The sequence below is a fragment of the Vidua chalybeata genome, chromosome 8 (genome assembly GCF_026979565.1).
Source record: "Vidua chalybeata isolate OUT-0048 chromosome 8, bVidCha1 merged haplotype, whole genome shotgun sequence".
Taxonomy (NCBI): domain Eukaryota; kingdom Metazoa; phylum Chordata; class Aves; order Passeriformes; family Viduidae; genus Vidua; species Vidua chalybeata.
Window position 1 is genome coordinate 36,204,979 of NC_071537.1, and position 70,354 is coordinate 36,275,332.

Consider the following 70,354-nt stretch of genomic DNA (forward strand, 5'->3'; position numbering starts at 1 on the left):
CTGAGGCAGGCTGTTCAGCTTTGCTGCTTTTCAGCATCTCAGCTGCCCTTCTGCTCTGTGACAGCTCTCCAGGTTTCTTGCCTTCGCCAGGCTGCAACGTGCCCGCTAGTACCAAGAACTGGGCAGGAGTGGGCAGAGAGCACGGCCATCTGCCAGCAGGTTGCAGCTTGCCCAGGAAAGTGCAGTGTCCTTGGAATGTGCAGCAAATCTTATTTCCTGGCAAGGTCGGGCTAAGTGAGCAGTGCTGGTACACTTTCTCCTTGAGAACTGGAGCGGAAAAGCTTTTCGCTAAGATGTAGGCGACTAGAGAGGCAGAATACGCAGCTCCGGAGCTGGCCGAAAGCAAGTGCCGCTTGCCGGCGTCTTTCGGCAGAAGCGGCGCTTCGGAGCGCACCGCTGCCGCTCCAGTGATCTGTGCGCGAAGTAGCCGCTTCTTGTCCTCCGGCAGCCGGAGATCGCGGTAGCTTGCAAGAGGCGAAGAACGAAGCCGCGAAGAAGCCGGCTTGTGTGCGAAGCTCGCAGACAGCTGCGGGACGGTGGCTGCTGCTCTCCTGCCTCTTGAATTCACTCTTGGCATGCCAATGGGAGGTGTTCCAGGACAACTTTCCTGGGTTTTGACCTAGTCGTCATGCATCCCACCTTGGAAATTCTTGTTGCTCCCCAGAGGCTCCGAGATGCAGAGAACACGGTGGCAGCTGCTGAAAAGAAGGGCAACTGTGAGTTGGTCAAGAAGCAAGAACCTAGGCAGCTGCCTGTGCTTGGCAAGGAGCAGCTGCTGGATTCTTGCAATTGCCTTCAGTGCGCACAGAAGCCCGCTGCTCTGCTGCTTGGTTTTTCGCCTTCAGTCAATTACACACTGCTGAAGCTGAGGCAGGCTGTTCAGCTTTGCTGCTTTTCAGCATCTCAGCTGCCCTTCTGCTCTGTGACAGCTCTCCAGGTTTCTTGCCTTCGCCAGGCTGCAACGTGCCCGCTAGTACCAAGAACTGGGCAGGAGTGGGCAGAGAGCACGGCCATCTGCCAGCAGGTTGCAGCTTGCCCAGGAAAGTGCAGTGTCCTTGGAATGTGCAGCAAATCTTATTTCCTGGCAAGGTCGGGCTAAGTCAGCAGTGCTGGTACACTTTCTCCTTGAGAACTGGAGCGGAAAAGCTTTTCGCTAAGATGTAGGCGACTAGAGAGGCAGAATACGCAGCTCCGGAGCTGGCCGAAAGCAAGTGCCGCTTGCCGGCGTCTTTCGGCAGAAGCGGCGCTTCGGAGCGCACCGCTGCCGCTCCAGTGATCTGTGCGCGAAGTAGCCGCTTCTTGTCCTCCGGCAGCCGGAGATCGCGGTAGCTTGCAAGAGGCGAAGAACGAAGCCGCGAAGAAGCCGGCTTGTGTGCGAAGCTCGCAGACAGCTGCGGGACGGTGGCTGCTGCTCTCCTGCCTCTTGAATTCACTCTTGGCATGCCAATGGGAGGTGTTCCAGGACAACTTTCCTGGGTTTTGACCTAGTCGTCATGCATCCCACCTTGGAAATTCTTGTTGCTCCCCAGAGGCTCCGAGATGCAGAGAACACGGTGGCAGCTGCTGAAAAGAAGGGCAACTGTGAGTTGGTCAAGAAGCAAGAACCTAGGCAGCTGCCTGTGCTTGGCAAGGAGCAGCTGCTGGATTCTTGCAATTGCCTTCAGTGCGCACAGAAGCCCGCTGCTCTGCTGCTTGGTTTTTCGCCTTCAGTCAATTACACACTGCTGAAGCTGAGGCAGGCTGTTCAGCTTTGCTGCTTTTCAGCATCTCAGCTGCCCTTCTGCTCTGTGACAGCTCTCCAGGTTTCTTGCCTTCGCCAGGCTGCAACGTGCCCGCTAGTACCAAGAACTGGGCAGGAGTGGGCAGAGAGCACGGCCATCTGCCAGCAGGTTGCAGCTTGCCCAGGAAAGTGCAGTGTCCTTGGAATGTGCAGCAAATCTTATTTCCTGGCAAGGTCGGGCTAAGTGAGCAGTGCTGGTACACTTTCTCCTTGAGAACTGGAGCGGAAAAGCTTTTCGCTAAGATGTAGGCGACTAGAGAGGCAGAATACGCAGCTCCGGAGCTGGCCGAAAGCAAGTGCCGCTTGCCGGCGTCTTTCGGCAGAAGCGGCGCTTCGGAGCGCACCGCTGCCGCTCCAGTGATCTGTGCGCGAAGTAGCCGCTTCTTGTCCTCCGGCAGCCGGAGATCGCGGTAGCTTGCAAGAGGCGAAGAACGAAGCCGCGAAGAAGCCGGCTTGTGTGCGAAGCTCGCAGACAGCTGCGGGACGGTGGCTGCTGCTCTCCTGCCTCTTGAATTCACTCTTGGCATGCCAATGGGAGGTGTTCCAGGACAACTTTCCTGGGTTTGACCTAGTCGTCATGCATCCCACCTTGGAAATTCTTGTTGCTCCCCAGAGGCTCCGAGATGCAGAGAACACGGTGGCAGCTGCTGAAAAGAAGGGCAACTGTGAGTTGGTCAAGAAGCAAGAACCTAGGCAGCTGCCTGTGCTTGGCAAGGAGCAGCTGCTGGATTCTTGCAATTGCCTTCAGTGCGCACAGAAGCCCGCTGCTCTGCTGCTTGGTTTTTCGCCTTCAGTCAATTACACACTGCTGAAGCTGAGGCAGGCTGTTCAGCTTTGCTGCTTTTCAGCATCTCAGTTGCCCTTCTGCTCTGTGACAGCTCTCCAGGTTTCTTGCCTTCGCCAGGCTGCAGCGTACCCGCTAGTACCAAGAACTGGGCAGGAGTGGGCAGAGAGCACGGCCATCTGCCAGCAGGTTGCAGCTTGCCCAGGAAAGTGCAGTGTCCTTGGAATGTGCAGCAAATCTTATTTCCTGGCAAGGTCGGGCTAAGTGAGCAGTGCTGGTACACTTTCTCCTTGAGAACTGGAGCGGAAAAGCTTTTCGCTAAGATGTAGGCGACTAGAGAGGCAGAATACGCAGCTCCGGAGCTGGCCGAAAGCAAGTGCCGATTGCCGGCGTCTTTCGGCAGAAGCGGCGCTTCGGAGCGCACCGCTGCCGCTCCAGTGATCTGTGCGCGAAGTAGCCGCTTCTTGTCCTCCGGCAGCCGGAGATCGCGGTAGCTTGCAAGAGGCGAAGAACGAAGCCGCGAAGAAGCCGGCTTGTGTGCGAAGCTCGCAGACAGCTGCGGGACGGTGGCAGCTGCTCTCCTGCCTCTTGAATTCACTCTTGGCATGCCAATGGGAGGTGTTCCAGGACAACTTTCCTGGGTTTTGACCTAGTCGTCATGCATCCCAGCTTGGAAATTCTTGTTGCTCCCCAGAGGCTCCGAGATGCAGAGAATACGGTGGCAGCTGCTGAAAAGAAGGGCAACTGTGAGTTGGTCAAGAAGCAAGAACCTAGGCAGCTGCCTGTGCTTGGCAAGGAGCAGCTGCTGGATTCTTGCAATTGCCTTCAGTGCGCACAGAAGCCCGCTGCTCTGCTGCTTGGTTTTTCGCCTTCAGTCAATTACACACTGCTGAAGCTGAGGCAGGCTGTTCAGCTTTGCTGCTTTTCAGCATCTCAGCTGCCCTTCTGCTCTGTGACAGCTCTCGAGGCTTCTTGCCTTCGCCAGGCCGCAACGTGCCCGCTAGTACCAAGAACTGGGCAGGAGTGGGCAGAGAGCACGGCCATCTGCCAGCAGGTTGCAGCTTGCCCAGGAAAGTGCAGTGTCCTTGGAATGTGCAGCAAATCTTATTTCCTGGCAAGGTCGGGCTAAGTCAGCAGTGCTGGTACACTTTCTCCTTGAGAACTGAAGCGGAAAAGCTTTTCACTAAGATGTAGGCGACTAGAGAGGCAGAATACGCAGCTCCGGAGCTGGCCGAAAGCAAGTGCCGCTTGCCGGCGTCTTTCGGCAGAAGCGGCGCTTCGGAGCGCACCGCTGCCGCTCCAGTGATCTGTGCGCGAAGTAGCCGCTTCTTGGCCTCCAGCAGCCGGAGATCGCGGTACCTTGCAAGAGGCGAAGAACGAAGCCGCGAAGAAGCCGGCTTGTGTGCGAAGCTCGCAGACAGCTGCGGGACGGTGGCTGCTGCTCTCCTGCCTCTTGAATTCACTCTTGGCATGCCAATGGGAGGTGTTCCAGGACAACTTTCCTGGGTTTTGACCTAGTCGTCATGCATCCCACCTTGGAAATTCTTGTTGCTCCCCAGAGGCTCCGAGATGCAGAGAACACGGTGGCAGCTGCTGAAAGAAGGGCAACTGTGAGTTGGTCAAGAAGCAAGAACCTAGGCAGCTGCCTGTGCTTGGCAAGGAGCAGCTGCTGGATTCTTGCAATTGCCTTCAGTGCGCACAGAAGCCCGCTGCTCTGCTGCTTGGTTTTTCGCCTTCAGTCAATTACACACTGCTGAAGCTGAGGCAGGCTGTTCAGCTTTGCTGCTTTTCAGCATCTCAGCTGCCCTTCTGCTCTGTGACAGCTCTCCAGGTTTCTTGCCTTCGCCAGGCTGCAACGTGCCCGCTAGTACCAAGAACTGGGCAGGAGTGGGCAGAGAGCACGGCCATCTGCCAGCAGGTTGCAGCTTGCCCAGGAAGTGCAGTGTCCTTGGAATGTGCAGCAAATCTTATTTCCTGGCAAGGTCGGGCTAAGTCAGCAGTGCTGGTACACTTTCTCCTTGAGAACTGGAGCGGAAAGCTTTTCGCTAAGATGTAGGCGACTAGAGAGGCAGAATACGCAGCTCCGGAGCTGGCCGAAAGCAAGTGCCGCTTGCCGGCGTCTTCGGCAGAAGCGGCGCTTCGGAGCGCACCGCTGCCGCTCCAGTGATCTGTGCGCGAAGTAGCCGCTTCTTGTCCTCCGGCAGCCGGAGATCGCGGTAGCTTGCAAGAGGCGAAGAACGAAGCCGCGAAGAAGCCGGCTTGTGTGCGAAGCTCGCAGACAGCTGCGGGACGGTGGCTGCTGCTCTCCTGCCTCTTGAATTCACTCTTGGCATGCCAATGGGCGGTGTTCCAGGACAACTTTCCTGGGTTTGACCTAGTCGTCATGCATCCCACCTTGGAAATTCTTGTTGCTCCCCAGAGGCTCCGAGATGCAGAGAACACGGTGGCAGCTGCTGAAAAGAAGGGCAACTGTGAGTTGGTCAAGAAGCAAGAACCTAGGCAGCTGCCTGTGCTTGGCAAGGAGCAGCTGCTGGATTCTTGCAATTGCCTTCAGTGCGCACAGAAGCCCGCTGCTCTGCTGCTTGGTTTTTCGCCTTCAGTCAATTACACACTGCTGAAGCTGAGGCAGGCTGTTCAGCTTTGCTGCTTTTCAGCATCTCAGCTGCCCTTCTGCTCTGTGACAGCTCTCCAGGTTTCTTGCCTTCGCCAGGCTGCAACGTGCCCGCTAGTACCAAGAACTGGGCAGGAGTGGGCAGAGAGCACGGCCATCTGCCAGCAGGTTGCAGCTTGCCCAGGAAAGTGCAGTGTCCTTGGAATGTGCAGCAAATCTTATTTCCTGGCAAGGTCGGGCTAAGTCAGCAGTGCTGGTACACTTTCTCCTTGAGAACTGAAGCGGAGAAGCTTTTCGCTAAGATGTAGGCGACTAGAGAGGCAGAATACGCAGCTCCGGAGCTGGCCGAAAGCAAGTGCCGCTTGCCGGCGTCTTTCGGCAGAAGCGGCGCTTCGGAGCGCACCGCTGCCGCTCCAGTGATCTGTGCGCGAAGTAGCCGCTTCTTGTCCTCCGGCAGCCGGAGATCGCGGTAGCTTGCAAGAGGCGAAGAACGAAGCCGCGAAGAAGCCGGCTTGTGTGCGAAGCTCGCAGACAGCTGCGGGACGGTGGCTGCTGCTCTCCTGCCTCTTGAATTCACTCTTGGCATGCCAATGGGAGGTGTTCCAGGACAACTTTCCTGGGTTTTGACCTAGTCGTCATGCATCCCACCTTGGAAATTCTTGTTGCTCCCCAGAGGCTCCGAGATGCAGAGAACACGGTGGCAGCTGCTGAAAAGAAGGGCAACTGTGAGTTGGTCAAGAAGCAAGAACCTAGGCAGCTGCCTGTGCTTGGCAAGGAGCAGCTGCTGGATTCTTGCAATTGCCTTCAGTGCGCACAGAAGCCCGCTGCTCTGCTGCTTGGTTTTTCGCCTTCAGTCAATTACACACTGCTGAAGCTGAGGCAGGCTGTTCAGCTTTGCTGCTTTTCAGCATCTCAGCTGCCCTTCTGCTCTGTGACAGCTCTCAGGTTTCTTGCCTTCGCCAGGCTGCAACGTGCCCGCTAGTACCAAGAACTGGGCAGGAGTGGGCAGAGAGCACGGCCATCTGCCAGCAGGTTGCAGCTTGCCCAGGAAAGTGCAGTGTCCTTGGAATGTGCAGCAAATCTTATTTCCTGGCAAGGTCGGGCTAAGTCAGCAGTGCTGGTACACTTTCTCCTTGAGAACTGGAGCGGAGAAGCTTTTCGCTAAGATGTAGGCGACTAGAGAGGCAGAATACGCAGCTCCGGAGCTGGCCGAAAGCAAGTGCCGCTTGCCGGCGTCTTTCGCAGAAGCGGCGCTTCGGAGCGCACCGCTGCCGCTCCAGTGATCTGTGCGCGAAGTAGCCGCTTCTTGTCCTCCGGCAGCCGGAGATCGCGGTAGCTTGCAAGAGGCGAAGAACGAAGCCGCGAAGAAGCCGGCTTGTGTGCGAAGCTCGCAGACAGCTGCGGGACGGTGGCTGCTGCTCTCCTGCCTCTTGAATTCACTCTTGGCATGCCAATGGGAGGTGTTCCAGGACAACTTTCCTGGGTTTTGACCTAGTCGTCATGCATCCCACCTTGGAAATTCTTGTTGCTCCCCAGAGGCTCCGAGATGCAGAGAACACGGTGGCAGCTGCTGAAAAGAAGGGCAACTGTGAGTTGGTCAAGAAGCAAGAACCTAGGCAGCTGCCTGTGCTTGGCAAGGAGCAGCTGCTGGATTCTTGCAATTGCCTTCAGTGCGCACAGAAGCCCGCTGCTCTGCTGCTTGGTTTTTTCGCCTTCAGTCAATTACACACTGCTGAAGCTGAGGCAGGCTGTTCAGCTTTGCTGCTTTTCAGCATCTCAGCTGCCCTTCTGCTCTGTGACAGCTCTCCAGGTTTCTTGCCTTCGCCAGGCTGCAACGTGCCCGCTAGTACCAAGAACTGGCAGGAGTGGGCAGAGAGCACGGCCATCTGCCAGCAGGTTGCAGCTTGCCCAGGAAAGAGCAGTGTCCTTGGAATGTGCAGCAAATCTTATTTCCTGGCAAGGTCGGGCTAAGTCAGCAGTGCTGGTACACTTTCTCCTTGAGAACTGGAGCGGAGAAGCTTTTGGCTAAGATGTAGGCGACTAGAGAGGCAGAATACGCAGCTCCGGAGCTGGCCGAAAGCAAGTGCCGCTTGCCGGCGTCTTTCGCAGAAGCGGCGCTTCGGAGCGCACCGCTGCCGCTCCAGTGATCTGTGCGCGAAGTAGCCGCTTCTTGTCCTCCGGCAGCCGGAGATCGCGGTAGCTTGCAAGAGGCGAAGAACGAAGCCGCGAAGAAGCCGGCTTGTGTGCGAAGCTCGCAGACAGCTGCGGGACGGTGGCTGCTGCTCTCCTGCCTCTTGAATTCACTCTTGGCATGCCAATGGGAGGTGTTCCAGGACAACTTTCCTGGGTTTTGACCTAGTCGTCATGCATCCCACCTTGGAAATTCTTGTTGCTCCCCAGAGGCTCCGAGATGCAGAGAACACGGTGGCAGCTGCTGAAAAGAAGGGCAACTGTGAGTTGGTCAAGAAGCAAGAACCTAGGCAGCTGCCTGTGCTTGGCAAGGAGCAGCTGCTGGATTCTTGCAATTGCCTTCAGTGCGCACAGAAGCCCGCTGCTCTGCTGCTTGGTTTTTCGCCTTCAGTCAATTACACACTGCTGAAGCTGAGGCAGGTTGTTCAGCTTTGCTGCTTTTCAGCATCTCAGCTGCCCTTTCTGCTCTGTGACAGCTCTCGAGGCTTCTTGCCTTCGCCAGGCGTCAACGTGCCCGCTAGTACCAAGAACTGGGCAGGAGTGGGCAGAGAGCACGGCCATCTGCCAGCAGGTTGCAGCTTGCCCAGGAAAGTGCAGTGTCCTTGGAATGTGCAGCAAATCTTATTTCCTGGCAAGGTCGGGCTAAGTCAGCAGTGCTGGTACACTTTCTCCTTGAGAACTGGAGCGGAAAAGCTTTTGGCTAAGACGTAGGCGACTAGAGAGGCAGAATACGCAGCTCCGGAGCTGGCCGAAAGCAAGTGCCGCTTGCCGGCGTCTTTCGGCAGAAGCGGCGCTTCGGAGCGCACCGCTGCCGCTCCAGTGATCTGTGCGCGAAGTAGCCGCTTCTTGTCCTCCGGCAGCCGGAGATCACGGTAGCTTGCAAGAGGCGAAGAACGAAGCCGCGAAGAAGCCGGCTTGTGTTCGAAGCTCGCAGACAGCTGCAGGACGGTGGCTGCCGCTCTCCTGCCTCTTGAATTCAATCTTGGCATGCCAATGGGAGGTGTTCCAGGACAAACTTCCTGAGTTTTGATTTTATTTTTCATGCATCCCACCTGTCACGATCCGCTTTTTGCAGGGTGTCGTGATGGTTCTTTTCACCGATCCCAAAAGTGCAAAAAAGGCAAACAACAAGGGACTATCAGTTAATCACAACAAATGCACCTTTATTAGGGGCCAAACCAGTAAATGCGATAGTGGGGATCGGAAAGGAGATAAAAGGAGAGAGAGAGAGAGAAGAGGGGTATGGGAATAGCTACCAACACAGGCGAGATCCTCAGTGGTCCGGACGATGGGGATCCGTCTGTCGTGTCGGGGGAGTCTCCGAAGTTCTGGTCGACTCGGGGCTCCAGTTATAGTCCACAGAGGAAAGAGGGGGGAGCAAGTGTAACAACGAAAGTCCATTGTAATCGCCACGCGGGAACAGCTGAGTCCACAGAAACCACCAAAGCAAGACGAATACAATGAAGAATGAGTCCATTTGAATCACTGAAGGGAAGCAGGTCATGTCATTAGTGGTCAGACCACCAATTTCCCCTCCTCCCTGTAGCAGGGGTCTCAGTCTCAGTCCTTGGGAGGAGGGTTCTCATTCTTTGTTTGTCACAGTGGTAACGAGGCAGATGAGGGGTCTTCAATGAAGGACCCCGGGAGACACCCCAAAAGTTCATTTGGCTTAAGAACGGAGATTAGAAGCAGGCCGCGCATCAGGCTGTCCTGTGCTGGGTCCACGTCAGGTCTTTGCCAAGTCCTTGCCAAGTCCTTGCCAAGTTCTTGCCAGGCCTTGTTCGGAACAGCTAGCATGACGGTTCAGTGGTTGCACCTGCACTGTGTCCTGTTCTAAGCCGGAACTGCAGTGGAGGAAGGGATTCTTTCTCGTGGCAATCGGAAGGCAGAATGGAAAATGAGGGGCTTCAGACGGGCTCTTACACCACCCCGTGACTGACGATTGCCCTCGAAAGATCTTCATCAGCAGGGTTCCATGGTGTCGTCGTGGAGTCTTCAGGACTCATCAAGTGTTGGCAGCACATTCCAGGGAAAAGGGAAGAGAAAAAGGAAAGGAAAGAGAAAACAGGAAAACTAAGACAAGAATTAAATCAGCAATAGTTTGTTTAAATAATAATCAATATTAATCAATTAAACAATAAATTGATCAAATAATAAACCAGTATAATCAATATTAAGCAGTAAAGTAATAAACTTAGTATCATCGATATTACTCAGTATAATTTTATAATCAAGAAACAAAAATAATTAAAACAGTGATTAAAGGAAATCATAAAACAAAATGATGTAAAACATATCTACCAACCCTATAATCTTCTTGTGTCTACAGTCCTGGGAACATCTATAGTGTAAAGGATGTCGGCCAAGTGGTGTGCATTAATTATAGATGTTAATTTTGTTCATCGTTTCATCATTCTCCAATTTACAATAAGCAAGATTACTGATAAAACAAAACCAATCATAACTAAAATCAGAAGAACAACAACGGGATGGCACAATTTGTTCAGGATACCGGTGGCGGTGGGTGACCACCCGAAAAGGTTATCCCACCACTTGTGCTCGGCATCACTTTCCACCCTTTCTACAACACGATGTATTTCTTGCACATCATGATGAACAGTTACCAGAGTTTTCTGTCCATTCTCCTTGATTTTTCCTAGGATCTCTATTAGATCTTGATGAAGTAATAGTTGCTTTACCAAAGTAAGGTTCATCCCAATGGGAGTAGGCAGTAGCTTGTGAATCAACATGAGATTGGGTTCTAAAAGTTCATGTAAGGTAACTGGAGCTACAAAAGAAAAATCACATCCTGCAATTTTAGTAAAGTTGCAAGCACAATAATTTGAATGATTTTTAGTATCTACTACTGTACTTTCTATAAACACAGTATCACAAGCGGTTCTGAAGCAGGCACGCCCATTGCCTGTAGATACAAGGACTGTTTCAGAAGTCTCGTTAGGATGAATATCAAAATGACAGCTATTTTGTTCTGTGTCTAAACAGATATCTTGAGCTATAATTGCGTTACCTTCGCAGATAAACCCTAGTTGTTCTCGGATAGTACAGGACTCTAAATTGACAGTTTGCCATTTGTCATCAATTTGACGGGCCCATTCTCTATGTTCAGAAGGATAGAAAGTGGGTCCATCATGATTTAATGCTAATGCGATGCTAGGGAATATCAAATGCACTGAGGCATTACTTATGGTCAGCACAAAATGCTGTGGCTGTGTTTGTGTTAGGGTCATAGGTAAATTCACTAAATTCCACCAGGATTGGAAATCTCTTTCAAAGTCAGTGGCACTGTCCCAGACTATTTTCCTAATCTCAGTAGGAAAAGTGCCTTCTTCACCTTCTCTTATAATTGAGGCAGCAACTGACTGCATTCATAATTGAGCCTGGATACAGCTAAGAGCTAAGGAAACATTGCTTTGTGTGGCATTAAGTGCATCAATGATCAATTTTTTATCCTTCACATTTATCTTTTCCCAATTTGGTAGAATGTTTGATAGCAAGCACTGATGTATTCCCAAGGCCGATAAGGACGACTGCAGTGGTTGCTGTATTTTGGTCAAATCTCTAGTCGTAGAAGCCAATTTATTCATTAATACCTCTGAACTGATTCCCAATTCTGTTCCCACAACACCAGTTAATGTCTCTTGGCACCCGCTTTTTAGGAGGGTTCCACTGTCGCAGCCAGGCTGTCCAAGCCTGAAAAGAGGTTTGCAAAAAGGGTGAACAAGCTGGTTGTATTTCTGAGACATTGTTTTGCATCAGGAATTTGACTTGTTTAAGAGACCATGCCGGATCAAATAATATCTGTTGTTGCCCAGTTTTCTTGATTATATATGGTCCAACTTCAAAAATTTTCGGGGTAAGCATAACTGGTGGCTGGGCTCGAGTGGTGGTAGTGGTGGTGGTATAAACCGTAGTAGATTGAGCTACAGCATTTATTATAAACTTAAAAGAAAGCCCTTTGGTGTTTTTTCCCCATAAACAAACCACTTCTGCAGTCTGTGTTAGTGTAAAATTGTGCCAACAATCCTGTACGCTTGGGTGCGTGCAGACCTTTTTGTGCTTAAAGAGATCCTTTCACTTTTTCTGCATGCTACCACAATTAGTTCAGACCACAGTCACTCAGCTGGTTTCTGGCCATGGGGTTGTGGTAGGATGCAGAAAAGTATTACCAGTTTGATCATGGATTAGGTGGTCTTCATGTCCCTTGGAGTTCTTCTGAAAAAGTAAACACAACAGAATTCTGCCACCGAGAGGCAGAAAAGTTAGAATGATGGAATTATTCAGCATGTATTTGTCCAATGCTCTTTCCCTAGAGCACCAGAGGCTTCCCATGCATATTTATTCAGAGGGGGTTTTAGCACAAGTGCTACTAGTCCTATAGTAAGAGAGGTCCACCAGAACAGGTTGGCCAGGGTCATGAGCTGGATTATTAGGATCATTTGGTAGAGAGCATAGGAGTCAGTGTAGATGCAGACCAAAGAGGAATTCTGTGCTTCTCGTTGAAAAACACGCCAGACAGCTATCAGCTCCCCAATGTGTGCACTACCTTCTCCCTCTGTAATCATTTGCTCACCAGAGGAAAAGTGGAGGGCTTCTGCCCTATATTTCCATACTTTTCCTTTCCCTTTAGCAGAAGCATCAGTAAACCAAGAGTTTGCTGATTGTTTGGGGCAGAAAGGAGGGGTTACTTTGATTACAGAGGCAGGTTTGTCCAAGCTCTCAGTTTCTTGGATTGGTAAAGTTTTTACAGATCCTTCTGTCATTGAGAAGAAGTTACAGTAATGTTCAACCTGAGCATACCACTTTCTCACTAAGGCCCTCTGGGCCACCCCGTCAGGAGGGGGAGTCCCACTAGTGGCTGTCTTAATAACCTTGAAGGGGCCTCTCAATACAACTGGTTGTTTTCGTGCAATTTTTTCTACTTCTAGGAAAGCTAAGATAACCATCAACAATCCTTTTTCCCAGGTAGTGTATCTTTTCTCAGCATCTTTGGAACCACGGGAGTAAAAACCAACAGGTCTTGTCAGACCCTCAGCACCCCGCTGCCATATGTGTACTGACAGCCCTGAGGAGGCAAATCCCCATTCCACCTGGAAAGGATCTGTAGGATGGATAGGGGTCTGCAAGTGCTTGATGAGCTGTTGCTTCAAAAATCAGCAATTGCAATGCTGACTCCTGAGAAAGACTCCAATCCCATTTCACCCCTTTCCTCAACAAGTCATAAAGGGGAACAAATGGGTCCTTCTGCTTACTAGGAAATCTATCTGGTCTTTCTACAGGAGATACAGCTGCTATCGTTTTTGGAAGGAGAATTGCTGTAGGTTTGAGTGATTCTGGAAGCCCACAAATTCAAGGGGTCGTTATCTCGGGCTTCACAGGTAATTGCATCAGGGATTCAAAGCCAGGAATTAATTTCTTTTTGTGAGTCATTTGCAGGCAAGCAGCTTTGTGCACATTTTCCAAGAGTTGGTCGGGGGTACTAATTATAGCTATGGGATCTCCCCTTTCCAAGGGGCTTGTTCCCCCGGCCCAAAAAGCTGCACGCTGTGTCAGGGACCATGTGTCACCTTTCTCTCCTGTTGTTAAGAAGACACCATGTCCCCAGTACCCACTGGCTTCCTGTTCAGTTAATTGAATTTGATCACCACCAGTGAGGGACACCCGGAAAACATATTCTGTTTCTGATTCATGTGGAGGGTGTCCATATTCCCTTTTAAGCTTAGCTAGCTCAGTGGCAGTGTTTAGTTGTGATGGTATGTGTTTGGTTGTGATGTGAGGTTGGAGATCATCATCACTGAGATAGCTATACACTGAGATAGTTTTAATCAAGGGTCTCAAGTGATGGCAGCAATGTTCCCCACAATTACTTGCTGCTTCAAGTTCTTGATGAGGATAGATTTGTTTCATGTGAGGAGTTTCCTTCTCCTCAGGCTCTGTAGAGGAATCAGCATGATGTGATTTGTTAACATGTTCCTCTGTTAAGGCAGCTCGCAATGCATAGATCACATCTTTTGCTTCATAGAACTGTTTTTGCAAAATTTCAACTAGATTTTGAAGGGAGTCTATTAGAGCATGTTCCTCACTTCTTCGCTCGAAGCCATTTTCTATAGCTGCCATAAGACAAGCTCCCAAAACTGAGCATAAGATAGTTTTATTTTTGCCCAGTTTGAATTTTGTTTCATGTTGTAATGAACACACTCTATCAATAACATTTTCTAAGTTCAACCAATTACTCTGTGCCCATTTTTCTCCTTCCGTAGAAGGTCTGGCATTGTGTTTGGCTAGTAGTGCATAAAATTCAGCTTTAATTTCAAGGCTAAGATTGTCACTCATTTTGTGAAGGGACCAAAACCACGACAGGGAGCTACAAACTTAAGTTCCACAAAACTACACAGCCCTCGCTGTGTCGCCCTTCGCTTCCCTGGCTGGGTGAAAGGACAATCATCTGCCTGGGAGGCTCTGCTTAGTTGCTTCAAGTTGTCCCTTCCTTCCCAGACCAGATACACAACAACAACGAAACAAGTGTCCCGCCTTTTGCACTAGTGGATCCTTTGTGAATTTCCAAAGACAGTGTGGGTGCCTTTTCAGCTGCAACCCTTCTGTCTAGACAGAAATCCTGTCCGTGACGCCAATTTTAATGTCACGATCCGCTTCTTGCGGGGTGTCGTGATGGTTCTTTTCACCGATCCCAAAAGTGCAAAAAGGCAAACAACAAGGGACTATCAGTTAATCACAACAAATGCACCTTTATTAGGGGCCAAAACAGTAAATGCGATAGTGGGGATCGGAAAGGAGATAAAAGGAGAGAGAGAGAGAGAGAAGAGGGGTATGGGAATAGCTACCAACACAGGCGAGATCCTCAGTGGTCCGGACGATGGGGTTCCGTCTGTCGTGTCGGGGGAGTCTCCGAAGTTCTGGTCGACTCGGGGCTCCAGTTATAGTCCACAGAGGAAAGAGGGGGGAGCAAGTGTAACAACAAAAGTCCATTGTAATCGCCACGCGGGAACAGCTGAGTCCACAGAAACCACAAAAGCAAGACGAATACAATGAAGAATGAGTCCATTTGAATCACTGAAGGGAAGCAGGTCATGTCATTAGTGGTCAGACCACCAATTTCCCCTCCTCCCTGTAGCAGGGGTCTCAGTCTCAGTCCTTGGGAGGAGGGTTCTCATTCTTTGTTTGTCACAGTGGTAACGAGGCAGATGAGGGGTCTTCAATGAAGGACCCCGGGAGACACCCCAAAAGTTCATTTGGCTTAAGAACGGAGATTAGAAGCAGGCCGCGCATCAGGCTGTCCCGTGCTGGGTCCACGTCAGGTCTTTGCCAAGTTCTTGCCAAGTCCTTGCCAAGTTCTTGCCAGGCCTTGTTCGGAACAGCTAGCATGACGGTTCAGTGGTTGCACCTGCACTGTGTCCTGTTCTAAGCCGGAACTGCAGTGGAGGAAGGGATTCTTTCTCGTGGCAATTGGAAGGCAGAACGGAAAATGAGGGGCTTCAGACGGGCTCTTACACCACCTTGGAAATTCTTGTTGCTCCCCAGAGGCTCCGAGATGCAGAGAACACGGTGGCAGCTGCTGAAAAGAAGGGCAACTGTGAGTTGGTCAAGAAGCAAGAACCTAGGCAGCTGACTGTGCTTGGCAAGGAGCAGCTGCTGGATTCTTGCAATTGCCTTCAGTGCGCACAGAAGCCCGCTGCTCTGCTGCTTCGTGTTTTGCCTTCAGTCAATTGCACACTGCTGAAGCTGAGGCAGGCTGTTCTGCTTTGCTGCTTTTCAGCATCTCAGCTGCCCTTCTGCTCTGTGACAGCTCTCGAGGTGAAACAGAGATTTTTAGAGTTAGGTTAACAAAATGAATTAAGCATTTCTAATTTAGCTTGTAGAGTTATCTGTTGAATTTTCAACCTTTTACTTAAGAAACCTCTGCCTAATACAAAGGGCAAGGGAAAATGCAAATTTCTGAAGCTTTTTGCATAAAGAACAATACCAGAAGAAGCAAAGAACCCAGATAAAGAAGCTCCTCTGTCTCTAAGCCTATCAAGACTGACAGACGTACTCAGATAAGCACCAAAGGACCAAAAGCGCACGCGCAGAGAGGAAAAGTTCAAAAGTTCAATCATGAGGAAGACCATAATCTTCAGCCTCAGGACCACCAAGAGACCCCCCGTACGACCACCACAGCAAACCACGCATGCCCAGAAGGGCGTGGACTTACTTAGCATGGGAAGCGAGGACAGGCGGGGCCAGGGGTTGAATACGCATGAAAAAGTCGTGCAGTGTATTGCATATGGAACATCTTTAATAAAAGTGTGGGTCAGACTGAGGCTCGGGGCACAAGTTTTGGAGAGCTATCTCACTTGTCCCGGGCGCTGACGTACATACCCACTTCATAACTAACCCAGGTTATGGAATCTCTTGATTTATTCCGCGTATCGTTTCAGTTGGCGACCACGAAGGGACTGCTCTGCTCACCCGCAGGTCCGGTTGGGAGCAGACACCCTCAGGCGCCACGGGGCTTTTCCCCGGAGGGACTCTGCGCCTCGGCTGTACACTGCGGGGAGCATACCACGGCCCGTCGACTAGCGGATGAAAGCGGTGTGTATTAATTTATTTTCTTAAGGTTGGCACTGATAAGTCGCAAAAAGATGTTTTTGCGCGCAGGTTTGCCTAGGGGCTTGCAAGCAGACCGCCATCGGGGGAGAGGCCGGCGGCGGGAGGACCTCCCCAGCTGATAGCGCGGCTCGGGGAGGGCGAAATCGCGATTTCAGTGTGTGGTGTGTGTCCCGATTGCAGTGTAGTGTGTCTGTTACGTCCGGACGTGCGTGCTTGTGCGTGTGTGTGTATGTGTGAGTGGAACAGTGATGCGCGGTGCGGCGTTGCTAAGATAGAGAGACGCGGCGCGGCAGTGCTAGAGAGCGCATGCGCAGGGCAGCTCTCAGCCCACACTACCTGCTAGTGCGGGTAGTGCGCATGCGCAGGGCAGCTCTCAGCCCACACTACCTGCTAGTGCGGGTAGTGCGCATGCTCGGGGCGGCTAGCAGCCACTCTACCTGATAGAGCGGGTGGGGCGCATGCGTGGCACGGGCTGTCCCTGGCGAGCGAGGGGAGCGCGGCGCGGGGCTTAAGTCGGGGCTTGCAAAGGTGCTTTAGGCGCAGCCCAGCTGATAGCGCAGCGGGCGCGCGGGCACAAGCCGCGGTTTGAGGAGCTGCTTTGAACGCCGCTAGCTGATAGCGCAGCTAGTGGCAGCGTGGTACAAGCTAGGAGTTACAAGCACCGCTTACAAGCATCGCTAGTTGGTAAAAAGCTTGCAAAAGTAGCCAGCGAGCCCGGCTGGGCTAAGAGTTAAGTGTTTGTTATACAGTAGCACTGCCCTTCAGTGTGAAAAGCTGTCACTGGTGTAGGAGGAGGGGTTGGGGAAGGCAGTCTAGGGTTGCCATGGGAAACAGCAGTTGTATGAATTCTCCACCCCCTTTTGTAGGAGAATTGTACCCTCCCCCTGTCTTGTCAGTTATTGTTCAAGTCTGCCCCTTAGCCTAGAATCTTCTCTGTTCCACGTTTTCCCTTTAGTTCTTCCACCAAGAACACTCCTTTCCCTTTTCCCCACTGGTTAATGTTATATTTCCCCTCCCTTTAGCCTTCTCCCTGTGATAAATTGAGGCGAATAATTTGATTCAGCCTTTTGAAGGTCAATTAGAATTTTATTAATTACAGCAAGCAGTAGCAAGCAAAACAGCGCTGGGTGGGTAGGGGTCTCCTAACCGCCCCTCCTGCAGTGTCCCACACTGCAGTGCCCCACACCCCACCCCCCTTATTCAGTCTCTTTTATAGTTTCTTGGAGGTTTCTTCATTCGCGTCTCTTGCCATAGCGGTGGGCGTAGCTTGAGCATCCCTCTGCATCGTGTCTGCGTTGTGTCGAGGCAGGTGATCGTTGGTTTCACAATCGGTTCCGGACAATGATGGGCGTACCCGGAGCACTCCTACGTTGTCTAGTCCGGTGGCTGTTGCCTGGTGGTCGCTGATTTCATAATCAGCTCCGGCCATCCCCCAACATCCTTAGCCTGTGTCTGCAAGAGAAGCTAAGAAAAGCTCCCTAAATGGTGATTAATCATACTTGCGGTCTTGCGTTTTGCAATATGTCTATAGCCTTGCAATATGCCTATAGCCTTGCGGTTTGTAGCAGTTGCTTCTTTATTGTCCTTTTTTTAGTAAAACCCACGAGTTGCTGTTTCCCAACTTCACAGATGCTTCCCCTATCTCCTAACAAGCAAGCTAGTCCCTCATACTTTAATTTTATTTTTCCTCCTTTAATATTCCAATTCCTTTGATGAACAAACAAGTTACCACAGTTTATCACAATCCCCCATTTTCTCTTTTACCATTTCGTTCATCAAATCGCTTTGCTGTTTCGTAGGCTAGAAGTAAAGTGTTTAGCATTGTCCTGACTAGAAACACCACTAGGACAGAGCAATAGAAAACTAATAATTCGCCAATAAGGGTGGAGTCCTAGCCTTGATTTTGTTTTGTAATATCCTGTTTTCCCCTTTTTGGCTTGCTGCTCCCTTGGTGTTTCGGAGGCACTTAGACTGGTCCTTTGAGGGATCCTAGTACTCGGCTGGCAATAGTTGGAGCATTTCAGCATTGTTCCACTTAGAGGGGGCTTGGCCTTTTCCTCTCTGCCTCGCTCGCCGACTCGGGTGCTTCGAGCCGCGAGGTAAACCATCTTCTCGGCAGCAGCAGTACTCGCCTGAGCGTCCCCTTTTCCGCTCCTGCCTAGCCTTGTACTGTTCCCAGTTCTTATCTTTGACCAGAAGTGGGTTGCAAGGAATCCCCTTCAGTTCCTTTCGACAACACCCTTTTATTACCTGAGCAGCAAATGGAGTGGGCTCGTTAGTATGAAAACAAAAATACTCAGGGTATACTCCCTTGGTAAATATTTCCCACCACTCAGATCCAAAACTGACCCACCAATTTTCCAATTCTCCTATCCTTAGCACAGTTTCAGTTAGTTTTCGCTGAGTTTTATAGCACTCAGTACAAACCCCAATTGGTGGTCTTCCCCTCTGGCAATGGACCCACCACCGTTCTTGGCAAATTTTACATATAAAGCACACAAAAGGATAACAATCTCCACAACCTTCCTTGTTACAAATCACTATATAGTCTTTAGCTAGTTTGTAATTGTATCCCTTTGCTTCCCCTTATGGTTGATTTGGATGATGTCCACAGAGTTCATTAGTTTTTCTTAAGAGTCACTTTCAAGTTCCCAGGCTGGCTAGTCACTCTTCACTGGTTATTTGTGGCAACCGGGCCTTTCACTCGGCTGGCGTGAGTCCACCCCTTTTCGGCCGTCTTGACTGCCGTTTCTGTGATACTTGATCTCCTGGTTTTATCTTATGGATTGGTGGTCTCTGTGCCAACACTTCTTTCTTCCTCAATTCTTGCCCTCTGCTCATAATTTGGGTGATGTAAAATTTAATATGAGAATCTTTTAGGCAGGGGTGATCTTTGGGCATTCTAAATAACATTTCAAATGGAGAGATTCCCACAGGGTTGAGTTCGAATGTTCAATAAGGCAAGAGGTAGACACTTAACCCATGACATTTTTGTTTCCAGCATTAACTTTGTGAGGTTTTTTTTGGGGTTTTTTTTTGGTGTGTGTTTTTTTTGTTTTGTTTTGTTTTTTTTTTTTTTTTTTTTTTTTGTTTTTTTTTTTTTTTTTTTTTTTTTGTTTTTTTGTTTTTCTTCTCCATTCATCCTTTCCACCCTCCCGAGCTCTGTGGATGCTATGGGGTGTGATATTTCCATTGAGTTCCCAAATCTGTCAGGACATCTTTTGCAATTTTAGAGGTGAAATGGGGTCCCCGGTCTGAGTCTAAACACTCAATTAATCCATACCGGGGGATAATTTGCTCTAATAATACTTTTACCACAGTGTTCGAAGTAGCTCGGGCCGTAGGATAAGCTTCCACGTAATGGGTTAAGTGGTCTACCAGTACCAATAAATATTTATACCTCCCCACTTTTGGTAATTCTGTAAAATCTATTTGTATATGTGAAAAGGGTCGTTGTACCAGTTCCCTTCTGCCCATTGGTATTTCTCTTAATTGTTGTTTATTTATTCTTTGACAGGTTAAACATTGTTGGGTTACCTGTTTTGCAAGATTATAGACCCCTATACACATATATTTAATTGCAAATTGGTCAACCAGGGCTTGAGTTCCCCAGTGGGTTTTCTCATGGATTGCTTGCAGGAGCCTCATTGCCATTCTTTTTGGGAGTACCTCCCGCCTGTCCGGTAGTATCCACTTGCCTCCCTCTTTTTCCTTCACCCCCATTTGGTTTAGTTTTTGTTTTTCCTGTACCGTGAAGGCTAACACATGGTTAATGGGTCCATGGAACCGGCAATGTTTCTCTTGGGGGTCTTCACAGGCACACTCATGATTAATGAGTCCGTGGCACCATCAATGTTCCTTTTGGGGGTTATCACAGGCGCACTGTATCGAATCAATTCCGTATGCATCCCAACAAGCCCAACATGGTTCTTCCTCTAAGTCAGCTCCACAAGTGGAGCAATTTTCCCTTTGTGCGACCCCCCCCTTATATGGTTTTAAACTCATTAGAGCTGCCTTTTTCGCCTCCTGGTCGGCTAAGTTATTTCCCTGTACTGAGTTTCCCATCCCCACTTGATGTCCTTTTACATGAACAATAGCTATTCTTTCCGGACCTCTCAAGGCCTGGAGCACTTTCCGAATTAATTCCCCATGTATCAACCCCTTTCCCTGTGAATTGATAAGTCCCCTTTCTTCCCAGATTTTACCAAATGTATGAACCACCCCATAAGCATATTTTGAATCAGTAGAAATGGTCCCAGCCTTTCCTCTTAGCAGTTCTAAAGCTCTGAGCACTGCATACAATTCACATGCTTGTGCTGACCAGCTGGGACTAAGAGGACCAGATTCTATTTTCTTAAGAATCTTCCCATCCACAATAGCATACCCAGATTTCCTTTTCCCTTCAAGGACCCGAGAGGATCCATCTACATAATATCGATATCCTTCTTCTAATTCCTCCTCTTTGAGGTCTGGTCTTATTTTTGTTTGTTCCTCTATTTGCAAAAGACAATGATGAGTTAGTCCCACAACTGGTTCCCCATATAGAAACTGGGCTGGATTTTGTAAGCTTGTGGTTTCGATACTTAACCTAGGAGAAGAAATTAGGATGCCTTCATACTTTAGGAGGCTGGCATCTGTTATCCATTTATCCGCTTTTTGTTGTAGTACTCCACGGATGTTATGAGGAGATAGAACCTTCAGTTCACTCCCAAAAGTTATCTTTCCTGCTTCTTCTACCAAAAGGGCAGCAGCCACTATCGATTGCAAACAGGCAGGCCACCCTCGACTAACAGGGTCGAGAAGCTTTGAAAGATATGCCACTGGTTTCTTTCCGCCAGCCCATTCCTGGGCTAACACCCCGTATGCCACCCCTTCATTGACATTAATGAATAAAAAGAATGGTCTTTTTAGATCCGGGAGGCTGAGAACCGGGGCATTGACCAATTCAGTTTTCAATGATTTTAACCGGGTCTCATCCTCAGAGCTCCACTTTAATAGCCCATCTGTTGTTAATTTTTCATACAGAAATTTAACTTTCCCACTAAAATTTTCAATCCATTGTCTGCAATACCCAGAAAGTCCCAGTAACTGTCGAACCTGCCTTTTAGTTTTTGGAGCTTCCAGGGAAAGTATTCCTTGGACTCTATCAGTATCCAATTTCTTAGTCCCCTGAGTCAGCCAGTGTCCGAGGTACTTAACTTCCTCTTCCACGAATTGTAATTTCGACTTTGAAACTTTGAGTCCCTTAAGGCTTAAATAATTTAGGAGTTTTATAGTTTCTTCCCTTACTTTTTCTTCTTCTTTCCCTGCAATTAATAAATCATCTACGTATTGTAGAAGCACAATCCCCTCCCCCTGTGAATATTCTGCCAATATTTGTTCCAGAGCTTGCCCAAACAAATTTGGGGATTCTGTAAACCCCTGGGGAAGGACTGTCCACCTCAATTGTTGTTTTCTATGTGTATCCGGGTCTTCCCATTCAAAAGCAAAATAATCTCTAGAAGTTTCCTTAAGGGGACAGGCCCAAAAAGCATCTTTAAGATCTATTACACTATACCACTGGTTTTCTGGGCCAAGTTGGCTTAAAACAGTATGTGGATTGGCTACGACCGGGAATCTCTCAACTGTTCTTTTACTGATTTCCCGCAAGTCATGCACCAATCTGTAACTGCCATTCGGTTTCTTTACCGGCAGAATGGGGGTATTGAAAGGGGACATGCAGGGTTCTAAAAGTCCCTTTTCCAAAAGTCTCTTTATTTCTGTTTTTAGTCCTTCCCTCCCCTCTTTGGGTATGGGATATTGCCGAATCCTGACAGGGATTTCTGGGTTCCTGATAGTTACCTCAAAGGGTTCAACATTTGATTTCCCCACACTGTCGGGGGTATACCAAACTTCTGGGTTAATCTTTTTCTCGTCTTCAGCCCGGAGAGGATATAGTTTCACTGTTAGTTCTCCCTTTTTTGCCTCTATCCCTATCCCCAACTCGACCATCAAATCTCTCCCTAATAGATTATAATCTGCTTCTGGAACTAGTAAAAATGACACAATTCCTAATTTAGAATCACTTTCTAAGAGTACATCCTTAATTACAGGTACTCCAAAGGGTTCCCCTTTGGCCCCAATCACCTGTATTATTTCAGGTGAAACCTTACACCCTTGGGGAAGGGTCAGGACGGTTGATCTCTCCGCCCCTGAGTCCACAAGGAACTCATATTCTTGTTTTTAATTTTACCAGGGGCTCTGTTCTTTCTCTTGTCCCCAGTAGATAGAGCCCCCGACCCCCTTAATCTTCTTTGAACTGTTCCTCATCAGCAATCTTCTGCCGACACTCTCTCCTCATGTGTCCCTTCTTCCCACAATAGAAACAGACAATGCTCTCTCCACCTCTCGACTTCCCTTCAAACCAACTCTCGACTTCCCTTCAAACCATCTTCGCTGGACGTCAGTCCGACCTCTGGACTGGCCTCCAGTTCCCCCCACCCCGGGGACTCCGCTGTCCCCCCCCACTGCTGCTAACACGATTCCAGACTGCTTTTTAAAACTCTCATCCTCTCTCCCAACACACACCTTTTGAGCCTCTCACAACAACTCATCCAATCCTCTCGCCTGCCATCCCTCCAACCTCTCCAACTTCTTCCGAATGTCCACCCAAGAATCGACCACAAAATGCACCTTCAAAAGTGTCTCACCCTCTGGGGTATTGGGGTCCACCCCTGAATACAACTGGAAAGCTTTCTTCAATCTCTCCCACTATCCAAAGAGCTGCATATTGGCTCTCCTCTTGGTTAAAGGGCTCTTTGGAGTTAATATATATATATATTTAGAGCTTGACAGATCCAATCCTCAAACGACCCAAACACGGGCCAATACAGCTGGTCTCCCCCTATCCGTTTACTCCCCCCAAATTTTCATACAATAATGGATCATTTTAACCCTATCTTTTCCTTTTCTAGAAGGAAAGGCATCCCAATACTTTACCGTTAAGCCTAGTGGAAGTTTTACCGAGATTCTCCCACCCATGGGTTCAGCAGATTTACTTTTTTCTCTGACCCATCTTCTAGAGTGCCTTCTCACACTCAACACAAACAATACGACAGTCGCTTCCCCCAGTTCGTGGCCTACTCCGTCGCCGGATATGGGAAACGCCCTACTATGGGGTCCACACTCACTTGGGGAATCTGAGCTGCCATTTCCCCTCTCACACACACATTCGCATTTGCTACACTCCAGGACTCCCACCCCTGACCGAGCGACCGAGCAGACCGGACTACTCACGTCTTTCCGGCGCCTCCGTTTCTCGACCGGGGCTTCGCCCTGTGTGTCTTCTTATTCACCTCAATCACCCCGGGACTACACACCCCTAAACGACTCTTAAAGACCCCGTTTCCGGGGTTGAGGCTTTGTCCCTTTCACATGCACTCCGGAGCCCGCTTGTACGGGGCCCACTGTCTTTTTCACACGCACACGCATTCCGGAGCCCGCTTGTACGGGGCCCACCGAGCACATACACTTATACTAAATTAGTAAGCCGAAACTTGGGGAAGTTTCTCCGGGGATCCCCCGCCCCAGGAACTTTGACGCAGTCCACCTCCGCGTCTGGGTTAGGCCCGCTTGCTCTCCTCCTAACCCAGGAGCCTCCCCACCGAGGGTAACTCGACGCCGAGGGGGGTGCAGCTCCCCCCCTCCAACGTCCCCCAACCCTGGATGCTCTTGGAACATTAGTCCCTCAATCCAGCAGGTTTGAATCAACCCTGGATGCTCTTAGAATATTAATCCCTCAATCCAGCAGGTTTGAATCAACCCTGGATGCTCTTGGAATATTAATCCCTCAATCCAGCAGGTTTGAATCAACCCTGGATGCTCTTGGAATATTAATCCCTCAATCCAGCAGGTTGAATCAACCCTGGATGCTCTTGGAATATTAATCCCTCAATCCAGCAGGTTTGAATCAACCCTGGAAAAAACCCACCGGGGGCTACTTACGCTTCCTGCGTGTTCACTCTTCCGCGGTTCTTCGTGCACAAAGATTAATGGGGGTAACTTTGCTTGCTACTGAGTTTTAGGTTCGTCGGTAAAGGCCCAAGGAGGAAGCCCCCGCTTAGGTCCACCGCAAAAAGGCGGTGGGGCGCCTCACGCTAGTGGGGCCTCCGTCCCGGGTTTCCTTTATCCGAGTCACGGCACCAAATTGTGATAAATTGAGGCGAATAATTTGATTCAGCCTTTTTAAGGTCAATTGGAATTTTATTAATTACAGCAAGCAGTAGCAAGCAAAACAGCGCTGGGTGGGTAGGGGTCTCCTAACCGCCCCTCCTGCAGTGTCCCACGCTGCAGTGCCCCACACCCCACCCCCCTTATTCAGTCTCTTTTATAGTTTCTTGGAGGTTTCTTCATTCGCGTCTCTTGCCATAGCGGTGGGCGTAGCTTGAGCATCCCTCTGCATCGTGTCTGCGTTGTGTCGAGGCAGGTGATCGTTGGTTTCACAATCGGTTCCGGACAGTGATGGGCGTACCCGGAGCACTCCTACGTTGTCTAGTCCGGTGGCTGTTGCCTGGTGGTCGCTGATTTCATAATCAGCTCCGGCCATCCCCCAACATCCTTAGCCTGTGTCTGCAAGAGAAGCTAAGAAAAGCTCCCTAAATGGTGATTAATCATACTTGCGGTCTTGCGTTTTGCAATATGTCTATAGCCTTGCAATATGCCTATAGCCTTGCGGTTTGTAGCAGTTGCTTCTTTATTGTCCTTTTTTTAGTAAAACCCACAAGTTGCTGTTTCCCAACTTCACAGATGCTTCCCCTATCTCCTAACAAGCAAGCTAGTCCCTCATACTTTAATTTTATTTTTCCTCCTTTAATATTCCAATTCCTTTGATGAACAAACAAGTTACCACAGTTTATCACATCCCGATTGTACCCTCGAATGCTAAACCCTCCTACCCCTACGCAGTAAAAGAATCCTCACCCCGCCCTTCGGGGCTCTCGGAATCTGCCTCCCTTCTGCTTCGTTGTCTCCCTGTTTGCCCCTTCTGTGACCCTTCAATCAACGAGCAGGATTTCAGCAGCCCGAGTGTCCCTCCCGTTCTTCTGGTGGACCCTCAGATGTACCAGCTATCCGAGCTTCGTGCCGAGTGCCTAAAAGCCCCCACGGCTCGGCAACTGGGAGATCCTTTGCATTACAGGGCGAATAAAGGGGGGATGAATGTGTGTGAATGAGAGGCGGGCTGGTTACCCCAGACCTGCTAAGCGAGAGCGGCAGTCTCCCATGCTGCGTTTCCGTCTTTTTCGCGAGAAAAGCGGCCAGTAAAGAGACTAAGCGAGTGATAAAAAGAGTGAGAGAACCCCCCCCTGGGACTGGGTCTCAGAGAAAGAGTGGGACCCCTTAGTGGGGGGGGGGGGGGGGAGGAAAAGGTAATTAATTAGAAAAAAAAATTAATTAAAAGGTAAAAAGAGGGTTTTCTTGGCATAATCTATTGGGGAAAAATAAAAGGTAAAATGTGTAGGAGGGGCCCCTAAAAATTCTGCTGGATTGAGGGATAAGAATGCCCAAGAACATCCAAGATCAAACCTGCTGGATTGAGGGATTAATGTTCCAAGAGCATCCAGGGTTAAGTCAAACCTGCTGGGTTGAGGGATTAACATTCCAAGAGCAGCCAGAATTAAGTTTGCTGGGTTGTTGAGAGCACCCAAGATTGAGTAAAAATTTTGCCAGTTTGAAGATAAGTCTGACAGGATCTAGAGTTGGGAACCACACAGCTAGATTGAGGGGTATCCAAGAACACTGGGACTAGCCAGGGACACCTAAAAGTGTAATAGGTGTGTTGAAAAATAAAAGGTACCTTGTTGTTGTGGTTGTTTTGTTATGTGTAAGAGTAAGTAAAAATAAAGTGAAGTGAATGTAGACGAAGGAAAGTATATGTATGCATCCTGCCCTGTTAAGCAGCCTCACTGTGCTTCCCTGCTGTGACTGACAAACACAAGTTACGAACCCTCAGAACTGAAAAAGTTCAATCAAATATTGCTTCCATTGATGACCATGATATTGTCTATAATACCTTGTTACAACTTATGTTATGTAAGTGTTAATACCCCTATCCTACCAGTTTGTAAACCTGATGGGTCATACCGGTTAGTACAGGATCTGCGGGCCATAAACAAGGTAACCGAGGATCTGTATCCTGTGGTGGCCAATCCCTACACGTTATTAACTTGCTTAACAGCCGAGCTAACTTGGTTTACCGTTTTAGATTTAAAAGATGCCTTCTTTTGCCTTCCTATCCACGAAGCCAGAAAATTTTTGCATTTGAATGGGAAAATCCTAAGAGCGGGCGAAGAACTCAACTGACATGGACCAGACTCCCACAAGGATTCAAAAACTCACCCACTTTGTTTGGAGAACAACTTGCAAAAGAATTAGAGACCTGAGAAGCCCCTCCAGAGGAAGGGAAGTTGCTACAGTACGTAGATGACATCCTGATAGCCACACGGACAAGGGAAGCATGCATGGCCTGGACGATAAGCCTCTTGAACTTTTTGGGGCTCCAAGGGTACCGAGTATCAAAGAAAAAAGCCCAAGTAGTAAAACAGAAAGTAACTTATCTGGGCTACGAAGTCAGTGCTAGACAACGTACCTTGGGCCGAAACCGGAAGGAGGCAATATGCCAGACCCCAAAACCTCAGACTGTAAAGGAACTACGAACTTTCCTGAGGATGACAGGGTGGTGCAGGTTATGGATCTATAACTATGGACTGTTTGTTAAGCCCTTATATGAACTGATTGCAACTGAAAGCAGGAACATCCAAGAGACAAAGGAAGCTACGCAAGCTTTCAACCAGCTGAAAAAAGCCCTCATGTCAGCTCCAGCCCTGAGATTGCCGGACGTGAGTAAGCCTTTCCTTTTATTCTCCCATGAGAAGCAAGGAATCGCCTTAGGAATACTAGCACAGGACCTCGGCCCATATCGGAGAGCAGTGGCTTACTTCTCTAAGCAATTGGATACAGCAGCTAAAGGGTGGCCTGGGTGCCTCAGAGTTGTTGCAGCAGTCGTACTGAACATCCAAGAGGCACACAGATTCACCCTAGGCCAGAAAAGAACTGTGCTAGTGTCTCACACAGTGTCTGCAGTGCTAGAGGTAAAAGGTGGGCATTGGCTTTCCCCACAACGGCTCCTGAGATACCAAGCTATCATAGTGGAGCAAGATGATGTAGAGATAGTAGTGACTAACATTGTCAATCCAGCCTCCTTCCTCAGTAGAAACCAAGGGGAACCAGTGGAACATGACTGCCTGGAGACCATTGAAGCCACCTACTCCAGCTGCCCTGACTCGAAGGACACCCCTCTGGAGAATGCAGAAGTCTCGTTTACTGATGGAAGCAGTTATATCATCAGTGGAAAACGGCACGCCGGGTAGGCAGTTACAACGTGCAAGGAAGTAATATCATCTGGGCCCCTGCCAACAAATACCTCTGCACAGAAGGCCGAGATAATTGCTCTAACTCGGGCCCTAGAATTGGCAAGAGGGAAAGAAATAAACATCTACACGGACTCGAAGTATGCATTTGGAGTAGTGCATGCTCACAGAGCCATTTAGAAAGAGAGAGGACTGCCGAACTCTCAAGGGAAAAATATTAAAGATGCATCAGAAGTACTGCGACTTCTAGAAGCAGTCCAGTTGCCAGAGAAAGTAGCGATCATGCACATTAAGGCGCATCAGAAGATAAACTCAGAATTGGAAGAAGGAAACGAGCTGGCAGATAGGGAAGCAAAAGAAGCAGCAAGAATTGAGGTCATAACTGAGGCAGCCCTGATTCCAGACGGGCAAATTTCCCCTAAAGGTAAGCCAAGATACAACAAACTAGAAAAAAAATTAATCTATGAGCAAAAAGGAGACTATAACCAAGAGGGATGGGCCACCATAGAAGGAAAATTAGTTCTACCCTCCTATTTATTATGGTCCCTAATAAAGGAAGAACACCAGAAAACCATTGGGGTATTGATGCTCTATCATAACTAGACATTTACAACTCGACAATGTGACCTTTGCCTCCAGACCAACCCCAAAAATACTCCCAAACCAAAGCTTAGCCAGATTAGGAAGGGTCATGGGCCGGAGCAGCAATGGCAGATTGATTGTACAGAATTGCCAAGAAAAGGGGGGTATAAGTTTTTACTGGTGCTAACAGATACCTTTTCAGGATGGCCAGAAGCATTCCCCATCAGGACTTCTAAAGCTCAAGAAGTAACTAAGGTATTGGTACAAGAAAACATACCACGCTTTAGAGTCCTGGCCACAATCTCCTCAAATAGAGGACCAGATTTTATTGTAAAATTCGTGCAACAAGTTAGCCAATACTTGAACATAGACTGAGAACTTCACACCCCATATAACCCACAATCAAGTGGTCAGGTAAAAAAAAATGAATCATTTGATCAAACAACAAATTGTACAATTGGGACAAGAAGCTAATTTGTCATGGACTCAATCCCTCCCATTAGCACTACTGCAGATCCGAACCAAACCCAAGACTAAAGAAAAGCTAAACCACTTTGAATTGCTTTATGAAAAACCATATGGGGTGCGAAAGAGAATGTCTACCCAAGACATGTCACTAACCTCCTGTATGTTAAGTCTCTCAACTTGGTGTATCCAGCACCAATCACTAGCTAATAAACACAAGTCATAACTAGTGAAATACACTGTTTAGAAGACTTTATGTCACCCAATTATAATTCTATTAATTTTAGTTACTGTAAGTTTAATGATGTCTACTTTAACACTCATGTAGAATTCGAGGATGTTAAAACACATGGCCAGTCTGACATCACTCTCTAGAACTCATAGAATCTTACTGAAAGAGGACGGTCATGATAGTAGATCAGAATTTAAATCAAGACCCCTGTAGTAAAAGAATTGACTATATTTTAAGAAAAGGGGGGACTGAAGCAGAGATTTTTAGAGTTAGGTTAACAAAATGAATTAAGCATTTCTAATTTAGCTTGTAGAGTTATGCATTGAATTTTCAACCTTTTACTTAAGAAACCTCTGCCTAGTACAAAGGGCATAGGAAAATGCAAATTTCGGAAGCTTCTTGCATAAAGAACAATACCAGAAGAAGCAAAGAACCCAGATAAAGAAGCTCCTCTGTCTCCAAGCCTATCAAGACTGACAGACCTACTCAGATAAGCACCAAAGGACCAAAAGCGCACGCGCAGAGAGGAAAAGTTCAAAAGTTCAATCATGAGGAAGACCACAATCTTCAGCCTCAGGACCACCAAGAGACCCCCCGTACGACCACCACAGCAAACCACGCATGCCCAGAAGGGCGTGGACTTACTTAGCATGAGAAGCGAGGACAGGCGGGGCCAGGGGTTGAATACGCATGAAAAAGTTGTGCAGTGTATTACATATGGAACGTTGTCGGAACCCAAGGTGTCCCTCAGACACTCTTGGATGTTCCGGGCCCAGGGCAGAAGCCTCTGAGACCCTGGCAGGCGGCCAGGAACCCCTGTGGTCTTGAGTCTGACCCATGGAACAATTTACCAACCTTGCAGGAAGAACAAGAAATCACAAAAGTTTAGATATTATAATAGAAGTAGTCACAAAGTGAAAGGTAGGATTTTTGAGTGCTGTACAGGGGGGTTTTAGGCCTTGTACAGAGGGGTCTGAGTTTTGTACATGGGGGTCAGAGGTTCTAAGATGGAGGGATTTGGGCGTGCCCTGTCCTCCTTCTTTCTTCTTCCTATTCCCCATGTTCTTGGTGGTGTTGGCACTCACAGATTGGTTTAGAGTAGAAAGTCACTGTTCAACATAGGTAATAGGCATTGGGGAAAAACTATAAACACCTAATACGTAATGTGTGATAGAAAAGATGGCACCAGCCCCTCGAGGGACAGAGACGGAGACAGGGACAGAGACAGGGACAGAGACGGAGACAGAGAAGAAGACGAAGAGAGACGCAGAGAGAGACGCAGAGGGAGAAGAAATCAGGGACAATGTCAGGGAGTCTGTGTGCCTTGAGATAACATGCAATAAACTGCCTTGAGACCAGATGACTGAAGACTACTGAGTCTTTCTTTGAAGGCACGGGTTGGAGGAGAGACTTTACCACCACCCGGAGTCACCCCAATCTGGGGGAAGGCTCCGGCAGAACGTCTTTAAGAATAAAAGTGTGGGTCAGACTGAGGCTCGGGGCACAAGTTTTGGAGAGCTATCTCACTTGTGCCAGGCGCTGACATACATACCCACTTCATAACAACCCCATGTTATGGAGTCTATTTATTTATTCCGCGTATCGTTTCAGAAGTTTCTTCCCTTGGCCAGGCTGCAACGTGCCCACTAGTACCAAGAACAGGGCAGGAGTGGGCAGAGAGCACGGCCATCTGCCAGCAGGTTGCAGCTTGCCCAGGAAAGTGCAGTGTCCTTGGAATGTGCAGCAAATCTTATTTCCTGGCAAGGTCGGGCTAAGTGAGCAGTGCTGGTACACTTTCTCCTTGAGAACTGGAGCGGAAAAGCTTTTCGCTAAGATGTAGGCGACTAGAGAGGCAGAATACGCAGCTCCGGAGCTGGCCGAAAGCAAGTGCCGCTTGCCGGCGTCTTTCGGCAGAAGCGGCGCTTCGGAGCGCACCGCTGCCGCTCCAGTGATCTGTGCGCGAAGTAGCCGCTTCTTGTCCTCCGGCAGCCGGAGATCGCGGTAGCTTGCAAGAGGCGAAGAACGAAGCCGCGAAGAAGCCGGCTTGTGTGCGAAGCTCGCAGACAGCTGCGGGACGGTGGCTGCTGCTCTCCTGCCTCTTGAATTCACTCTTGGCATGCCAATGGGAGGTGTTCCAGGACAACTTTCCTGGGTTTTGACCTAGTCGTCATGCATCCCACCTTGGAAATTCTTGTTGCTCCCCAGAGGCTCCGAGATGCAGAGAACACGGTGGCAGCTGCTGAAAAGAAGGGCAACTGTGAGTTGGTCAAGAAGCAAGAACCTAGGCAGCTGCCTGTGCTTGGCAAGGAGCAGCTGCTGGATTCTTGCAATTGCCTTCAGTGCGCACAGAAGCCCGCTGCTCTGCTGCTTGGTTTTTCGCCTTCAGTCAATTACACACTGCTGAAGCTGAGGCAGGCTGTTCAGCTTTGCTGCTTTTCAGCATCTCAGCTGCCCTTCTGCTCTGTGACAGCTCTCCAGGTTTCTTGCCTTCGCCAGGCTGCAACGTGCCCGCTAGTACCAAGAACTGGGCAGGAGTGGGCAGAGAGCACGGCCATCTGCCAGCAGGTTGCAGCTTGCCCAGGAAAGTGCAGTGTCCTTGGAATGTGCAGCAAAACTTATTTCCTGGCAAGGTCGGGCTAAGTGAGCAGTGCTGGTACACTTTCTCCTTGAGAACTGAAGCGGAAAAGCTTTTCGCTAAGATGTAGGCGACTAGAGAGGCAGAATACGCAGCTCCGGAGCTGGCCGAAAGCAAGTGCCGCTTGCCGGCGTCTTTCGGCAGAAGCGGCGCTTCGGAGCGCACCGCTGCCGCTCCAGTGATCTGTGCGCGAAGTAGCCGCTTCTTGTCCTCCGGCAGCCGGAGATCGCGGTAGCTTGCAAGAGGCGAAGAACGAAGCCGCGAAGAAGCCGGCTTGTGTGCGAAGCTCGCAGACAGCTGCGGGACGGTGGCTGCTGCTCTCCTGCCTCTTGAATTCACTCTTGGCATGCCAATGGGAGGTGTTCCAGGACAACTTTCCTGGGTTTTGACCTAGTCGTCATGCATCCCACCTTGGAAATTCTTGTTGCTCCCCAGAGGCTCCGAGATGCAGAGAACACGGTGGCAGCTGCTGAAAAGAAGGGCAACTGTGAGTTGGTCAAGAAGCAAGAACCTAGGCAGCTGCCTGTGCTTGGCAAGGAGCAGCTGCTGGATTCTTGCAATTGCCTTCAGTGCGCACAGAAGCCCGCTGCTCTGCTGCTTGGTTTTTCGCCTTCAGTCAATTACACACTGCTGAAGCTGAGGCAGGCTGTTCAGCTTTGCTGCTTTTCAGCATCTCAGCTGCCCTTCTGCTCTGTGACAGCTCTCCAGGTTTCTTGCCTTCGCCAGGCTGCAACGTGCCCGCTAGTACCAAGAACTGGGCAGGAGTGGGCAGAGAGCACGGCCATCTGCCAGCAGGTTGCAGCTTGCCCAGGAAAGTGCAGTGTCCTTGGAATGTGCAGCAAATCTTATTTCCTGGCAAGGTCGGGCTAAGTCAGCAGTGCTGGTACACTTTCTCCTTGAGAACTGGAGCGGAAAAGCTTTTCGCTAAGATGTAGGCGACTAGAGAGGCAGAATACGCAGCTCCGGAGCTGGCCGAAAGCAAGTGCCGCTTGCCGGCGTCTTTCGGCAGAAGCGGCGCTTCGGAGCGCACCGCTGCCGCTCCAGTGATCTGTGCGCGAAGTAGCCGCTTCTTGTCCTCCGGCAGCCGGAGATCGCGGTAGCTTGCAAGAGGCGAAGAACGAAGCCGCGAAGAAGCCGGCTTGTGTGCGAAGCTCGCAGACAGCTGCGGGACGGTGGCTGCTGCTCTCCTGCCTCTTGAATTCACTCTTGGCATGCCAATGGGAGGTGTTCCAGGACAACTTTCCTGGGTTTTGACCTAGTCGTCATGCATCCCACCTTGGAAATTCTTGTTGCTCCCCAGAGGCTCCGAGATGCAGAGAACACGGTGGCAGCTGCTGAAAAGAAGGGCAACTGTGAGTTGGTCAAGAAGCAAGAACCTAGGCAGCTGCCTGTGCTTGGCAAGGAGCAGCTGCTGGATTCTTGCAATTGCCTTCAGTGCGCACAGAAGCCCGCTGCTCTGCTGCTTGGTTTTTCGCCTTCAGTCAATTACACACTGCTGAAGCTGAGGCAGGCTGTTCAGCTTTGCTGCTTTTCAGCATCTCAGCTGCCCTTCTGCTCTGTGACAGCTCTCCAGGTTTCTTGCCTTCGCCAGGCTGCAACGTGCCCGCTAGTACCAAGAACTGGGCAGGAGTGGGCAGAGAGCACGGCCATCTGCCAGCAGGTTGCAGCTTGCCCAGGAAAGTGCAGTGTCCTTGGAATGTGCAGCAAATCTTATTTCCTGGCAAGGTCGGGCTAAGTCAGCAGTGCTGGTACACTTTCTCCTTGAGAACTGGAGCGGAAAAGCTTTTCGCTAAGATGTAGGCGACTAGAGAGGCAGAATACGCAGCTCCGGAGCTGGCCGAAAGCAAGTGCCGCTTGCCGGCGTCTTTCGGCAGAAGCGGCGCTTCGGAGCGCACCGCTGCCGCTCCAGTGATCTGTGCGCGAAGTAGCCGCTTCTTGTCCTCCGGCAGCCGGAGATCGCGGTAGCTTGCAAGAGGCGAAGAACGAAGCCGCGAAGAAGCCGGCTTGTGTGCGAAGCTCGCAGACAGCTGCGGGACGGTGGCTGCTGCTCTCCTGCCTCTTGAATTCACTCTTGGCATGCCAATGGGAGGTGTTCCAGGACAACTTTCCTGGGTTTTGACCTAGTCGTCATGCATCCCACCTTGGAAATTCTTGTTGCTCCCCAGAGGCTCCGAGATGCAGAGAACACGGTGGCAGCTGCTGAAAAGAAGGGCAACTGTGAGTTGGTCAAGAAGCAAGAACCTAGGCAGCTGCCTGTGCTTGGCAAGGAGCAGCTGCTGGATTCTTGCAATTGCCTTCAGTGCGCACAGAAGCCCGCTGCTCTGCTGCTTGGTTTTTCGCCTTCAGTCAATTACACACTGCTGAAGCTGAGGCAGGCTGTTCAGCTTTGCTGCTTTTCAGCATCTCAGCTGCCCTTCTGCTCTGTGACAGCTCTCCAGGTTTCTTGCCTTCGCCAGGCTGCAACGTGCCCGCTAGTACCAAGAACTGGGCAGGAGTGGGCAGAGAGCACGGCCATCTGCCAGCAGGTTGCAGCTTGCCCAGGAAAGTGCAGTGTCCTTGGAATGTGCAGCAAATCTTATTTCCTGGCAAGGTCGGGCTAAGTCAGCAGTGCTGGTACACTTTCTCCTTGAGAACTGGAGCGGAAAAGCTTTTCGCTAAGATGTAGGCGACTAGAGAGGCAGAATACGCAGCTCCGGAGCTGGCCGAAAGCAAGTGCCGCTTGCCGGCGTCTTTCGGCAGAAGCGGCGCTTCGGAGCGCACCGCTGCCGCTCCAGTGATCTGTGCGCGAAGTAGCCGCTTCTTGTCCTCCGGCAGCCGGAGATCGCGGTAGCTTGCAAGAGGCGAAGAACGAAGCCGCGAAGAAGCCGGCTTGTGTGCGAAGCTCGCAGACAGCTGCGGGACGGTGGCTGCTGCTCTCCTGCCTCTTGAATTCACTCTTGGCATGCCAATGGGAGGTGTTCCAGGACAACTTTCCTGGGTTTTGACCTAGTCGTCATGCATCCCACCTTGGAAATTCTTGTTGCTCCCCAGAGGCTCCGAGATGCAGAGAACACGGTGGCAGCTGCTGAAAAGAAGGGCAACTGTGAGTTGGTCAAGAAGCAAGAACCTAGGCAGCTGCCTGTGCTTGGCAAGGAGCAGCTGCTGGATTCTTGCAATTGCCTTCAGTGCGCACAGAAGCCCGCTGCTCTGCTGCTTGGTTTTTCGCCTTCAGTCAATTACACACTGCTGAAGCTGAGGCAGGCTGTTCAGCTTTGCTGCTTTTCAGCATCTCAGCTGCCCTTCTGCTCTGTGACAGCTCTCCAGGTTTCTTGCCTTCGCCAGGCTGCAACGTGCCCGCTAGTACCAAGAACTGGGCAGGAGTGGGCAGAGAGCACGGCCATCTGCCAGCAGGTTGCAGCTTGCCCAGGAAAGTGCAGTGTCCTTGGAATGTGCAGCAAATCTTATTTCCTGGCAAGGTCGGGCTAAGTCAGCAGTGCTGGTACACTTTCTCCTTGAGAACTGGAGCGGAAAAGCTTTTCGCTAAGATGTAGGCGACTAGAGAGGCAGAATACGCAGCTCCGGAGCTGGCCGAAAGCAAGTGCCGCTTGCCGGCGTCTTTCGGCAGAAGCGGCGCTTCGGAGCGCACCGCTGCCGCTCCAGTGATCTGTGCGCGAAGTAGCCGCTTCTTGTCCTCCGGCAGCCGGAGATCGCGGTAGCTTGCAAGAGGCGAAGAACGAAGCCGCGAAGAAGCCGGCTTGTGTGCGAAGCTCGCAGACAGCTGCGGGACGGTGGCTGCTGCTCTCCTGCCTCTTGAATTCACTCTTGGCATGCCAATGGGAGGTGTTCCAGGACAACTTTCCTGGGTTTTGACCTAGTCGTCATGCATCCCACCTTGGAAATTCTTGTTGCTCCCCAGAGGCTCCGAGATGCAGAGAACACGGTGGCAGCTGCTGAAAAGAAGGGCAACTGTGAGTTGGTCAAGAAGCAAGAACCTAGGCAGCTGCCTGTGCTTGGCAAGGAGCAGCTGCTGGATTCTTGCAATTGCCTTCAGTGCGCACAGAAGCCCGCTGCTCTGCTGCTTGGTTTTTCGCCTTCAGTCAATTACACACTGCTGAAGCTGAGGCAGGCTGTTCAGCTTTGCTGCTTTTCAGCATCTCAGCTGCCCTTCTGCTCTGTGACAGCTCTCCAGGTTTCTTGCCTTCGCCAGGCTGCAACGTGCCCGCTAGTACCAAGAACTGGGCAGGAGTGGGCAGAGAGCACGGCCATCTGCCAGCAGGTTGCAGCTTGCCCAGGAAAGTGCAGTGTCCTTGGAATGTGCAGCAAATCTTATTTCCTGGCAAGGTCGGGCTAAGTGAGCAGTGCTGGTACACTTTCTCCTTGAGAACTGGAGCGGAAAAGCTTTTCGCTAAGATGTAGGCGACTAGAGAGGCAGAATACGCAGCTCCGGAGCTGGCCGAAAGCAAGTGCCGCTTGCCGGCGTCTTTCGGCAGAAGCGGCGCTTCGGAGCGCACCGCTGCCGCTCCAGTGATCTGTGCGCGAAGTAGCCGCTTCTTGTCCTCCGGCAGCCGGAGATCGCGGTAGCTTGCAAGAGGCGAAGAACGAAGCCGCGAAGAAGCCGGCTTGTGTGCGAAGCTCGCAGACAGCTGCGGGACGGTGGCTGCTGCTCTCCTGCCTCTTGAATTCACTCTTGGCATGCCAATGGGAGGTGTTCCAGGACAACTTTCCTGGGTTTTGACCTAGTCGTCATGCATCCCAGCTTGGAAATTCTTGTTGCTCCCAGAGGCTCCGAGATGCAGAGAATACGGTGGCAGCTGCTGAAAAGAAGGGCAACTGTGAGTTGGTCAAGAAGCAAGAACCTAGGCAGCTGCCTGTGCTTGGCAAGGAGCAGCTGCTGGATTCTTGCAATTGCCTTCAGTGCGCACAGAAGCCCGCTGCTCTGCTGCTTGGTTTTTCGCCTTCAGTCAATTACACACTGCTGAAGCTGAGGCAGGCTGTTCAGCTTTGCTGCTTTTCAGCATCTCAGCTGCCCTTCTGCTCTGTGACAGCTCTCCAGGTTTCTTGCCTTCGCAGGCTGCAACGTGCCCGCTAGTACCAAGAACTGGGCAGGAGTGGGCAGAGAGCACGGCCATCTGCCAGCAGGTTGCAGCTTGCCCAGGAAAGTGCAGTGTCCTTGGAATGTGCAGCAAATCTTATTTCCTGGCAAGGTCGGGCTAAGTGAGCAGTGCTGGTACACGTTCTCCTTGAGAACTGAGGCGGAAAAGCTTTTCGCTAAGATGTAGGCGACTAGAGAGGCAGAATACGCAGCTGCGGAGCTGGCCGAAAGCAAGTGCCGCTTGCCGGCGTCTTTCGGCAGAAGCGGCGCTTCGGAGCGCACCGCTGCCGCTCCAGTGATCTGTGCGCGAAGTAGCCGCTTCTTGTCCTCCGGCAGCCGGAGATCGCGGTAGCTTGCAAGAGGCGAAGAACGAAGCCGCGAAGAAGCCGGCTTGTGTGCGAAGCTCGCAGACAGCTGCGGGACGGTGGCTGCTGCTCTCCTGCCTCTTGAATTCACTCTTGGCATGCCAATGGGAGGTGTTCCAGGACAACTTTCCTGGGTTTTGACCTAGTCGTCATGCATCCCACCTTGGAAATTCTTGTTGCTCCCCAGAGGCTCCGAGATGCAGAGAACACGGTGGCAGCTGCTGAAAAGAAGGGCAACTGTGAGTTGGTCAAGAAGCAAGAACCTAGGCAGCTGCCTGTGCTTGGCAAGGAGCAGCTGCTGGATTCTTGCAATTGCCTTCAGTGCGCACAGAAGCCCGCTGCTCTGCTGCTTGGTTTTTCGCCTTCAGTCAATTACACACTGCTGAAGCTGAGGCAGGCTGTTCAGCTTTGCTGCTTTTCAGCATCTCAGCTGCCCTTCTGCTCTGTGACAGCTCTCCAGGTTTCTTGCCTTCGCCAGGCTGCAACGTGCCCGCTAGTACCAAGAACTGGGCAGGAGTGGGCAGAGAGCACGGCCATCTGCCAGCAGGTTGCAGCTTGCCCAGGAAAGTGCAGTGTCCTTGGAATGTGCAGCAAATCTTATTTCCTGGCAAGGTCGGGCTAAGTGAGCAGTGCTGGTACACTTTCTCCTTGAGAACTGGAGCGGAAAAGCTTTTCGCTAAGATGTAGGCGACTAGAGAGGCAGAATACGCAGCTCCGGAGCTGGCCGAAAGCAAGTGCCGCTTGCCGGCGTCTTTCGGCAGAAGCGGCGCTTCGGAGCGCACCGCTGCCGCTCCAGTGATCTGTGCGCGAAGTAGCCGCTTCTTGTCCTCCGGCAGCCGGAGATCGCGGTAGCTTGCAAGAGGCGAAGAACGAAGCCGCGAAGAAGCCGGCTTGTGTGCGAAGCTCGCAGACAGCTGCGGGACGGTGGCTGCTGCTCTCCTGCCTCTTGAATTCACTCTTGGCATGCCAATGGAGGTGTTCCAGGACAACTTTCCTGGGTTTTGACCTAGTCGTCATGCATCCCACCTTGAAATTCTTGTTGCTCCCCAGAGGCTCCGAGATGCAGAGAACACGGTGGCAGCTGCTGAAAAGAAGGGCAACTGTGAGTTGGTCAAGAAGCAAGAACCTAGGCAGCTGCCTGTGCTTGGCAAGGAGCAGCTGCTGGATTCTTGCAATTGCCTTCAGTGCGCACAGAAGCCCGCTGCTCTGCTGCTTGGTTTTTCGCCTTCAGTCAATTACACACTGCTGAAGCTGAGGCAGGCTGTTCAGCTTTGCTGCTTTTCAGCATCTCAGCTGCCCTTCTGCTCTGTGACAGCTCTCCAGGTTTCTTGCCTTCGCCAGGCTGCAACGTGCCCGCTAGTACCAAGAACTGGGCAGGAGTGGGCAGAGAGCACGGCCATCTGCCAGCAGGTTGCAGCTTGCCCAGGAAAGTGCAGTGTCCTTGGAATGTGCAGCAAATCTTATTTCCTGGCAAGGTCGGGCTAAGTCAGCAGTGCTGGTACACTTTCTCCTTGAGAACTGGAGCGGAGAAGCTTTTCGCTAAGATGTAGGCGACTAGAGAGGCAGAATACGCAGCTCCGGAGCTGGCCGAAAGCAAGTGCCGCTTGCCGGCGTCTTTCGGCAGAAGCGGCGCTTCGGAGCGCACCGCTGCCGCTCCAGTGATCTGTGCGCGAAGTAGCCGCTTCTTGTCCTCCGGCAGCCGGAGATCGCGGTAGCTTGCAAGAGGCGAAGAACGAAGCCGCGAAGAAGCCGGCTTGTGTGCGAAGCTCGCAGACAGCTGCGGGACGGTGGCTGCTGCTCTCCTGCCTCTTGAATTCACTCTTGGCATGCCAATGGGAGGTGTTCCAGGACAACTTTCCTGGGTTTTGACCTAGTCGTCATGCATCCCACCTTGGAAATTCTTGTTGCTCCCCAGAGGCTCCGAGATGCAGAGAACACGGTGGCAGCTGCTGAAAAGAAGGGCAACTGTGAGTTGGTCAAGAAGCAAGAACCTAGGCAGCTGCCTGTGCTTGGCAAGGAGCAGCTGCTGGATTCTTGCAATTGCCTTCAGTGCGCACAGAAGCCCGCTGCTCTGCTGCTTGGTTTTTCGCCTTCAGTCAATTACACACTGCTGAAGCTGAGGCAGGCTGTTCAGCTTTGCTGCTTTTCAGCATCTCAGCTGCCCTTCTGCTCTGTGACAGCTCTCCAGGTTTCTTGCCTTCGCCAGGCTGCAACGTGCCCGCTAGTACCAAGAACTGGGCAGGAGTGGGCAGAGAGCACGGCCATCTGCCAGCAGGTTGCAGCTTGCCCAGGAAAGTGCAGTGTCCTTGGAATGTGCAGCAAATCTTATTTCCTGGCAAGGTCGGGCTAAGTCAGCAGTGCTGGTACACTTTCTCCTTGAGAACTGGAGCGGAGAAGCTTTTCGCTAAGATGTAGGCGACTAGAGAGGCAGAATACGCAGCTCCGGAGCTGGCCGAAAGCAAGTGCCGCTTGCCGGCGTCTTTCGGCAGAAGCGGCGCTTCGGAGCGCACCGCTGCCGCTCCAGTGATCTGTGCGCGAAGTAGCCGCTTCTTGTCCTCCGGCAGCCGGAGATCGCGGTAGCTTGCAAGAGGCGAAGAACGAAGCCGCGAAGAAGCCGGCTTGTGTGCGAAGCTCGCAGACAGCTGCGGGACGGTGGCTGCTGCTCTCCTGCCTCTTGAATTCACTCTTGGCATGCCAATGGAGGTGTTCCAGGACAACTTTCCTGGGTTTTGACCTAGTCGTCATGCATCCCACCTTGGAAATTCTTGTTGCTCCCCAGAGGCTCCGAGATGCAGAGAACACGGTGGCAGCTGCTGAAAAGAAGGGCAACTGTGAGTTGGTCAAGAAGCAAGAACCTAGGCAGCTGCCTGTGCTTGGCAAGGAGCAGCTGCTGGATTCTTGCAATTGCCTTCAGTGCGCACAGAAGCCCGCTGCTCTGCTGCTTGGTTTTTCGCCTTCAGTCAATTACACACTGCTGAAGCTGAGGCAGGCTGTTCAGCTTTGCTGCTTTTCAGCATCTCAGCTGCCCTTCTGCTCTGTGACAGCTCTCCAGGTTTCTTGCCTTCGCCAGGCTGCAACGTGCCCGCTAGTACCAAGAACTGGGCAGGAGTGGGCAGAGAGCACGGCCATCTGCCAGCAGGTTGCAGCTTGCCCAGGAAAGTGCAGTGTCCTTGGAATGTGCAGCAAATCTTATTTCCTGGCAAGGTCGGGCTAAGTCAGCAGTGCTGGTACACTTTCTCCTTGAGAACTGGAGCGGAGAAGCTTTTCGCTAAGATGTAGGCGACTAGAGAGGCAGAATACGCAGCTCCGGAGCTGGCCGAAAGCAAGTGCCGCTTGCCGGCGTCTTCGGCAGAAGCGGCGCTTCGGAGCGCACCGCTGCCGCTCCAGTGATCTGTGCGCGAAGTAGCCGCTTCTTGTCCTCCGGCAGCCGGAGATCGCGGTAGCTTGCAAGAGGCGAAGAACGAAGCCGCGAAGAAGCCGGCTTGTGTGCGAAGCTCGCAGACAGCTGCGGGACGGTGGCTGCTGCTCTCCTGCCTCTTGAATTCACTCTTGGCATGCCAATGGGAGGTGTTCCAGGACAACTTTCCTGGGTTTTGACCTAGTCGTCATGCATCCCACCTTGGAAATTCTTGTTGCTCCCCAGAGGCTCCGAGATGCAGAGAACACGGTGGCAGCTGCTGAAAGAAGGGCAACTGTGAGTTGGTCAAGAAGCAAGAACCTAGGCAGCTGCCTGTGCTTGGCAAGGAGCAGCTGCTGGATTCTTGCAATTGCCTTCAGTGCGCACAGAAGCCCGCTGCTCTGCTGCTTGGTTTTTCGCCTTCAGTCAATTACACACTGCTGAAGCTGAGGCAGGTTGTTCAGCTTTGCTGCTTTTCAGCATCTCAGCTGCCCTTCTGCTCTGTGACAGCTCTCGAGGCTTCTTGCCTTCGCCAGGCGTCAACGTGCCCGCTAGTACCAAGAACTGGGCAGGAGTGGGCAGAGAGCACGGCCATCTGCCAGCAGGTTGCAGCTTGCCCAGGAAAGTGCAGTGTCCTTGGAATGTGCAGCAAATCTTATTTCCTGGCAAGGTCGGGCTAAGTCAGCAGTGCTGGTACACTTTCTCCTTGAGAACTGGAGCGGAAAAGCTTTTGGCTAAGACGTAGGCGACTAGAGAGGCAGAATACGCAGCTCCGGAGCTGGCCGAAAGCAAGTGCCGCTTGCCGGCGTCTTTCGGCAGAAGCGGCGCTTCGGAGCGCACCGCTGCCGCTCCAGTGATCTGTGCGCGAAGTAGCCGCTTCTTGTCCTCCGGCAGCCGGAGATCACGGTAGCTTGCAAGAGGCGAAGAACGAAGCCGCGAAGAAGCCGGCTTGTGTGCGAAGCTCGCAGACAGCTGCAGGACGGTGGCTGCCGCTCTCCTGCCTCTTGAATTCAATCTTGGCATGCCAATGGGAGGTGTTCCAGGACAAACTTCCTGAGTTTTGATTTTATTTTTCATGCATCCCACCTGTCACGATCCGCTTTTTGCAGGGTGTCGTGATGGTTCTTTTCACCGATCCCAAAAGTGCAAAAAGGCAAACAACAAGGGACTATCAGTTAATCACAACAAATGCACCTTTATTAGGGGCCAAACCAGTAAATGCGATAGTGGGGATCGGAAAGGAGATAAAAGGAGAGAGAGAGAGAGAAGAGGGGTATGGGAATAGCTACCAACACAGGCGAGATCCTCAGTGGTCCGGACGATGGGGATCCGTCTGTCGTGTCGGGGGAGTCTCCGAAGTTCTGGTCGACTCGGGGCTCCAGTTATAGTCCACAGAGGAAAGAGGGGGGAGCAAGTGTAACAACGAAAGTCCATTGTAATCGCCACGCGGGAACAGCTGAGTCCACAGAAACCACCAAAGCAAGACGAATACAATGAAGAATGAGTCCATTTGAATCACTGAAGGGAAGCAGGTCATGTCATTAGTGGTCAGACCACCAATTTCCCCTCCTCCCTGTAGCAGGGGTCTCAGTCTCAGTCCTTGGGAGGAGGGTTCTCATTCTTTGTTTGTCACAGTGGTAACGAGGCAGATGAGGGGTCTTCAATGAAGGACCCCGGGAGACACCCCAAAAGTTCATTTGGCTTAAGAACGGAGATTAGAAGCAGGCCGCGCATCAGGCTGTCCTGTGCTGGGTCCACGTCAGGTCTTTGCCAAGTCCTTGCCAAGTCCTTGCCAAGTTCTTGCCAGGCCTTGTTCGGAACAGCTAGCATGACGGTTCAGTGGTTGCACCTGCACTGTGTCCTGTTCTAAGCCGGAACTGCAGTGGAGGAAGGGATTCTTTCTCGTGGCAATCGGAAGGCAGAATGGAAAATGAGGGGCTTCAGACGGGCTCTTACACCACCCCGTGACTGACGATTGCCCTCGAAAGATCTTCATCAGCAGGGTTCCATGGTGTCGTCGTGGAGTCTTCAGGACTCATCAAGTGTTGGCAGCACATTCCAGGGAAAAGGGAAGAGAAAAAGGAAAGGAAAGAGAAAACAGGAAAACTAAGACAAGAATTAAATCAGCAATAGTTTGTTTAAATAATAATCAATATTAATCAATTAAACAATAAATTGATCAAATAATAAACCAGTATAATCAATATTAAGCAGTAAAGTAATAAACTTAGTATCATCGATATTACTCAGTATAATTTTATAATCAAGAAACAAAAATAATTAAAACAGTGATTAAAGGAAATCATAAAACAAAATGATGTAAAACATATCTACCAACCCTATAATCTTCTTGTGTCTACAGTCCTGGGAACATCTATAGTGTAAAGGATGTCGGCCAAGTGGTGTGCATTAATTATAGATGTTAATTTTGTTCATCGTTTCATCATTCTCCAATTTACAATAAGCAAGATTACTGATAAAACAAAACCAATCATAACTAAAATCAGAAGAACAACAACGGGATGGCACAATTTGTTCAGGATACCGGTGGCGGTGGGTGACCACCCGAAAAGGTTATCCCACCACTTGTGCTCGGCATCACTTTCCACCCTTTCTACAACACGATGTATTTCTTGCACATCATGATGAACAGTTACCAGAGTTTTCTGTCCATTCTCCTTGATTTTTCCTAGGATCTCTATTAGATCTTGATGAAGTAATAGTTGCTTTACCAAAGTAAGGTTCATCCCAATGGGAGTAGGCAGTAGCTTGTGAATCAACATGAGATTGGGTTCTAAAAGTTCATGTAAGGTAACTGGAGCTACAAAAGAAAAATCACATCCTGCAATTTTAGTAAAGTTGCAAGCACAATAATTTGAATGATTTTTAGTATCTACTACTGTACTTTCTATAAACACAGTATCACAAGCGGTTCTGAAGCAGGCACGCCCATTGCCTGTAGATACAAGGACTGTTTCAGAAGTCTCGTTAGGATGAATATCAAAATGACAGCTATTTTGTTCTGTGTCTAAACAGATATCTTGAGCTATAATTGCGTTACCTTCGCAGATAAACCCTAGTTGTTCTCGGATAGTACAGGACTCTAAATTGACAGTTTGCCATTTGTCATCAATTTGACGGGCCCATTCTCTATGTTCAGAAGGATAGAAAGTGGGTCCATCATGATTTAATGCTAATGCGATGCTAGGGAATATCAAATGCACTGAGGCATTACTTATGGTCAGCACAAAATGCTGTGGCTGTGTTTGTGTTAGGGTCATAGGTAAAATTCACTAAATTCCACCAGGATTGGAAATCTCTTTCAAAGTCAGTGGCACTGTCCCAGACTATTTTCCTAATCTCAGTAGGAAAAGTGCCTTCTTCACCTTCTCTTATAATTGAGGCAGCAACTGACTGCATTCATAATTGAGCCTGGATACAGCTAAGAGCTAAGGAAACATTGCTTTGTGTGGCATTAAGTGCATCAATGATCAATTTTTTATCCTTCACATTTATCTTTTCCCAATTTGGTAGAATGTTTGATAGCAAGCACTGATGTATTCCCAAGGCCGATAAGGACGACTGCAGTGGTTGCTGTATTTTGGTCAAATCTCTAGTCGTAGAAGCCAATTTATTCATTAATACCTCTGAACTGATTCCCAATTCTGTTCCCACAACACCAGTTAATGTCTCTTGGCACCCGCTTTTTAGGAGGGTTCCACTGTCGCAGCCAGGCTGTCCAAGCCTGAAAAGAGGTTTGCAAAAAGGGTGAACAAGCTGGTTGTATTTCTGAGACATTGTTTTGCATCAGGAATTTGACTTGTTTAAGAGACCATGCCGGATCAAATAATATCTGTTGTTGCCCAGTTTTCTTGATTATATATGGTCCAACTTCAAAAATTTTCGGGGTAAGCATAACTGGTGGCTGGGCTCGAGTGGTGGTAGTGGTGGTGGTATAAACCGTAGTAGATTGAGCTACAGCATTTATTATAAACTTAAAAGAAAGCCCTTTGGTGTTTTTTCCCCATAAACAAACCACTTCTGCAGTCTGTGTTAGTGTAAAATTGTGCCAACAATCCTGTACGCTTGGGTGCGTGCAGACCTTTTGTGCTTAAAGAGATCCTTTCACTTTTTCTGCATGCTACCACAATTAGTTCAGACCACAGTCACTCAGCTGGTTTCTGGCCATGGGGTTGTGGTAGGATGCAGAAAAGTATTACCAGTTTGATCATGGATTAGGTGGTCTTCATGTCCCTTGGAGTTCTTCTGAAAAAGTAAACACAACAGAATTCTGCCACCGAGAGGCAGAAAAGTTAGAATGATGGAATTATTCAGCATGTATTTGTCCAATGCTCTTTCCCTAGAGCACCAGAGGCTTCCCATGCATATTTATTCAGAGGGGGTTTTAGCACAAGTGCTACTAGTCCTATAGTAAGAGAGGTCCACCAGAACAGGTTGGCCAGGGTCATGAGCTGGATTATTAGGATCATTTGGTAGAGAGCATAGGAGTCAGTGTAGATGCAGACCAAAGAGGAATTCTGTGCTTCTCGTTGAAAAACACGCCAGACAGCTATCAGCTCCCCAATGTGTGCACTACCTTCTCCCTCTGTAATCATTTGCTCACCAGAGGAAAAGTGGAGGGCTTCTGCCCTATATTTCCATACTTTTCCTTTCCCTTTAGCAGAAGCATCAGTAAACCAAGAGTTTGCTGATTGTTTGGGGCAGAAAGGAGGGGTTACTTTGATTACAGAGGCAGGTTTGTCCAAGCTCTCAGTTTCTTGGATTGGTAAAGTTTTTACAGATCCTTCTGTCATTGAGAAGAAGTTACAGTAATGTTCAACCTGAGCATACCACTTTCTCACTAAGGCCCTCTGGGCCACCCCGTCAGGAGGGGGAGTCCCACTAGTGGCTGTCTTAATAACCTTGAAGGGGCCTCTCAATACAACTGGTTGTTTTCGTGCAATTTTTTCTACTTCTAGGAAAGCTAAGATAACCATCAACAATCCTTTTTCCCAGGTAGTGTATCTTTTCTCAGCATCTTTGGAACCACGGGAGTAAAAACCAACAGGTCTTGTCAGACCCTCAGCACCCCGCTGCCATATGTGTACTGACAGCCCTGAGGAGGCAAATCCCCATTCCACCTGGAAAGGATCTGTAGGATGGATAGGGGTCTGCAAGTGCTTGATGAGCTGTTGCTTCAAAAATCAGCAATTGCAATGCTGACTCCTGAGAAAGACTCCAATCCCATTTCACCCCTTTCCTCAACAAGTCATAAAGGGGAACAAATGGGTCCTTCTGCTTACTAGGAAATCTATCTGGTCTTTCTACAGGAGATACAGCTGCTATCGTTTTTGGAAGGAGAATTGCTGTAGGTTTGAGTGATTCTGGAAGCCCACAAATTCAAGGGGTCGTTATCTCGGGCTTCACAGGTAATTGCATCAGGGATTCAAAGCCAGGAATTAATTTCTTTTTGTGAGTCATTTGCAGGCAAGCAGCTTTGTGCACATTTTCCAAGAGTTGGTCGGGGGTACTAATTATAGCTATGGGATCTCCCCTTTCCAAGGGGCTTGTTCCCCCGGCCCAAAAAGCTGCACGCTGTGTCAGGGACCATGTGTCACCTTTCTCTCCTGTTGTTAAGAAGACACCATGTCCCCAGTACCCACTGGCTTCCTGTTCAGTTAATTGAATTTGATCACCACCAGTGAGGGACACCCGGAAAACATATTCTGTTTCTGATTCATGTGGAGGGTGTCCATATTCCCTTTTAAGCTTAGCTAGCTCAGTGGCAGTGTTTAGTTGTGATGGTATGTGTTTGGTTGTGATGTGAGGTTGGAGATCATCATCACTGAGATAGCTATACACTGAGATAGTTTTAATCAAGGGTCTCAAGTGATGGCAGCAATGTTCCCCACAATTACTTGCTGCTTCAAGTTCTTGATGAGGATAGATTTGTTTCATGTGAGGAGTTTCCTTCTCCTCAGGCTCTGTAGAGGAATCAGCATGATGTGATTTGTTAACATGTTCCTCTGTTAAGGCAGCTCGCAATGCATAGATCACATCTTTTGCTTCATAGAACTGTTTTTGCAAAATTTCAACTAGATTTTGAAGGGAGTCTATTAGAGCATGTTCCTCACTTCTTCGCTCGAAGCCATTTTCTATAGCTGCCATAAGACAAGCTCCCAAAACTGAGCATAAGATAGTTTTATTTTTGCCCAGTTTGAATTTTGTTTCATGTTGTAATGAACACACTCTATCAATAACATTTTCTAAGTTCAACCAATTACTCTGTGCCCATTTTTCTCCTTCCGTAGAAGGTCTGGCATTGTGTTTGGCTAGTAGTGCATAAAATTCAGCTTTAATTTCAAGGCTAAGATTGTCACTCATTTTGTGAAGGGACCAAAACCACGACAGGGAGCTACAAACTTAAGTTCCACAAAACTACACAGCCCTCGCTGTGTCGCCCTTCGCTTCCCTGGCTGGGTGAAAGGACAATCATCTGCCTGGGAGGCTCTGCTTAGTTGCTTCAAGTTGTCCCTTCCTTCCCAGACCAGATACACAACAACAACGAAACAAGTGTCCCGCCTTTTGCACTAGTGGATCCTTTGTGAATTTCCAAAGACAGTGTGGGTGCCTTTTCAGCTGCAACCCTTCTGTCTAGACAGAAATCCTGTCCGTGACGCCAATTTTAATGTCACGATCCGCTTCTTGCGGGGTGTCGTGATGGTTCTTTTCACCGATCCCAAAAGTGCAAAAAGGCAAACAACAAGGGACTATCAGTTAATCACAACAAATGCACCTTTATTAGGGGCCAAAACAGTAAATGCGATAGTGGGGATCGGAAAGGAGATAAAAGGAGAGAGAGAGAGAGAGAAGAGGGGTATGGGAATAGCTACCAACACAGGCGAGATCCTCAGTGGTCCGGACGATGGGGTTCCGTCTGTCGTGTCGGGGGAGTCTCCGAAGTTCTGGTCGACTCGGGGCTCCAGTTATAGTCCACAGAGGAAAGAGGGGGGAGCAAGTGTAACAACAAAAGTCCATTGTAATCGCCACGCGGGAACAGCTGAGTCCACAGAAACCACAAAAGCAAGACGAATACAATGAAGAATGAGTCCATTTGAATCACTGAAGGGAAGCAGGTCATGTCATTAGTGGTCAGACCACCAATTTCCCCTCCTCCCTGTAGCAGGGGTCTCAGTCTCAGTCCTTGGGAGGAGGGTTCTCATTCTTTGTTTGTCACAGTGGTAACGAGGCAGATGAGGGGTCTTCAATGAAGGACCCCGGGAGACACCCCAAAAGTTCATTTGGCTTAAGAACGGAGATTAGAAGCAGGCCGCGCATCAGGCTGTCCCGTGCTGGGTCCACGTCAGGTCTTTGCCAAGTTCTTGCCAAGTCCTTGCCAAGTTCTTGCCAGGCCTTGTTCGGAACAGCTAGCATGACGGTTCAGTGGTTGCACCTGCACTGTGTCCTGTTCTAAGCCGGAACTGCAGTGGAGGAAGGGATTCTTTCTCGTGGCAATTGGAAGGCAGAACGGAAAATGAGGGGCTTCAGACGGGCTCTTACACCACCTTGGAAATTCTTGTTGCTCCCCAGAGGCTCCGAGATGCAGAGAACACGGTGGCAGCTGCTGAAAAGAAGGGCAACTGTGAGTTGGTCAAGAAGCAAGAACCTAGGCAGCTGACTGTGCTTGGCAAGGAGCAGCTGCTGGATTCTTGCAATTGCCTTCAGTGCGCACAGAAGCCCGCTGCTCTGCTGCTTCGTGTTTTGCCTTCAGTCAATTGCACACTGCTGAAGCTGAGGCAGGCTGTTCTGCTTTGCTGCTTTTCAGCATCTCAGCTGCCCTTCTGCTCTGTGACAGCTCTCGAGGTGAAACAGAGATTTTTAGAGTTAGGTTAACAAAATGAATTAAGCATTTCTAATTTAGCTTGTAGAGTTATCTGTTGAATTTTCAACCTTTTACTTAAGAAACCTCTGCCTAATACAAAGGGCAAGGGAAAATGCAAATTTCTGAAGCTTTTTGCATAAAGAACAATACCAGAAGAAGCAAAGAACCCAGATAAAGAAGCTCCTCTGTCTCTAAGCCTATCAAGACTGACAGACGTACTCAGATAAGCACCAAAGGACCAAAAGCGCACGCGCAGAGAGGAAAAGTTCAAAAGTTCAATCATGAGGAAGACCATAATCTTCAGCCTCAGGACCACCAAGAGACCCCCCGTACGACCACCACAGCAAACCACGCATGCCCAGAAGGGCGTGGACTTACTTAGCATGGGAAGCGAGGACAGGCGGGGCCAGGGGTTGAATACGCATGAAAAAGTCGTGCAGTGTATTGCATATGGAACATCTTTAATAAAAGTGTGGGTCAGACTGAGGCTCGGGGCACAAGTTTTGGAGAGCTATCTCACTTGTCCCGGGCGCTGACGTACATACCCACTTCATAACTAACCCAGGTTATGGAATCTCTTGATTTATTCCGCGTATCGTTTCAGTTGGCGACCACGAAGGGACTGCTCTGCTCACCCGCAGGTCCGGTTGGGAGCAGACACCCTCAGGCGCCACGGGGCTTTTCCCGGAGGGACTCTGCGCCTCGGCTGTACACTGCGGGGAGCATACCACGGCCCGTCGACTAGCGGATGAAAGCGGTGTGTATTAATTTATTTTCTTAAGGTTGGCACTGATAAGTCGCAAAAAGATGTTTTTGCGCGCAGGTTTGCCTAGGGGCTTGCAAGCAGACCGCCATCGGGGGAGAGGCCGGCGGCGGGAGGACCTCCCCAGCTGATAGCGCGGCTCGGGGAGGGCGAAATCGCGATTTCAGTGTGTGGTGTGTGTCCCGATTGCAGTGTAGTGTGTCTGTTACGTCCGGACGTGCGTGCTTGTGCGTGTGTGTGTATGTGTGAGTGGAACAGTGATGCGCGGTGCGGCGTTGCTAAGATAGAGAGACGCGGCGCGGCAGTGCTAGAGAGCGCATGCGCAGGGCAGCTCTCAGCCCACACTACCTGCTAGTGCGGGTAGTGCGCATGCGCAGGGCAGCTCTCAGCCCACACTACCTGCTAGTGCGGGTAGTGCGCATGCTCGGGGCGGCTAGCAGCCACTCTACCTGATAGAGCGGGTGGGGCGCATGCGTGGCACGGGCTGTCCCTGGCGAGCGAGGGGAGCGCGGCGCGGGGCTTAAGTCGGGGCTTGCAAAGGTGCTTTAGGCGCAGCCCAGCTGATAGCGCAGCGGGCGCGCGGGCACAAGCCGCGGTTTGAGGAGCTGCTTTGAACGCCGCTAGCTGATAGCGCAGCTAGTGGCAGCGTGGTACAAGCTAGGAGTTACAAGCACCGCTTACAAGCATCGCTAGTTGGTAAAAAGCTTGCAAAAGTAGCCAGCGAGCCCGGCTGGGCTAAGAGTTAAGTGTTTGTTATACAGTAGCACTGCCCTTCAGTGTGAAAAGCTGTCACTGGTGTAGGAGGAGGGGTTGGGGAAGGCAGTCTAGGGTTGCCATGGGAAACAGCAGTTGTATGAATTCTCCACCCCCTTTTGTAGGAGAATTGTACCCTCCCCCTGTCTTGTCAGTTATTGTTCAAGTCTGCCCCTTAGCCTAGAATCTTCTCTGTTCCACGTTTTCCCTTTAGTTCTTCCACCAAGAACACTCCTTTCCCTTTTCCCCACTGGTTAATGTTATATTTCCCCTCCCTTTAGCCTTCTCCCTGTGATAAATTGAGGCGAATAATTTGATTCAGCCTTTTGAAGGTCAATTAGAATTTTATTAATTACAGCAAGCAGTAGCAAGCAAAACAGCGCTGGGTGGGTAGGGGTCTCCTAACCGCCCCTCCTGCAGTGTCCCACACTGCAGTGCCCCACACCCCACCCCCCTTATTCAGTCTCTTTTATAGTTTCTTGGAGGTTTCTTCATTCGCGTCTCTTGCCATAGCGGTGGGCGTAGCTTGAGCATCCCTCTGCATCGTGTCTGCGTTGTGTCGAGGCAGGTGATCGTTGGTTTCACAATCGGTTCCGGACAATGATGGGCGTACCCGGAGCACTCCTACGTTGTCTAGTCCGGTGGCTGTTGCCTGGTGGTCGCTGATTTCATAATCAGCTCCGGCCATCCCCCAACATCCTTAGCCTGTGTCTGCAAGAGAAGCTAAGAAAAGCTCCCTAAATGGTGATTAATCATACTTGCGGTCTTGCGTTTTGCAATATGTCTATAGCCTTGCAATATGCCTATAGCCTTGCGGTTTGTAGCAGTTGCTTCTTTATTGTCCTTTTTTTAGTAAAACCCACGAGTTGCTGTTTCCCAACTTCACAGATGCTTCCCCTATCTCCTAACAAGCAAGCTAGTCCCTCATACTTTAATTTTATTTTTCCTCCTTTAATATTCCAATTCCTTTGATGAACAAACAAGTTACCACAGTTTATCACAATCCCCCATTTTCTCTTTTACCATTTCGTTCATCAAATCGCTTTGCTGTTTCGTAGGCTAGAAGTAAAGTGTTTAGCATTGTCCTGACTAGAAACACCACTAGGACAGAGCAATAGAAAACTAATAATTCGCCAATAAGGGTGGAGTCCTAGCCTTGATTTTGTTTTGTAATATCCTGTTTTCCCCTTTTTGGCTTGCTGCTCCCTTGGTGTTTCGGAGGCACTTAGACTGGTCCTTTGAGGGATCCTAGTACTCGGCTGGCAATAGTTGGAGCATTTCAGCATTGTTCCACTTAGAGGGGGCTTGGCCTTTTCCTCTCTGCCTCGCTCGCCGACTCGGGTGCTTCGAGCCGCGAGGTAAACCATCTTCTCGGCAGCAGCAGTACTCGCCTGAGCGTCCCCTTTTCCGCTCCTGCCTAGCCTTGTACTGTTCCCAGTTCTTATCTTTGACCAGAAGTGGGTTGCAAGGAATCCCCTTCAGTTCCTTTCGACAACACCCTTTTATTACCTGAGCAGCAAATGGAGTGGGCTCGTTAGTATGAAAACAAAAATACTCAGGGTATACTCCCTTGGTAAATATTTCCCACCACTCAGATCCAAAACTGACCCACCAATTTTCCAATTCTCCTATCCTTAGCACAGTTTCAGTTAGTTTTCGCTGAGTTTTATAGCACTCAGTACAAACCCCAATTGGTGGTCTTCCCCTCTGGCAATGGACCCACCACCGTTCTTGGCAAATTTTACATATAAAGCACACAAAAGGATAACAATCTCCACAACCTTCCTTGTTACAAATCACTATATAGTCTTTAGCTAGTTTGTAATTGTATCCCTTTGCTTCCCCTTATGGTTGATTTGGATGATGTCCACAGAGTTCATTAGTTTTTCTTAAGAGTCACTTTCAAGTTCCCAGGCTGGCTAGTCACTCTTCACTGGTTATTTGTGGCAACCGGGCCTTTCACTCGGCTGGCGTGAGTCCACCCCTTTTCGGCCGTCTTGACTGCCGTTTCTGTGATACTTGATCTCCTGGTTTTATCTTATGGATTGGTGGTCTCTGTGCCAACACTTCTTTCTTCCTCAATTCTTGCCCTCTGCTCATAATTTGGGTGATGTAAAATTTAATATGAGAATCTTTTAGGCAGGGGTGATCTTTGGGCATTCTAAATAACATTTCAAATGGAGAGATTCCCACATTAGGGTTGAGTTCGAATGTTCAATAAGGCAAGAGGTAGACACTTAACCCATGACATTTTTGTTTCCAGCATTAACTTTGTGAGGTTTTTTTTGGGGTTTTTTTTTGGTGTGTGTTTTTTTTTGTTTTGTTTTGTTTTTTTTTTTTTTTTTTTTTTTTTTTTTGTTTTTTTTTTTTGTTTTTTTTTTGTTTTTTTTGTTTTTCTTCTCCATTCATCCTTTCCACCCTCCCGAGCTCTGTGGATGCTATGGGGTGTGATATTTCCATTGAGTTCCCAAATCTGTCAGGACATCTTTTGCAATTTTAGAGGTGAAATGGGGTCCCCGGTCTGAGTCTAAACACTCAATTAATCCATACCGGGGGATAATTTGCTCTAATAATACTTTTACCACAGTGTTCGAAGTAGCTCGGGCCGTAGGATAAGCTTCCACGTAATGGGTTAAGTGGTCTACCAGTACCAATAAATATTTATACCTCCCCACTTTTGGTAATTCTGTAAAATCTATTTGTATATGTGAAAAGGGTCGTTGTACCAGTTCCCTTCTGCCCATTGGTATTTCTCTTAATTGTTGTTTATTTATTCTTTGACAGGTTAAACATTGTTGGGTTACCTGTTTTGCAAGATTATAGACCCCTATACACATATATTTAATTGCAAATTGGTCAACCAGGGCTTGAGTTCCCCAGTGGGTTTTCTCATGGATTGCTTGCAGGAGCCTCATTGCCATTCTTTTGGGAGTACCTCCCGCCTGTCCGGTAGTATCCACTTGCCTCCCTCTTTTTCCTTCACCCCCATTTGGTTTAGTTTTTGTTTTTCCTGTACCGTGAAGGCTAACACATGGTTAATGGGTCCATGGAACCGGCAATGTTTCTCTTGGGGGTCTTCACAGGCACACTCATGATTAATGAGTCCGTGGCACCATCAATGTTCCTTTTGGGGGTTATCACAGGCGCACTGTATCGAATCAATTCCGTATGCATCCCAACAAGCCCAACATGGTTCTTCCTCTAAGTCAGCTCCACAAGTGGAGCAATTTTCCCTTTGTGCGACCCCCCCCTTATATGGTTTTAAACTCATTAGAGCTGCCTTTTTCGCCTCCTGGTCGGCTAAGTTATTTCCCTGTACTGAGTTTCCCATCCCCACTTGATGTCCTTTTACATGAACAATAGCTATTCTTTCCGGACCTCTCAAGGCCTGGAGCACTTTCCGAATTAATTCCCCATGTATCAACCCCTTTCCCTGTGAATTGATAAGTCCCCTTTCTTCCCAGATTTTACCAAATGTATGAACCACCCCATAAGCATATTTTGAATCAGTAGAAATGGTCCCAGCCTTTCCTCTTAGCAGTTCTAAAGCTCTGAGCACTGCATACAATTCACATGCTTGTGCTGACCAGCTGGGACTAAGAGGACCAGATTCTATTTTCTTAAGAATCTTCCCATCCACAATAGCATACCCAGATTTCCTTTTCCCTTCAAGGACCCGAGAGGATCCATCTACATAATATCGATATCCTTCTTCTAATTCCTCCTCTTTGAGGTCTGGTCTTATTTTTGTTTGTTCCTCTATTTGCAAAAGACAATGATGAGTTAGTCCCACAACTGGTTCCCCATATAGAAACTGGGCTGGATTTTGTAAGCTTGTGGTTTCGATACTTAACCTAGGAGAAGAAATTAGGATGCCTTCATACTTTAGGAGGCTGGCATCTGTTATCCATTTATCCGCTTTTTGTTGTAGTACTCCACGGATGTTATGAGGAGATAGAACCTTCAGTTCACTCCCAAAAGTTATCTTTCCTGCTTCTTCTACCAAAAGGGCAGCAGCCACTATCGATTGCAAACAGGCAGGCCACCCTCGACTAACAGGGTCGAGAAGCTTTGAAAGATATGCCACTGGTTTCTTTCCGCCAGCCCATTCCTGGGCTAACACCCCGTATGCCACCCCTTCATTGACATTAATGAATAAAAAGAATGGTCTTTTTAGATCCGGGAGGCTGAGAACCGGGGCATTGACCAATTCAGTTTTCAATGATTTTAACCGGGTCTCATCCTCAGAGCTCCACTTTAATAGCCCATCTGTTGTTAATTTTTCATACAGAAATTTAACTTTCCCACTAAAATTTTCAATCCATTGTCTGCAATACCCAGAAAGTCCCAGTAACTGTCGAACCTGCCTTTTAGTTTTTGGAGCTTCCAGGGAAAGTATTCCTTGGACTCTATCAGTATCCAATTTCTTAGTCCCCTGAGTCAGCCAGTGTCCGAGGTACTTAACTTCCTCTTCCACGAATTGTAATTTCGACTTTGAAACTTTGAGTCCCTTAAGGCTTAAATAATTTAGGAGTTTTATAGTTTCTTCCCTTACTTTTTCTTCTTCTTTCCCTGCAATTAATAAATCATCTACGTATTGTAGAAGCACAATCCCCTCCCCCTGTGAATATTCTGCCAATATTTGTTCCAGAGCTTGCCCAAACAAATTTGGGGATTCTGTAAACCCCTGGGGAAGGACTGTCCACCTCAATTGTTGTTTTCTATGTGTATCCGGGTCTTCCCATTCAAAAGCAAAATAATCTCTAGAAGTTTCCTTAAGGGGACAGGCCCAAAAAGCATCTTTAAGATCTATTACACTATACCACTGGTTTTCTGGGCCAAGTTGGCTTAAAACAGTATGTGGATTGGCTACGACCGGGAATCTCTCAACTGTTCTTTTACTGATTTCCCGCAAGTCATGCACCAATCTGTAACTGCCATTCGGTTTCTTTACCGGCAGAATGGGGGTATTGAAAGGGGACATGCAGGGTTCTAAAAGTCCCTTTTCCAAAAGTCTCTTTATTTCTGTTTTTAGTCCTTCCCTCCCCTCTTTGGGTATGGGATATTGCCGAATCCTGACAGGGATTTCTGGGTTCCTGATAGTTACCTCAAAGGGTTCAACATTTGATTTCCCCACACTGTCGGGGGTATACCAAACTTCTGGGTTAATCTTTTTCTCGTCTTCAGCCCGGAGAGGATATAGTTTCACTGTTAGTTCTCCCTTTTTTGCCTCTATCCCTATCCCCAACTCGACCATCAAATCTCTCCCTAATAGATTATAATCTGCTTCTGGAACTAGTAAAAATGACACAATTCCTAATTTAGAATCACTTTCTAAGAGTACATCCTTAATTACAGGTACTCCAAAGGGTTCCCCTTTGGCCCCAATCACCTGTATTATTTCAGGTGAAACCTTACACCCTTGGGGAAGGGTCAGGACGGTTGATCTCTCCGCCCCTGAGTCCACAAGGAACTCATATTCTTGTTTTTAATTTTACCAGGGGCTCTGTTCTTTCTCTTGTCCCCAGTAGATAGAGCCCCCGACCCCCTTAATCTTCTTTGAACTGTTCCTCATCAGCAATCTTCTGCCGACACTCTCTCCTCATGTGTCCCTTCTTCCCACAATAGAAACAGACAATGCTCTCTCCACCTCTCGACTTCCCTTCAAACCAACTCTCGACTTCCCTTCAAACCATCTTCGCTGGACGTCAGTCCGACCTCTGGACTGGCCTCCAGTTCCCCCCACCCCGGGGACTCCGCTGTCCCCCCCCACTGCTGCTAACACGATTCCAGACTGCTTTTTAAAACTCTCATCCTCTCTCCCAACACACACCTTTTGAGCCTCTCACAACAACTCATCCAATCCTCTCGCCTGCCATCCCTCCAACCTCTCCAACTTCTTCCGAATGTCCACCCAAGAATCGACCACAAAATGCACCTTCAAAAGTGTCTCACCCTCTGGGGTATTGGGGTCCACCCCTGAATACAACTGGAAAGCTTTCTTCAATCTCTCCCACTATCCAAAGAGCTGCATATTGGCTCTCCTCTTGGTTAAAGGGCTCTTTGGAGTTAATATATATATATATTTAGAGCTTGACAGATCCAATCCTCAAACGACCCAAACACGGGCCAATACAGCTGGTCTCCCCCTATCCGTTTACTCCCCCCAAATTTTCATACAATAATGGATCATTTTAACCCTATCTTTTCCTTTTCTAGAAGGAAAGGCATCCCAATACTTTACCGTTAAGCCTAGTGGAAGTTTTACCGAGATTCTCCCACCCATGGGTTCAGCAGATTTACTTTTTTCTCTGACCCATCTTCTAGAGTGCCTTCTCACACTCAACACAAACAATACGACAGTCGCTTCCCCCAGTTCGTGGCCTACTCCGTCGCCGGATATGGGAAACGCCCTACTATGGGGTCCACACTCACTTGGGGAATCTGAGCTGCCATTTCCCCTCTCACACACACATTCGCATTTGCTACACTCCAGGACTCCCACCCCTGACCGAGCGACCGAGCAGACCGGACTACTCACGTCTTTCCGGCGCCTCCGTTTCTCGACCGGGGCTTCGCCCTGTGTGTCTTCTTATTCACCTCAATCACCCCGGGACTACACACCCCTAAACGACTCTTAAAGACCCCGTTTCCGGGGTTGAGGCTTTGTCCCTTTCACATGCACTCCGGAGCCCGCTTGTACGGGGCCCACTGTCTTTTTCACACGCACACGCATTCCGGAGCCCGCTTGTACGGGGCCCACCGAGCACATACACTTATACTAAATTAGTAAGCCGAAACTTGGGGAAGTTTCTCCGGGGATCCCCCGCCCCAGGAACTTTGACGCAGTCCACCTCCGCGTCTGGGTTAGGCCCGCTTGCTCTCCTCCTAACCCAGGAGCCTCCCCACCGAGGGTAACTCGACGCCGAGGGGGGTGCAGCTCCCCCCCTCCAACGTCCCCCAACCCTGGATGCTCTTGGAACATTAGTCCCTCAATCCAGCAGGTTTGAATCAACCCTGGATGCTCTTAGAATATTAATCCCTCAATCCAGCAGGTTTGAATCAACCCTGGATGCTCTTGGAATATTAATCCCTCAATCCAGCAGGTTTGAATCAACCCTGGATGCTCTTGGAATATTAATCCCTCAATCCAGCAGGTTGAATCAACCCTGGATGCTCTTGGAATATTAATCCCTCAATCCAGCAGGTTTGAATCAACCCTGGAAAAAACCCACCGGGGGCTACTTACGCTTCCTGCGTGTTCACTCTTCCGCGGTTCTTCGTGCACAAAGATTAATGGGGGTAACTTTGCTTGCTACTGAGTTTTAGGTTCGTCGGTAAAGGCCCAAGGAGGAAGCCCCCGCTTAGGTCCACCGCAAAAAGGCGGTGGGGCGCCTCACGCTAGTGGGGCCTCCGTCCCGGGTTTCCTTTATCCGAGTCACGGCACCAAATTGTGATAAATTGAGGCGAATAATTTGATTCAGCCTTTTTAAGGTCAATTGGAATTTTATTAATTACAGCAAGCAGTAGCAAGCAAAACAGCGCTGGGTGGGTAGGGGTCTCCTAACCGCCCCTCCTGCAGTGTCCCACGCTGCAGTGCCCCACACCCCACCCCCCTTATTCAGTCTCTTTTATAGTTTCTTGGAGGTTTCTTCATTCGCGTCTCTTGCCATAGCGGTGGGCGTAGCTTGAGCATCCCTCTGCATCGTGTCTGCGTTGTGTCGAGGCAGGTGATCGTTGGTTTCACAATCGGTTCCGGACAGTGATGGGCGTACCCGGAGCACTCCTACGTTGTCTAGTCCGGTGGCTGTTGCCTGGTGGTCGCTGATTTCATAATCAGCTCCGGCCATCCCCCAACATCCTTAGCCTGTGTCTGCAAGAGAAGCTAAGAAAAGCTCCCTAAATGGTGATTAATCATACTTGCGGTCTTGCGTTTTGCAATATGTCTATAGCCTTGCAATATGCCTATAGCCTTGCGGTTTGTAGCAGTTGCTTCTTTATTGTCCTTTTTTTAGTAAAACCCACAAGTTGCTGTTTCCCAACTTCACAGATGCTTCCCCTATCTCCTAACAAGCAAGCTAGTCCCTCATACTTTAATTTTATTTTTCCTCCTTTAATATTCCAATTCCTTTGATGAACAAACAAGTTACCACAGTTTATCACATCCCGATTGTACCCTCGAATGCTAAACCCTCCTACCCCTACGCAGTAAAAGAATCCTCACCCCGCCCTTCGGGGCTCTCGGAATCTGCCTCCCTTCTGCTTCGTTGTCTCCCTGTTTGCCCCTTCTGTGACCCTTCAATCAACGAGCAGGATTTCAGCAGCCCGAGTGTCCCTCCCGTTCTTCTGGTGGACCCTCAGATGTACCAGCTATCCGAGCTTCGTGCCGAGTGCCTAAAAGCCCCCACGGCTCGGCAACTGGGAGATCCTTTGCATTACAGGGCGAATAAAGGGGGATGAATGTGTGTGAATGAGAGGCGGGCTGGTTACCCCAGACCTGCTAAGCGAGAGCGGCAGTCTCCCATGCTGCGTTTCCGTCTTTTTCGCGAGAAAAGCGGCCAGTAAAGAGACTAAGCGAGTGATAAAAAGAGTGAGAGAACCCCCCCCTGGGACTGGGTCTCAGAGAAAGAGTGGGACCCCTTAGGGGGGGGGGGGGGGGGGGAAAAGGTAATTAATTAGAAAAAAAAATTAATTAAAAGGTAAAAAGAGGGTTTTCTTGGCATAATCTATTGGGGAAAAATAAAAGGTAAAATGTGTAGGAGGGGCCCCTAAAAATTCTGCTGGATTGAGGGATAAGAATGCCCAAGAACATCCAAGATCAAACCTGCTGGATTGAGGGATTAATGTTCCAAGAGCATCCAGGGTTAAGTCAAACCTGCTGGGTTGAGGGATTAACATTCCAAGAGCAGCCAGAATTAAGTTTGCTGGGTTGTTGAGAGCACCCAAGATTGAGTAAAAATTTTGCCAGTTTGAAGATAAGTCTGACAGGATCTAGAGTTGGGAACCACACAGCTAGATTGAGGGGTATCCAAGAACACTGGGACTAGCCAGGGACACCTAAAAGTGTAATAGGTGTGTTGAAAAATAAAAGGTACCTTGTTGTTGTGGTTGTTTTGTTATGTGTAAGAGTAAGTAAAAATAAAGTGAAGTGAATGTAGACGAAGGAAAGTATATGTATGCATCCTGCCCTGTTAAGCAGCCTCACTGTGCTTCCCTGCTGTGACTGACAAACACAAGTTACGAACCCTCAGAACTGAAAAAGTTCAATCAAATATTGCTTCCATTGATGACCATGATATTGTCTATAATACCTTGTTACAACTTATGTTATGTAAGTGTTAATACCCCTATCCTACCAGTTTGTAAACCTGATGGGTCATACCGGTTAGTACAGGATCTGCGGGCCATAAACAAGGTAACCGAGGATCTGTATCCTGTGGTGGCCAATCCCTACACGTTATTAACTTGCTTAACAGCCGAGCTAACTTGGTTTACCGTTTTAGATTTAAAAGATGCCTTCTTTTGCCTTCCTATCCACGAAGCCAGAAAATTTTTGCATTTGAATGGGAAAATCCTAAGAGCGGGCGAAGAACTCAACTGACATGGACCAGACTCCCACAAGGATTCAAAAACTCACCCACTTTGTTTGGAGAACAACTTGCAAAAGAATTAGAGACCTGAGAAGCCCCTCCAGAGGAAGGGAAGTTGCTACAGTACGTAGATGACATCCTGATAGCCACACGGACAAGGGAAGCATGCATGGCCTGGACGATAAGCCTCTTGAACTTTTTGGGGCTCCAAGGGTACCGAGTATCAAAGAAAAAAGCCCAAGTAGTAAAACAGAAAGTAACTTATCTGGGCTACGAAGTCAGTGCTAGACAACGTACCTTGGGCCGAAACCGGAAGGAGGCAATATGCCAGACCCCAAAACCTCAGACTGTAAAGGAACTACGAACTTTCCTGAGGATGACAGGGTGGTGCAGGTTATGGATCTATAACTATGGACTGTTTGTTAAGCCCTTATATGAACTGATTGCAACTGAAAGCAGGAACATCCAAGAGACAAAGGAAGCTACGCAAGCTTTCAACCAGCTGAAAAAAGCCCTCATGTCAGCTCCAGCCCTGAGATTGCCGGACGTGAGTAAGCCTTTCCTTTTATTCTCCCATGAGAAGCAAGGAATCGCCTTAGGAATACTAGCACAGGACCTCGGCCCATATCGGAGAGCAGTGGCTTACTTCTCTAAGCAATTGGATACAGCAGCTAAAGGGTGGCCTGGGTGCCTCAGAGTTGTTGCAGCAGTCGTACTGAACATCCAAGAGGCACACAGATTCACCCTAGGCCAGAAAAGAACTGTGCTAGTGTCTCACACAGTGTCTGCAGTGCTAGAGGTAAAAGGTGGGCATTGGCTTTCCCCACAACGGCTCCTGAGATACCAAGCTATCATAGTGGAGCAAGATGATGTAGAGATAGTAGTGACTAACATTGTCAATCCAGCCTCCTTCCTCAGTAGAAACCAAGGGGAACCAGTGGAACATGACTGCCTGGAGACCATTGAAGCCACCTACTCCAGCTGCCCTGACTCGAAGGACACCCCTCTGGAGAATGCAGAAGTCTCGTTTACTGATGGAAGCAGTTATATCATCAGTGGAAAACGGCACGCCGGGTAGGCAGTTACAACGTGCAAGGAAGTAATATCATCTGGGCCCCTGCCAACAAATACCTCTGCACAGAAGGCCGAGATAATTGCTCTAACTCGGGCCCTAGAATTGGCAAGAGGGAAAGAAATAAACATCTACACGGACTCGAAGTATGCATTTGGAGTAGTGCATGCTCACAGAGCCATTTAGAAAGAGAGAGGACTGCCGAACTCTCAAGGGAAAAATATTAAAGATGCATCAGAAGTACTGCGACTTCTAGAAGCAGTCCAGTTGCCAGAGAAAGTAGCGATCATGCACATTAAGGCGCATCAGAAGATAAACTCAGAATTGGAAGAAGGAAACGAGCTGGCAGATAGGGAAGCAAAAGAAGCAGCAAGAATTGAGGTCATAACTGAGGCAGCCCTGATTCCAGACGGGCAAATTTCCCCTAAAGGTAAGCCAAGATACAACAAACTAGAAAAAAAATTAATCTATGAGCAAAAAGGAGACTATAACCAAGAGGGATGGGCCACCATAGAAGGAAAATTAGTTCTACCCTCCTATTTATTATGGTCCCTAATAAAGGAAGAACACCAGAAAACCATTGGGGTATTGATGCTCTATCATAACTAGACATTTACAACTCGACAATGTGACCTTTGCCTCCAGACCAACCCCAAAAATACTCCCAAACCAAAGCTTAGCCAGATTAGGAAGGGTCATGGGCCGGAGCAGCAATGGCAGATTGATTGTACAGAATTGCCAAGAAAAGGGGGGTATAAGTTTTTACTGGTGCTAACAGATACCTTTTCAGGATGGCCAGAAGCATTCCCCATCAGGATTCTAAAGCTCAAGAAGTAACTAAGGTATTGGTACAAGAAAACATACCACGCTTTAGAGTCCTGGCCACAATCTCCTCAAATAGAGACCAGATTTTATTGTAAAATTCGTGCAACAAGTTAGCCAATACTTGAACATAGACTGAGAAACTTCACACCCCATATAACCCACAATCAAGTGGTCAGGTAAAAAAAAATGAATCATTTGATCAAACAACAAATGTACAATTGGGACAAGAGCTAATTTGTCATGGACTCAATCCCTCCCATTAGCACTACTGCAGATCCGAACCAAACCCAAGACTAAAGAAAAGCTAAACCACTTTGAATTGCTTTATGAAAAACCATATGGGGTGCGAAAGAGAATGTCTACCCAAGACATGTCACTAACCTCCTGTATGTTAAGTCTCTCAACTTGGTGTATCCAGCACCAATCACTAGCTAATAAACACAAGTCATAACTAGTGAAATACACTGTTTAGAAGACTTTGTCACCCAATTATAATTCTATTAATTTTAGTTACTGTAAGTTTAATGATGTCTACTTTAACACTCATGTAGAATTCGAGGATGTTAAAACACATGGCCAGTCTGACATCACTCTCTAGAACTCATAGAATCTTACTGAAAGAGGACGGTCATGATAGTAGATCAGAATTTAAATCAAGACCCCTGTAGTAAAAGAATTGACTATATTTTAAGAAAAGGGGGGACTGAAGCAGAGATTTTTAGAGTTAGGTTAACAAAATGAATTAAGCATTTCTAATTTAGCTTGTAGAGTTATGCATTGAATTTTCAACCTTTTACTTAAGAAACCTCTGCCTAGTACAAAGGGCATAGGAAAATGCAAATTTCGGAAGCTTCTTGCATAAAGAACAATACCAGAAGAAGCAAAGAACCCAGATAAAGAAGCTCCTCTGTCTCCAAGCCTATCAAGACTGACAGACCTACTCAGATAAGCACCAAAGGATCAAAAGCGCACGCGCAGAGAGGAAAGTTCAAAAGTTCAATCATGAGGAAGACCACAATCTTCAGCCTCAGGACCACCAAGAGACCCCCCGTACGACCACCACAGCAAACCACGCATGCCCAGAAGGGCGTGGACTTACTTAGCATGAGAAGCGAGGACAGGCGGGGCCAGGGGTTGAATACGCATGAAAAAGTTGTGCAGTGTATTACATATGGAACGTTGTCGGAACCCAAGGTGTCCCTCAGACACTCTTGGATGTTCCGGGCCCAGGGCAGAAGCCTCTGAGACCCTGGCAGGCGGCCAGGAACCCCTGTGGTCTTGAGTCTGACCCATGGAACAATTTACCAACCTTGCAGGAAGAACAAGAAATCACAAAAGTTTAGATATTATAATAGAAGTAGTCACAAAGTGAAAGGTAGGATTTTTGAGTGCTGTACAGGGGGGTTTTAGGCCTTGTACAGAGGGGTCTGAGTTTTGTACATGGGGGTCAGAGGTTCTAAGATGGAGGGATTTGGGCGTGCCCTGTCCTCCTTCTTTCTTCTTCCTATTCCCCATGTTCTTGGTGGTGTTGGCACTCACAGATTGGTTTAGAGTAGAAAGTCACTGTTCAACATAGGTAATAGGCATTGGGGAAAAACTATAAACACCTAATACGTAATGTGTGATAGAAAAGATGGCACCAGCCCCTCGAGGGACAGAGACGGAGACAGGGACAGAGACAGGGACAGAGACGGAGACAGAGAAGAAGACGAAGAGAGACGCAGAGAGAGACGCAGAGGGAGAAGAAATCAGGGACAATGTCAGGGAGTCTGTGTGCCTTGAGATAACATGCAATAAACTGCCTTGAGACCAGATGACTGAAGACTACTGAGTCTTTCTTTGAAGGCACGGGTTGGAGGAGAGACTTTACCACCACCCGGAGTCACCCCAATCTGGGGGAAGGCTCCGGCAGAACGTCTTTAAGAATAAAAGTGTGGGTCAGACTGAGGCTCGGGGCACAAGTTTTGGAGAGCTATCTCACTTGTGCCAGGCGCTGACATACATACCCACTTCATAACTACCCCAGGTTATGGAGTCTATTTATTTATTCCGCGTATCGTTTCAGAGGTTCCTTCCCTTCGCCAGGCTGCAACGTGCCCGCTAGTACCAAGAACTGGGCAGGAGTGGGCAGAGAGCACGGCCATCTGCCAGCAGGTTGCAGCTTGCCCAGGAAAGTGCAGTGTCCTTGGAATGTGCAGCAAATCTTATTTCCTGGCAAGGTCGGGCTAAGTCAGCAGTGCTGGTACACTTTCTCCTTGAGAACTGGAGCGGAAAAGCTTTTCGCTAAGATGTAGGCGACTAGAGAGGCAGAATACGCAGCTCCGGAGCTGGCCGAAAGCAAGTGCCGCTTGCCGGCGTCTTTCGGCAGAAGCGGCGCTTCGGAGCGCACCGCTGCCGCTCCAGTGATCTGTGCGCGAAGTAGCCGCTTCTTGTCCTCCGGCAGCCGGAGATCGCGGTAGCTTGCAAGAGGCGAAGAACGAAGCCGCGAAGAAGCCGGCTTGTGTGCGAAGCTCGCAGACAGCTGCGGGACGGTGGCTGCTGCTCTCCTGCCTCTTGAATTCACTCTTGGCATGCCAATGGGAGGTGTTCCAGGACAACTTTCCTGGGTTTTGACCTAGTCGTCATGCATCCCACCTTGGAAATTCTTGTTGCTCCCCAGAGGCTCCGAGATGCAGAGAACACGGTGGCAGCTGCTGAAAAGAAGGGCAACTGTGAGTTGGTCAAGAAGCAAGAACCTAGGCAGCTGCCTGTGCTTGGCAAGGAGCAGCTGCTGGATTCTTGCAATTGCCTTCAGTGCGCACAGAAGCCCGCTGCTCTGCTGCTTGGTTTTTCGCCTTCAGTCAATTACACACTGCTGAAGCTGAGGCAGGCTGTTCAGCTTTGCTGCTTTTCAGCATCTCAGCTGCCCTTCTGCTCTGTGACAGCTCTCCAGGTTTCTTGCCTTCGCCAGGCTGCAACGTGCCCGCTAGTACCAAGAACTGGGCAGGAGTGGGCAGAGAGCACGGCCATCTGCCAGCAGGTTGCAGCTTGCCCAGGAAAGTGCAGTGTCCTTGGAATGTGCAGCAAATCTTATTTCCTGGCAAGGTCGGGCTAAGTGAGCAGTGCTGGTACACTTTCTCCTTGAGAACTGAAGCGGAAAACTTTTCGCTAAGATGTAGGCGACTAGAGAGGCAGAATACGCAGCTCCGGAGCTGGCCGAAAGCAAGTGCCGCTTGCCGGCGTCTTTCGGCAGAAGCGGCGCTTCGGAGCGCACCGCTGCCGCTCCAGTGATCTGTGCGCGAAGTAGCCGCTTCTTGTCCTCCGGCAGCCGGAGATCGCGGTAGCTTGCAAGAGGCGAAGAACGAAGCCGCGAAGAAGCCGGCTTGTGTGCGAAGCTCGCAGACAGCTGCGGGACGGTGGCTGCTGCTCTCCTGCCTCTTGAATTCACTCTTGGCATGCCAATGGGAGGTGTTCCAGGACAACTTTCCTGGGTTTTGACCTAGTCGTCATGCATCCCACCTTGGAAATTCTTGTTGCTCCCCAGAGGCTCCGAGATGCAGAGAACACGGTGGCAGCTGCTGAAAAGAAGGGCAACTGTGAGTTGGTCAAGAAGCAAGAACCTAGGCAGCTGCCTGTGCTTGGCAAGGAGCAGCTGCTGGATTCTTGCAATTGCCTTCAGTGCGCACAGAAGCCCGCTGCTCTGCTGCTTGGTTTTTCGCCTTCAGTCAATTACACACTGCTGAAGCTGAGGCAGGCTGTTCAGCTTTGCTGCTTTTCAGCATCTCAGCTGCCCTTCTGCTCTGTGACAGCTCTCCAGGTTCTTCTTGCCTTCGCCAGGCTGCAACGTGCCCGCTAGTACCAAGAACTGGGCAGGAGTGGGCAGAGAGCACGGCCATCTGCCAGCAGGTTGCAGCTTGCCCAGGAAAGTGCAGTGTCCTTGGAATGTGCAGCAAATCTTATTTCCTGGCAAGGTCGGGCTAAGTGAGCAGTGCTGGTACACTTTCTCCTTGAGAACTGAAGCGGAAAAGCTTTTCGCTAAGATGTAGGCGACTAGAGAGGCAGAATACGCAGCTCCGGAGCTGGCCGAAAGCAAGTGCCGCTTGCCGGCGTCTTTCGGCAGAAGCGGCGCTTCGGAGCGCACCGCTGCCGCTCCAGTGATCTGTGCGCGAAGTAGCCGCTTCTTGTCCTCCGGCAGCCGGAGATCGCGGTAGCTTGCAAGAGGCGAAGAACGAAGCCGCGAAGAAGCCGGCTTGTGTGCGAAGCTCGCAGACAGCTGCGGGACGGTGGCTGCTGCTCTCCTGCCTCTTGAATTCACTCTTGGCATGCCAATGGGAGGTGTTCCAGGACAACTTTCCTGGGTTTTGACCTAGTCGTCATGCATCCCACCTTGGAAATTCTTGTTGCTCCCCAGAGGCTCCGAGATGCAGAGAACACGGTGGCAGCTGCTGAAAAGAAGGGCAACTGTGAGTTGGTCAAGAAGCAAGAACCTAGGCAGCTGCCTGTGCTTGGCAAGGAGCAGCTGCTGGATTCTTGCAATTGCCTTCAGTGCGCACAGAAGCCCGCTGCTCTGCTGCTTGGTTTTTCGCCTTCAGTCAATTACACACTGCTGAAGCTGAGGCAGGCTGTTCAGCTTTGCTGCTTTTCAGCATCTCAGCTGCCCTTCTGCTCTGTGACAGCTCTCCAGGTTTCTTGCCTTCGCCAGGCTGCAACGTGCCCGCTAGTACCAAGAACTGGGCAGGAGTGGGCAGAGAGCACGGCCATCTGCCAGCAGGTTGCAGCTTGCCCAGGAAAGTGCAGTGTCCTTGGAATGTGCAGCAAATCTTATTTCCTGGCAAGGTCGGGCTAAGTGAGCAGTGCTGGTACACTTCTCCTTGAGAACTGAAGCGGAAAAGCTTTTCGCTAAGATGTAGGCGACTAGAGAGGCAGAATACGCAGCTCCGGAGCTGGCCGAAAGCAAGTGCCGCTTGCCGGCGTCTTTCGGCAGAAGCGGCGCTTCGGAGCGCACCGCTGCTGCCGCTCCAGTGATCTGTGCGCGAAGTAGCCGCTTCTTGTCCTCCGGCAGCCGGAGATCGCGGTAGCTTGCAAGAGGCGAAGAACGAAGCCGCGAAGAAGCCGGCTTGTGTGCGAAGCTCGCAGACAGCTGCGGGACGGTGGCTGCTGCTCTCCTGCCTCTTGAATTCACTCTTGGCATGCCAATGGGAGGTGTTCCAGGACAACTTTCCTGGGTTTTGACCTAGTCGTCATGCATCCCACCTTGGAAATTCTTGTTGCTCCCCAGAGGCTCCGAGATGCAGAGAACACGGTGGCAGCTGCTGAAAAGAAGGGCAACTGTGAGTTGGTCAAGAAGCAAGAACCTAGGCAGCTGCCTGTGCTTGGCAAGGAGCAGCTGCTGGATTCTTGCAATTGCCTTCAGTGCGCACAGAAGCCCGCTGCTCTGCTGCTTGGTTTTTCGCCTTCAGTCAATTACACACTGCTGAAGCTGAGGCAGGCTGTTCAGCTTTGCTGCTTTTCAGCATCTCAGCTGCCCTTCTGCTCTGTGACAGCTCTCCAGGTTTCTTGCCTTCGCCAGGCTGCAACGTGCCCGCTAGTACCAAGAACTGGGCAGGAGTGGGCAGAGAGCACGGCCATCTGCCAGCAGGTTGCAGCTTGCCCAGGAAAGTGCAGTGTCCTTGGAATGTGCAGCAAATCTTATTTCCTGGCAAGGTCGGGCTAAGTCAGCAGTGCTGGTACACTTTCTCCTTGAGAACTGGAGCGGAAAAGCTTTTCGCTAAGATGTAGGCGACTAGAGAGGCAGAATACGCAGCTCCGGAGCTGGCCGAAAGCAAGTGCCGCTTGCCGGCGTCTTTCGGCAGAAGCGGCGCTTCGGAGCGCACCGCTGCCGCTCCAGTGATCTGTGCGCGAAGTAGCCGCTTCTTGTCCTCCGGCAGCCGGAGATCGCGGTAGCTTGCAAGAGGCGAAGAACGAAGCCGCGAAGAAGCCGGCTTGTGTGCGAAGCTCGCAGACAGCTGCGGGACGGTGGCTGCTGCTCTCCTGCCTCTTGAATTCACTCTTGGCATGCCAATGGGAGGTGTTCCAGGACAACTTTCCGGGTTTTGACCTAGTCGTCATGCATCCCACCTTGGAAATTCTTGTTGCTCCCCAGAGGCTCCGAGATGCAGAGAACACGGTGGCAGCTGCTGAAAAGAAGGGCAACTGTGAGTTGGTCAAGAAGCAAGAACCTAGGCAGCTGCCTGTGCTTGGCAAGGAGCAGCTGCTGGATTCTTGCAATTGCCTTCAGTGCGCACAGAAGCCCGCTGCTCTGCTGCTTGGTTTTTTCGCCTTCAGTCAATTACACACTGCTGAAGCTGAGGCAGGCTGTTCAGCTTTGCTGCTTTTCAGCATCTCAGCTGCCCTTCTGCTCTGTGACAGCTCTCGAGGTTCTTGCCTTCGCCAGGCTGCAACGTGCCCGCTAGTACCAAGAACTGGGCAGGAGTGGGCAGAGAGCACGGCCATCTGCCAGCAGGTTGCAGCTTGCCCAGGAAAGTGCAGTGTCCTTGGAATGTGCAGCAAATCTTATTTCCTGGCAAGGTCGGGCTAAGTGAGCAGTGCTGGTACACTTTCTCCTTGAGAACTGGAGCGGAAAGCTTTTCGCTAAGATGTAGGCGACTAGAGAGGCAGAATACGCAGCTCCGGAGCTGGCCGAAAGCAAGTGCCGCTTGCCGGCGTCTTTCGGCAGAAGCGGCGCTTCGGAGCGCACCGCTGCCGCTCCAGTGATCTGTGCGCGAAGTAGCCGCTTCTTGTCCTCCGGCAGCCGGAGATCGCGGTAGCTTGCAAGAGGCGAAGAACGAAGCCGCGAAGAAGCCGGCTTGTGTGCGAAGCTCGCAGACAGCTGCGGGACGGTGGCTGCTGCTCTCCTGCCTCTTGAATTCACTCTTGGCATGCCAATGGGAGGTGTTCCAGGACAACTTTCCTGGGTTTTGACCTAGTCGTCATGCATCCCACCTTGGAAATTCTTGTTGCTCCCCAGAGGCTCCGAGATGCAGAGAACACGGTGGCAGCTGCTGAAAAGAAGGGCAACTGTGAGTTGGTCAAGAAGCAAGAACCTAGGCAGCTGCCTGTGCTTGGCAAGGAGCAGCTGCTGGATTCTTGCAATTGCCTTCAGTGCGCACAGAAGCCCGCTGCTCTGCTGCTTGTTTTTCGCCTTCAGTCAATTACACACTGCTGAAGCTGAGGCAGGCTGTTCAGCTTTGCTGCTTTTCAGCATCTCAGCTGCCCTTCTGCTCTGTGACAGCTCTCCAGGTTTCTTGCCTTCGCCAGGCTGCAACGTGCCCGCTAGTACCAAGAACTGGGCAGGAGTGGGCAGAGAGCACGGCCATCTGCCAGCAGGTTGCAGCTTGCCCAGGAAAGTGCAGTGTCCTTGGAATGTGCAGCAAATCTTATTTCCTGGCAAGGTCGGGCTAAGTCAGCAGTGCTGGTACACTTTCTCCTTGAGAACTGAAGCGGAAAAGCTTTTCGCTAAGATGTAGGCGACTAGAGAGGCAGAATACGCAGCTCCGGAGCTGGCCGAAAGCAAGTGCCGCTTGCCGGCGTCTTTCGGCAGAAGCGGCGCTTCGGAGCGCACCGCTGCCGCTCCAGTGATCTGTGCGCGAAGTAGCCGCTTCTTGTCCTCCGGCAGCCGGAGATCGCGGTAGCTTGCAAGAGGCGAAGAACGAAGCCGCGAAGAAGCCGGCTTGTGTGCGAAGCTCGCAGACAGCTGCGGGACGGTGGCTGCTGCTCTCCTGCCTCTTGAATTCACTCTTGGCATGCCAATGGGAGGTGTTCCAGGACAACTTTCTGGGTTTTGACCTAGTCGTCATGCATCCCACCTTGGAAATTCTTGTTGCTCCCCAGAGGCTCCGAGATGCAGAGAACACGGTGGCAGCTGCTGAAAAGAAGGGCAACTGTGAGTTGGTCAAGAAGCAAGAACCTAGGCAGCTGCCTGTGCTTGGCAAGGAGCAGCTGCTGGATTCTTGCAATTGCCTTCAGTGCGCACAGAAGCCCGCTGCTCTGCTGCTTGGTTTTTCGCCTTCAGTCAATTACACACTGCTGAAGCTGAGGCAGGCTGTTCAGCTTTGCTGCTTTTCAGCATCTCAGCTGCCCTTCTGCTCTGTGACAGCTCTCCAGGTTTCTTGCCTTCGCCAGGCTGCAACGTGCCCGCTAGTACCAAGAACTGGGAGGAGAGTGGGCAGAGAGCACGGCCATCTGCCAGCAGGTTGCAGCTTGCCCAGGAAAGTGCAGTGTCCTTGGAATGTGCAGCAAATCTTATTTCCTGGCAAGGTCGGGCTAAGTCAGCAGTGCTGGTACACTTTCTCCTTGAGAACTGAGCGGAAAAGCTTTTCGCTAAGATGTAGGCGACTAGAGAGGCAGAATACGCAGCTCCGAGCTGGCCGAAAGCAAGTGCCGCTTGCGGGCGTCTTTCGGCAGAAGCGGCGCTTCGGAGCGCACCGCGCCGCTCCGCTCCAGTGATCTGTGCGCGAAGTAGCCGCTTCTTGTCCTCCGGCAGCCGGAGATCGCGGTAGCTTGCAAGAGGCGAAGAACGAAGCCGCGAAGAAGCCGCTTGTGTGCGAAGCTCGCAGACAGCTGCGGGACGGTGGCTGCTGCTCTCCTGCCTCTTGAATTCACTCTTGGCATGCCAATGGGAGGTGTTCCAGGACAACTTTCCTGGGTTTGACTAGTCGTCATGCATCCCACCTTGGAAATTCTTGTTGCTCCCCAGAGGCTCCGAGATGCAGAGAACACGGTGGCAGCTGCTGAAAAGAAGGGCAACTGTGAGTTGGTCAAGAAGCAAGAACCTAGGCAGCTGCCTGTGCTTGGCAAGGAGCAGCTGCTGGATTCTTGCAATTGCCTTCAGTGCGCACAGAAGCCCGCTGCTCTGCTGCTTGGTTTTTCGCCTTCAGTCAATTACACACTGCTGAAGCTGAGGCAGGCTGTTCAGCTTTGCTGCTTTTCAGCATCTCAGCTGCCCTTCTGCTCTGTGACAGCTCTCCAGGCTTCTTGCCTTCGCCAGGCTGCAACGTGCCCGCTAGTACCAAGAACTGGGCAGAGTGGGCAGAGAGCACGGCCATCTGCCAGCAGGTTCAGCTTGCCCAGGAAAGTGCAGTGTCCTTGGAATGTGCAGCAAAATCTTATTTCCTGGCAAGGTCGGGCTAAGTGAGCAGTGCTGGTACACTTTCTCCTTGAGAACTGAAGCGGAAAAGCTTTTCGCTAAGATGTAGGCGACTAGAGAGGCAGAATACGCAGCTCCGGAGCTGGCCGAAAGCAAGTGCCGCTTGCCGGCGTCTTTCGGCAGAAGCGGCGCTTCGGAGCGCACCGCTGCCGCTCCAGTGATCT

At 50.0% G+C, this 70,354-nt stretch overlaps 1 long non-coding RNA gene across 2 annotated transcripts; it reads right to left on the minus strand.

Moving 5' to 3' along the window:
* Positions 1–46,919: 46,919 nt before the first annotated feature.
* On the minus strand, positions 46,920–51,731 carry LOC128791479 (uncharacterized). Of its 2 annotated transcripts, XR_008432056.1 has the most exons (4): positions 49,187–51,731; positions 48,570–49,135; positions 47,875–48,483; positions 46,920–47,763 (listed from the first exon to the last, which is right to left on the minus strand). It is a non-coding gene; the product is annotated as an uncharacterized LOC128791479 (long non-coding RNA). The 2 variants fall into 2 exon arrangements; XR_008432055.1 differs by having other exon boundaries at positions 47,875–49,135.
* Positions 51,732–70,354: the final 18,623 nt, after the last annotated feature.